The 59,758-nt window shown below is 36.8% G+C and overlaps 1 protein-coding gene and 1 non-coding gene across 2 annotated transcripts; both read left to right on the top strand.

The window, feature by feature from the left end:
* Positions 1 to 9,679: 9,679 nt before the first annotated feature.
* LOC115984049 (scopoletin 8-hydroxylase-like) lies at positions 9,680 to 12,530 on the top strand. Its single transcript, XM_031106928.1, has 3 exons — positions 9,680 to 10,260; positions 10,583 to 10,928; positions 12,025 to 12,530. The coding sequence occupies exons 1-3, from the start codon at positions 9,761 to 9,763 to the stop codon at positions 12,274 to 12,276; spliced, it is 1,098 nt and encodes a 365-aa protein (XP_030962788.1). The 5' UTR covers positions 9,680 to 9,760; the 3' UTR covers positions 12,277 to 12,530.
* A 28,533-nt stretch (positions 12,531 to 41,063) lies between these two features.
* On the top strand, positions 41,064 to 41,160 carry LOC115988257. The gene has a single exon (XR_004091427.1). It is a non-coding gene; the product is annotated as a small nucleolar RNA Z103 (small nucleolar RNA).
* Positions 41,161 to 59,758: the final 18,598 nt, after the last annotated feature.

Genomic DNA, 59,758 nt, shown 5'->3' with positions numbered 1-59,758 from the left:
GCCGTACCAGTTTAGCCACCGGTACGATATATTTCGGATACCGGTCAATACCGGTGTACCGTTTCGGGTTTACTGCTATTTTTTATATTTATAAATATATATATATATATATATATGTATGTATGTGTTTGTGTATATATATATTATAATAAATATAAAAGTTTACTATAAAACATTTCCTCAATTTAGAACTAGTTATTCATGGTTTTAGATTTTAGTATCAATTAAAAGGGAAAAAAAATAAAAAAATAAAATAGAAAGCTTAAAAGTTACCATTGCATACTAAGAAAACAAATAATACTAATAAGTTAATACAAATAAGTTACCATTTTGTCCTAACAAAAATTCAAAAATTACAAAACTTAAAAAAAAAAAAAAAAAAAACTTTTTTCTGTACCGGCCGGTACGCCCGGTACTGGCCGGTATTGCCCGAAATTGGCCGGTACGGCCGGTACGAGGCCGGTACGGCCGGTATTTTTTCCGGTACGGCCGGTACGGTACGGTATTGACATCCATGTCTCAAAGTCACAAGCAAGGCTACTATTTACGAAGAGGAGTTCGTGGTTTTGAAATTTGCATGTGGTTGTGTCAATAAGTTACTACTAGAGATAGCAATAGATTTAGGGTTAAATTTGATTGTAAAAATTTCAATTATCTTATAGTGGATTTACTTATCTTAAGGATAGATAGGTCAAATCCTCTCTAGGTTTTTACCTTGAAACAGTTCTTTTCATCGATTTTCCTGAGTCATCATATCGTGGTGTTATTTACTTTCCGCTACTTTGCATGATATGATTTATTTGTGTTTAACATAAATCTGAATAATTAATCTAAGTAATCACTTGATTAATATTTTAGCTTAAACAATCTAGTTTAAGGAGTCTAAACGAACAAACACTAACAATGTACTTATTATAGCCTTTGAGACCCTCCATCATTTACAAACCCAATATATTGTGAAATCTTGATATATGGCCATCAAACTCTATGAGTAAAGCTAATGATAGTATAAAATGGGTCTTCTTGAAAAGTGTGATGTTGAAACTGGGGTTCGCTAGAGAATGGGTGAACTTGATAATCAATTGCACTAACCTTAAGCTTAAGTTACCAAACCTAAATTACCCAACTTAAGTTATCAAGCCGACTTGAAGCGAACTAATTCGAAGTGCATCATTCCAAAGTAGACTAGAGCGAAGTAAATCATCTTGAAACAAGTCATACTAAATTGTAAGTCATCTTGAAGTAAAGCAAATTGCATAAAATATAAAGGATTCAAGCCTAATTGATAATTTTAACACTAAATTGATTCGAAGTAAATAATAAATCAGATCAAATTAATGTAAACTAACAAGTAAATCTTGTATCAAACCAAATAAATTAAATATGAACATGAGTACAAGGAAATAAAATTGCAAGCGTAAAATCTTCTAAAAGCCTAAGGACCATTTGATTTGCCTACAAAGTATTTGATCTCCTAAAAATCTAGTACAAATGATCTCAGAAGTGCTTTGGTTGTGCCTGGTGTCTTTTTCTTGTAGATTAAATCCTCAAATTATACTTTGAGAAATGATATGTTTCCAACATTTTTACAATAAATCCTAAGTGGCAGGTTATTACTGGTTATTATTGTTAGGGCAAAAAAGTAATTTTAGTGTTAGTTTCAAATTTGAACCAATAACAACTAACCACCTGTGATTTGTTGTAAAAATGTTGTAGACATAGCATCTCTCTTATACTTTAGGCTACGACGATTATGTTTATTTCTTGCACTACATGTCATTTCCTGATTGCGTCTCCACTCCCAAGTGTCTTGTCAATAACAAGAGTCGGTAACCTCTTATAACCGCTTCGATGAAACTGTCACCTTGCCACCCTTGATTGCTTTGAACGCGTTCTCATGTTTGACATCCTTAATTGCTCAAGAAAATTGGTTCTGATCTCATAACTTTTCTAGATTAATGTTACTTGTCACCTTCTTGCACTTTAATCTTTGATTTAATTGTTTCTAACTTAACAATTAAATTTAAATATGATTTTCACATGGCAGGTCCCTATCAATTAAATAATTATTTGGCCCAACAAACAGAAAGGCAGAAAGCAGACTTTTTGATGTGAGAAAGAATTTTGGATATAACAGAACAGAGAAATGTTTGCTTTAAATCAATTTCAGTTAACATATCATTGATAAGTGTAAATTATAGCACAAGTTGTTTCAAAGGGGCCGGTTATACAGGTTGAGCACTTGCATCACATATACAAATGTATGTCATTATTATAGATTTATCTAGACCACTTAAGAATTGGTATTCTGAGTTTGTCATATGATTCATGCCACATAAACTACCCACAGCATGCATAATGGAACTTCTTATAATGTTGTACTGCCTTTTTCATGCTACTCTTGAATCCTAATTATAAAATTAAGGGCATGTGTACTATAATGAAAAATAATTAAATAAAAAAAAAACTTAAAAAAAAAAAAAAAAGGCAAAAGTAAATCTCACGATTTTTATCTTACAATGATTCTTTCAGCAAATTAATCATGGACAAAAATTATTATCTTCAATATTTATTATTTTAATTGAAAATGTGACATGCATGCACTAAGCATACCCTTATTTTGGAACTTGATATTGTTGATGCCGAGTTTTGCGTTTTGCCTAGAACTCAACATTAGCAATGCATGTTAAGTTCTATGCAAAATTTTCAAAAGCATTTAAGTGGCTAAATATGCATGGAGAACTAATGTCGAGTTCCACTTGAAACTTAATATCAGTAATATCAAGTTTCAAAAACATGGCATTTTGCTAGAAACTTTGAAAAGATAGCTGTTTTGCTACATATTTTAAAAATAAAGAGTATTTAGTCAATTTCTCCCGGTTTTGGGTATATGTCAATTCAAAGATTTTAGTTTAGATTATTCCTTTCAATCCCATGAGCTTTTTTGTGCCACCTTGACTTATCTAAAAGTAAAAAAAAAAATTCTTATCTAATATGTATTACTTTAGAAAAGATTAAGAAAAAATAGCTCTTATACTTACATTATAAAATTATTGGGATTGTGAGTGAAAGAAACAAAATAGAGTAAAATAGAAGGCAAAAATAGAATTAACATAGTTGGACCATTAAGGCCTACATTTGCAACCAAAATCTCAATGATTATATTTTTATTAATAAAATTTGTGTTTTACATTTATAATAGGCTAAATTCTAAACTAAACCATAAACAAGCTAGGATCACAATACTTGAATTACAAGCTGATTAGGATTAGGAATATTTTACTTGCACTAAAATTAAAATTTCATTAAAAAAAAGGTTGATAAAATGAACCTGCACTAGATTTATGTAATAGTCTTCGAACTTTGATGCATTTAACGAGCTTTATTAACAATAAATAATAATAATAAAAACACTCGTCATTAACCCTTTATACAGCCAATGGACCAATGTTATAAAATTACATCATTTCTGGAGCTATTTTATTTTCCATTTTTTCTGCTCACATTGCATTAGTAATTTATTGTCATAGAGTAGCGGGGCCATGGCACCCTGACTTTTTCAGTAAAAAAGTATACATTTTATACATTTCCTTTCCTTCATAAATAAATAAATAAATAAATATATATATATATATATATATATATGGCTTCTATAAATGAGTGTTTTAGATCAATTGTTAATAAATTATTTTAAACAAATATTGGTACTATTTTCATAGAAAATATAAAAAGTCTTCAAAAAAATTAATTAATTTTTTCTTTTTCCATAAAATTTTTTTAAAATATATTTTAAACCAATATCTTTAGAACATTCGTTAACTTTTCCCTTTTATAAATAAGATTTATGCATTACAATGAATTCATTAGACAACATTTGTAGTAAGCTAAATTCTAAACGCAAAATAAACTAATAAGAGTCACAAAATATTGGGTCCATATTACCAATGTTTTGAATATCTTCCCCATTCTTGTTTTTCCATTTGAACCGAATATTTTGGTACATTCCAAATATATTTAAAAATAACATAAATTAACATATATATAATAAGTTAGAGTATAAATACAAAAATAGCAATGTTCTAAAATATTGGAACAGAATATATTGGTATTGGCCTATTTCAATTTACTGTTTCGAGATTATTTCAGGATTATCGTTGTTATATATCAACATATATAAATTATTAAGAGCATCCGTAGCAGCTGTGCCATATGTGCCAAATGCTAAATATTTAGCACATTTGGCACACCAAACACAAAAAATCCCATTTATCAGATGTTTCAAATCTTATATTTTTTTGCAACATGCTACAGTAGAGTCACAAATTTGCCACGGTACGGATGGGTGTGGCATATGGATTTATTTATTTTTATTCCTCTTTCTCTCTCATATCTCTTTCATCTTCTCCTTCAGCTATTCACCGCCTCATCTCCACTCTCCCATACTCTTTCTTCTTCCCTCTTCCCTTTTGCTCTATTCTCTTCCCATTCATGAATCATGAGCCACCACCAATTTCCTCTCTACCATCTCACAAATTCCATCATCACTAATCTATAAAATCTTCTTCACCGGTTTTTTTTTCCCCCTTTTGTTCGCTCTCTCCTCTCTGTTCTATCTCAGAGTCACCTATCGGCGTGGGTCTGGTTGTGGGATTGTGATTTCCGATTGTGATCGGCGTGGGTGTAGGTCTCTGGGTTGTAGGTTGGTGACTTTAGATTGCGATCGGCGTGGCTCTCTGGGTTGTGGGTTTGTGACTTCGGATTGTGATTGGCGTGGGTCTCTGGGTTGTGGGTTTGGGTTGTGGTGGGTTTGTGTGTGTGTGTGTTTTGCTTGGTGTTTTGCTCGCCAGCGTGATGGGTTTTCCTCTCTGTCTTTCTTATTTCTTCTCACCGATCTGGGTTTTATGATTGTCTTCTTTCTTCTTGCCGATCTGGGTTTTGTGATTGTGATGGGGGTTGTTTTGTGATTTGGAAGAGGAAGGAAGTGGCTGGGCCCTTTTTTTTTTTTTTTCTTGTGTGGTGGATTTTGGTTGCCACAATGGAGGTTGATGCTGGTAGTGCTGTGGCGGAGGTGGCTGTGACTGTTGCTGTTGGATTTTGTGGAGGTTGTTTTTATATTATTTTAAAGTATTGTATATATTATTTTAAATGAAGTGGTAAAAATATAGAACATCTGATAAATGAGATATTGTAAAATGATGTGATAAAATAATAAAGTAGGCTTTTGGTATGGCAAAATGACATAATTTTTGCAACAGTTGTTACGGATGCTCTAAGAATCTTAAATCATATTTAAATTAATATGTCAATCTCTAAGCCCAAACATAAATTTTATAATATTAAAAAATTAAAAATTAATTTTTAGATTATGACAAGGGTATGTGTATTTATAATTTTAAATAATGAAAAAAAGGGCATAAGCTGGGAAAAAAGAAAAAAGAAAAAAAGAAAATAATAATTTAATGGAATGAAGGAAGGCTTAGAAGTCAAAGATAAAGGTTGCGTTTCAGCATCCTTTTAATGCTAGTCACGTGAAGGAGGCTCACAAATTTTTAATATATATATATATATATATATATATATATATATATAAAGGGCAATAACACAAAACCAGGCAAGAGAGAGAGAGAGAGAGAGAGAGAGAGAGAGAGAGAGAGAGGGGTAAAGAAAAGACAAATGAGAAAGAATCAAATAAAAGACAAACAAGAGAGAGGAAGAAGAGTAAAAATTAACTAGTGGTACCATGGGCAGTAGAAAACAAAGTTTAAAAAGTCAATTAGTAGTGAAAAATTGAAAGGGTGTTTGGTTTGCTCCTAACCCAAAATTCAAAACGCATCACTCATATTCCAACTTCAACCGTTTTATGACTGGAACTAAATATTCTAACAATTTCGACCGGAATGGAATAAAATTCACAACTATGCATAGGATTAGGTAGATAAACCGTGATCAATAGTAATTTTATTTGTTTCCATGAAAAACTTTATGTGAAAGTAGTTTTTTGCATTTTCCAAAAAGTATTTAATAGAAAATTATCTCATTTTCCTATATTTGATAGCAACCTCAAAATGAGTTGAAAAGCTATCTTTTGATTTCCTTTGATTTCTCTTATTTAACTTCATATGAAATAAAGTTGTTCAAAAACTTTTAACTGAAAAAAACTTTATCTCATTTTAAGCTAAATAAGGGAAGTTAAGAGATAATTTTCCTTTGATCAATTTTTTCTAACACTACCAAACACAGGAACATATGAAAAATTATCTTCACATAAGATTTTTTATTAAAAAAATGGAAAGTTGTTTTTTAATTATGTTTTAAAATCTGTTTCAAGTCCAAGAACAAGACCAAGCTTCAATCGATTGACTCCTACTCAACTCTAGCTCAACTGATCGAGATCCACTAATTTGACCCATTGAGATGGGAACTTGACCCATTGAGATTTGTACAAAATCATTTTTCTTATATGTTTTTAGCCAGCCATCATAAACTAGGGTTTTGTGGTTTCCAAGCCAATGCATAAAAGCAACCTAGGGCGTGTCATTCAAAAAAATTTGAGAGTTGTGTATTGTACCCAAGCATAGGAGTTCTTTCAAGTTGTCTTGATACATCAACTAGAGTTCCAAGTTCAAGTTTATGAAGATCCAATGTTCAAGGCGAAGTTGTTGTAGTCTAGTTAACAAAAAATTACAAGAGTAAATTTTTAAGTGGCTACTTGAAGTCGTGACCGAAGTGCTCATGTGCAACGAAGATAACTAGTAGAAGAATTTGTGGATTCAAAGATGTGTGTGGTTATGTTCAGTAAGTACTATCGGAAGTAGCAAGTTAGAATAAGGTTAATTCTATTTGAAAAATTCAATTCTACTTAATGGATTCGTTTTTTACTCTAGGGCCTATAAGTTAATTAATTCGTCAGAGTAGTTTTTGGGATAGTTTTTCTATCAGTTTTTCTTGTATTACCAAATTGTAGTCTCTTGTTCTCTTTATCTATGTTTATCTATATGTAATATGGTGCATGATGATACCAATTAAGACTTGAGCATAATTGAATTAATTAATTAATTTGACTAAAAATTGGTAATTTGGTACAATCAAGACCCAAAAAAAAAAAAAAAAAAAAAAAAAAAAAAAAAAAAAAAAAAAAACCTTAAATTCCCTAACACAATATTTAGACTACAAGCAAGATTAAAATGATTTTACTTGCTCTCCAAATAAGATTAGATAAAATGAACGTGGACTATATCTATATAATAGACTTGAACTTAATACCTTTAAGGAGCTCTATTAATAACAAAAAGAAATCATTCAATATTATCCCTCTATATAGCCAATGGAACAATGTTCTAAAATTAAATCATTTCTGGAGCTTTTTTTTTTTTTTTTAATTGCACATTGCTTAAGTAATCCAATGTCATACAGTGGCAGGGAGCCATGGCCCCCCTGGCTTTTTTCTTGTCTCTCTTTTCTTTTTCTTTTTTCCTTTTAATATTCTCTATTTTACCATATATGACTCATTAACTTTAGGAGCATTTAAATTATATGTTCATAGAAAATATATAAGTAAATCTATTTTATCAATAATTTGTTGTGAAAATGTTATAAACTCCTTTAGAAAAACTTCTTTTTCTTTTTTGTACTTAAAGAGTTAGAGATATAAGAATTTTTGGATTTTTTTTTCTTTTATAGGAAAGATATATACTATGATTTTCATGGTTAAAAATTATGAGATATATTCTACTTTGTCTTCCATTAAAATAAAATCATTTAGCTTTATGTCATTATTATATTTCTCTTATATTACATTACATATATTAAGGCATTTAAGTTTCTCGACAAAATATATATATATATATATATATATATTAAGGCATTTAGAAGTGATATTTTTATTAATCTAGTTTAAATTCATTAATTTTTGTATAAATTTTATTTTTTCTAAAACTGTTGTTATACTCTATTGTGTAATCTTTAGTTTGGCGAAAGGTAAACCGGTGAAGACTTGCTGATTGAACAGATTGAAGATCAAGACATGGGAATGGGGCAGCCTATTTTTGATAACTACATTGAAGAACAGATTGGTGAGTAAGAACAAGAACTGAGTGATTGCATGTATAACATGTGTGATTGAACATGTGTATGATCAGTATATAGAAGAATGATTTTACTAATGTGTGCCCTTAATTTCCATTTTTAGAATAAAATTTCTCAAAAATTGAAAAAGTAATGATAGTTTTTTCAATTTCCGAGAAAATATTTTCAAAAATAGAAAGTTTAATGTGTGCTCTAAGGACACACGTTAATCGGACCCATAAAAGAAAGACCAGATGCTACTGTTGAGGAGGAAAATGACTTTTCATTAGCAACAAGGAAGGGCCTGGCAACATAAAAGATAGGCTCTTTCCTACTAAGCTTTAGCATTGAAGGAAGAATTTATGACTTGTTGACTGCGAAATGAAATTAATTATGAGAGTATGGACTGGGGAGATCTCAAGAGATTTTCAACAACCAATATTTGAAGAGTCAACAAAAGCTGTCTTGTTTCAATAAAGGAGACGTACGTAGTTGCTCATGCGTGTCATTTTGTAGATTCAAAAGATGAACTGCCTTTAATTTAAAAATCTGCCTTACCATTTTTCTTGTTTTTTTCCCATTATTTTCAAAGAAAGATGGCGGTCCAGATGGTAGCTCTATAAGGTAAAATTCCTCAAGAGTGAGTCTTGTAGATTTTTCTACCATAATTCTCAAAGAAAGACAGATTGCGGTCCCCTTGATTCTCCAAACAAAACAAAATGGCGGTGTGCCTGTCCACTTTAGGTTTAAACGGTATATATATATATCGATCAGATGATAGCTCTCTCTATAAAGTCATACTTTTTATACATATTTAATTTTTAAGGGACAAAAAGATTATTTAATAATATTGTTATTCCTTAATGGCAAATTCACTGGTCGATAACTCGATATCTTCTATTAACAATTAAAAAAAATAATGCTTTGGGAATAGAAAATAGCACAACTTTGTACCACAACTTCTCACGTGACGAGTTGTGGCACAAAGTTTTGCTAATTTATGTATCCCTAGTATTATTCTAAAAAAAAAAAAAATCACTAATTGAGATAATTTTGAATTCTATTCTAGAATAATCTATATGTATGTGTGAAGCTCTTTCATGGAAATGTAGCGAGTTGTGGTATAAAGTTGTGCTAATTTATGTGTCCTTAGCATTATTCTAAAAAAAGAAATCACTAATTGAGATAATTTTGAATTTTACTCTAGAATAATCTATGTATATGTGTGAAACTCTTTTATGGAAACTTGAACCTCAGTATTTACCTCTCACATCTCACAAATACTTATACCTATGAAGTAATTATCATGCCAAGAGTGCACAGTATTGATATTTGGATGGAATATGTTCCTCCATATATATTTAAAACAATTTAATTGTTTTAGTGTTGATTTACCAAATCCTTGATAAGAAGTTACTCTGAAGGTTTCCTCCAAAAAAAAAAAAAAAAAGTTTGCTTCTCCTTATTTTTCCAACTCAAGAGTCATGGACCTTGCCTCGTACTAGTCAAGTGGTAGTTTGCAATGGACAACTAATGTAAATTCGCATACGAAAATCTACGTAATCATCTAGCTAGTATATATATATATATTACCACCCATGGCATTGCACTTGAATTCATCACACACAAGTTCCTCCTCTTATAATATCCAGCACTCATAGACAAACCTTGAACCCTTAGATCCACACCTAAAAAAATGGCTCCAAGCTTCGACGACGGAAACTCACTATTTGACTTTGTTGTTCGAGATGGCAATGGTGTTAAAGGCTTAGTGGACTCAGGCATATCTAAGGTTCCTGACCAATACATCCAACCACAACAGGAGAGAATAGACAATCAAAATGGCATCTCACATAAACTTCCACCAATTGATTTATCAAAGCTTGATGGTCCTAACCATGACCAGGTGGTGGAAGAGATTGCTAGTGCTGCTGAGAAACTTGGGTTCTTCCAAGTTGTGAACCATGGCGTTCCTGTGGAATTGCTTGAGTCTCTTAAAGATGTGGCACACAAGTTCTTTGCCCAACCACCTGAGAAGAAAGCTGTTTACTGCCAAGGTGTGAGCCCCAGCCCATACGTGAAGTATGGAACAAGCTTTGTGCCAGAGAAAGAGAGAGCACTGGAGTGGAAAGACTATATTAACATGGTGTATACCAATGATGCTGATGCTCTTAATCATTGGCCAAACGAGTGCAAGTAAGATTTTCCATATTAACTCTTACCCTTATTAGTACTATGAATTTTGTACAGCCCCAAACCAAAAGTTTCCTTTTTTGATCTAATCAATTATACACATCTTATTGCAACTACTTTGATATTATTGCTATGATTTTTTTCCGTTGAAGTTGTTTAGAGTTTTTTATGATACTACTTTGATGTTATTGCTTTTATAGTTGAAGTTAAGACTTTTTTATGATATTCCTGAACGAAATACGAGACTGACACAAGTGCACTAGATACGAGATTGTCAATTTTATGTTACATATCATCTCTAAAGTTTTCTTACTTCCTCTTTTAGGGAAGTGGCACTTGAGTTCCTGAACACATCAATCAAGATGGTGAGAAAATTAGTGGAGATATTGATTGGGAAGCTTGAAGTGACAGTAGAAGATTCAAGAATTGATGCCTTAACTGGTTTAAAAATGGTTAACATGAACTTCTATCCAGCATGCCCCAACCCAGATCTTACAGTTGGTGTTGGAAGACACTCAGATATGGGCACACTTACTGTGTTACTACAAGATGGGATTGGTGGTTTATATGTGAAAGTTGAAGAAGACATAGATGCAGGAAAAAAGGGAGACTGGATAGAGATCCCACCTATCCCCGGTGCACTGGTCATCAACGTTGGAGATACGTTACAGGTTCATTTTCCAAAATTCGAACTTCTTACCAAAGTTGCGTTTGGATCAGAATGGCGTTTTACGTTTTGTTTCTCTTTCTTTCTTTTTTTTTTTTTTTTTTTTTTTTAATAACAGCCGTGTTTTTTGACTTTCTGTCCGTATACGGTACACATCAGTGTACTGTTAGCAACTTTTTCAACAATTTTTTAATAAAAATGAGTTTTATTATGTTATTTATATATTTAAAAATTATTCTACTTCCAGTTTTCAGTTATTAACTTTCATATATATCGAAACGGACGCAAGTCTCCATTTTTGTTATTCTAAAATAATTATTACCAGATAGACACATTTTCTTTAGCGCTGATTTGTTTAATGCAATTCGGTGCTAGTGGAGCACGTGACTCTAGGTTAGGTAAGTTGACATTATTTAATGTCTCCATTACAAAAATATCTTAAAAATTAGGAATTGTGTTACGAACCCAACAAATTGTTATAAGCTACTGGGTGTTTTATACGTCAAAATAAAATATTAAACTGTTAGGATTTACCACAATTAAAAATAAGTATGTTATAAAGAGAATAAGACTTAGGTACAGTACTTAGATCTTGTTCTTTAGATTCCTTTTTTAAGATTCTTTCATGTGAATTTTTTCTCATGGGAATGATGTAACAAAAATGCTTTTTATTGTTCCTATATTTTGGTTATATTTTCAATTTGGTCCTCAAGTTTCCATAACTTTCATTTTGGCCCTTATAATTTTAAACTTATTGTCATTTTGGTCCATGTCGTTGTCTTACTTAAAAAAAACACCTAATACGACAATCGTAACTATTGTCATCCATGTAAGCATTTTTTGTAAGTGAGATTACAGTAAAGACCAACATAATAGCAAGTTTAAAAATATAATGAACGAAATGAAAATTATATAAATCTGAGGATCAAATAAAAAATATGGCCAAAATTTAGGGACCAAAAATGTTTTTTTGCCACGATTTTTTATTATTTATATAATTTTTGTATCTTTAGAGTTTAGACTTACTGTTTCTTTAAATACTTTATTTTTAATGCTAAGCTAACTCCTAATTAACAATTTCTCTACATGTTCCTTGTTAGGTAGTAAGCAATGGACGGTATAAAAGTGCTGAACATAGAGTTCGTACCACAAGCACTCAATCAAGAGTTTCAATTCCAATATTTACCACCCCTAAACCGACTGAGAAGATAGGGCCTCTGCCTCAAGTTGTGGAAACAGATGGGGTGGCTCGCTATCGGGAGTTTGCGTTTCAGGAGTACATGAACAACTTTTTTGGGAATGCTCATGATGGAAAGAAGTCTCTTGATTTCGCTAAGCTTGATTCTGCTTGATTAATGCTTGATGCACAAACTCTCATTTACTTCCATGTTACTTCACTAATCCACATTGTGGTTCACATATACTCTTCTTCTTCTTCTTCTTTTTTTTCTTTTTTTTTAGTCCTTTGTTGCAATAAGTGGGAGGATGATTTAAATCTTGATTCTAGTTGTAAAAGAATCAAGTAATAACATTAAAAGTGTAAGGATCTTGGGGGTGGTTCACTACTCTTTTTATTATGTCATGCTCCAAAAAAAAAAAAAAAAAACTCCTTTCATGTAATAATGAAATAAGAATATATAGTGTGTCAAGTTGAAGTTAAAATAAGGATTTGGAGTGGTTCACTACTCTTTTTATTATGTCATGATCCCAAAAAAAAATCCTTTCATGTAATAATGAAGTAGGAATAGTGTGTCAAGTTGAAGTTAATATAATAGTCATCAAAGCGCTTGTGGTTTTGAACTTTGAGAAAGTTACATATATAAATGGGCTTAAGTTAGGCATAGTTGTTTAAAAGTAGCACACTACAATGATTACATTTCTCAATTAAACTCAAATACATATGGACATTAAATTTAATTGTCCTTAAAAACTATAACACTATTTGTGTTTCACACAACTGTGTTTAAATTTTATTGTAGAACATTTTTTATATACAAGATAAAAATTTTACTATGTAAGGCTCCCTCTTGGAAACTTGAACCTTGTCCCTTCTTCTCTTCCACCCCTCACCCTCCTCTCCCCCCCCCTTCCCCAAGAACTTTGTACTTATAAAGTAACCATCACACTAAAACTTAAGAGTGCGTGGTGGTAATATATACAACACTTAGGGTCCGTTTGGTTGGAGTGGTGGAAAAGTGGAAGGATAGAAAAGATTTTAATTTCCCTCATTTTTATTTGGTTGGGAGTGGAAAAGTAGAGGGATGGAAAAAATGAGTTTGTATAAATTTACCCATATACCCTTTTAAAAAATGATGCCCAACTAAAACAAAAACAAAACAAAAAAAAATGGCAAGCAACCAAAAAAATAAGCAATTACCCCAATTTATTAAAAAATAAAAATCATGTCCACGAAGAAAAAAAACAAAACAAAAGAGAGCACCCACAGCCCAGAAAATCAAAAGAAAAAAGAAGAAGAAGAAAAATAGAACAAAGCACCTACAGTCCAAAAACAAAAAAACAAAACAAAAAAAACAAAAAAACAAAAAAACAAACAAACAAAAAACAAAACAAAAGTGCAAAGTACTGGATGAAGCCCGTGTGCAAGTACACATGGGCATTTTCGTCATTTAATAATCAAATTTCTCCCACTAGTTTTCTCTTCATTTTGGAGAGAAAACTTTTTGATGAGTACAGGGAGAAAACACATAAACTTCACAATTATTTTTCCTTCTCCCTTTCCCAATCAAACACCCTCCAAAAAGTTTTTCCTCCTCATTTTTTCTCCTTTTTTATTTTTTATTTTTATTCTCCCTAAAATCCATTCTACTAATATGACATTAAGGAATTATACATAAGTTTTGCCCTAAATATATTTGAATGGTGAAGTTAAGACTTAAGATTGAGATTAACTCAGTGAACGCTGCGTTGAAAAAGCTCATCGGTCTAACTCCATTACCCTACTCGAGTCAACAACACGAGCATAGAATAGACCATAATAAATACCCTACTACAGTACAGTCAAGAATATGACATGAGCGTAGAACACACCATAATAATACCAACAAACACCACTCATCTATCATTCACCAAACTTTTGGAATATCTAATTTAGTATAGTAAGTATAGAAAAGTGAAAGTTGAAGGAATTTTAATCCTAGCTAAAATGTAAAAACAATAAAGATGAGGTTTACATTCTCAAAAAAGAAAAAGAAAAAAAAGATGAGGTTTAAAGTTTGTCATTCGGCACGATTAGTGTTTTGAAAATTCATCATTTTAGTCATATTTTCCATTAAAAATAAGTAGTCATACAATGTATGTGGGACATTAATGTCCATGACGTGTGATTAATTATCTTTTCCAAATTCAATGCAAAATATTTCATTTAGTTGTTAAAAATGACACTCCATATATATATATATATATATATATATATATATATATAGATGGGTTCAAGTTACACCTGGTGTAACTCTATAAGAGTTACACATTTTTTAAGCCATAGATTTCTAAAAGATCTAACGGTAAAAAAGAAAACATCATCATTATTTACATCATTAAATACTTACCTAATTAATAGTGTGGGGGCCGGTCGATTAATGGGCCCGTAGGGTTCGGAATTGATTCAGGGTTGCGGGGCTTGAGGCCCATCCAAGGACGCGTGCCCATCCGAAGACACCATACTCCTCGGCAGTATGCGTCCGAGGACGATCGCGTCCGAGGAAGGCTGGGACGTGGTCTTACTGCGATCCGATCCCGGAATTAGGTCACCATAAAGGATAAGAGTAACCGACTACGGATGAAAGAGATAAGGCCAACAAATATCAGTAACAACAGCTGCCTCCGCATTAATGACCTCCCAACCAACTCTCTGGCCGCATTAATGTGGAGGTGATACTTGAGCAGTAAGGAAGCAGCCTTACAGCTGCCCATAGGAAGTTCCCAGGGGAACGGGATGGGACAGAAAGGGATCCTCATAGTCCAACCTACACGTGTGCGGTAAGGATGGAACGCAAAGGGGAGTATATAAACTAAAAGAAGAACATGGAAGGAAGAGGAAACCAAAAAAAAAAAAGAAAGAAAAAGAACAAGAGACAGAAAGTAGAGAGAAGAAAAGGAGAAGAGAAAAAGGGATTTGTATTAGTCAATAGGGGGAAATATCCAGGGTATCAACTGAAAAACCTTGAACGTTCATGAAAGTGAGTCTTTTGAGGATAGATTACGGTTAGCCTAGTTCTTTACACCCACGCTCTAAAAATCATATTGTCTGGGCCCTTTACGTACGAACCCAATACTGTTTTGGTTCGGTACTAAATTGTGTCCTCACAATTGGCGCCGTCTGTGGGGAGAGCTTGTGTTAGCTTGTATAACCTCTAATACAACGTTTTCGATGGAAGGACTGGAACTGCCTCACCCCGCAGCAGGGCTGCATCAGGGTGATGTCAGCCCGCATCAAGCGGAGTCAAGGGGCTCTCAGCATGGTGGTCCTCGAAGAATTCCCGAACAGAGGGAAGTCCAGGAGGGGAGTATACATACTACTCATACCACGAGAACCCGTACACGCGGGAAGAGTCATGTTTCCCACGTGAAGTATGATGGGGATCTGCAACGTGAGATTGCGGACTTGAAGAGAGAGTTACGCCATGCACGACGGGAACGTTCACCACCTCGCTCCGAACCATCATCCGGGGAGTCGGATGGAACTAGTTACAGGCGGAGGTCGAGGACTCCACAAAGCGAAACTTTCTCCTACGAAGAGGAGCGTCGTCATAGGCGTAGGCGTAAAAGTCCCACTAGCAGGGGCTTGGGAAACGATGCGATGAACAAAGCATTGAGTCAAATTTCCAAATCACCATTTACAAGAAGCATAGATGATGCTACCCATCCTCGGCGGTTTAACCAACCTACGTTCTCTCTGTATGATGGCTACTCGGATCCGGTGGAACATGTAAGTTATTACAGCCAGAAGATGGCTATTCATTCCAGGGACGATGCTCTGATGTGCAAGATTTTTCCATCGAGTTTAGGTCCAACGGCGATGAGGTGGTTCAATGGCTTAAGGGCCAATTCTGTTGGATCCTTCAAAGCACTGACCCAGGCTTTTGGCGCTCGCTTTATTACATGCAGCCGAACTCCTTTACCTCTGGGCTCCTTGTTGACTTTGTCTATGCGAGAGGGTGAAACTCTCAAGAGCTACTCGGATAGGTACTGGGAAATGTTTAACGAGATAGGGGGGAAGAATGACGCTGTGGCTATAACCACTTTCAAAGCCGGTCTCCCAGCTGACTACGACTTGAGGAAATCTTTGACGGGCAAACCTGTCACCAGTGTGCGCCAGCTGATGGACAGAATAGAGAAGTACAAGAGGATAGAGGAGGATCAACATCAAGGGAAAGGAAAGGCCAAATTGATCCCTCAGGAGAGAAGGGATTTCAGGTCGGATCGTTATAATAATCGACCAAGGAGGGACTTCGCTGGGCAGTCAGCCTCAGCGGATGCCCAGGCCGTTAATGCAGTATTTCGGGAGCCTGTTCAGCAGGTCTTGGAGAAGATAAAGGATGAGCCATTCTTCAAATGGCCGAACAGGATAGCGGGAGAGCCTACAAAGCGCAACCCGAGTTTGTATTGCCATTACCATCAAGACCATGGTCACACGACAGACAACTGTAGGAATTTATGGGACCATTTGGAGCAGTTGGTCCGAGAAGGGAAATTAAAGCAACTCTTGCACCATTCCAGCGGAAGGGCAAGCCAGGCAGGTTCTAAGGTGCGGGGGGATGCTTCATCAAGGCTACCCCGGGGAATGATCAATGTCATCTTTGCGGCCCCGGGAAGGACTGGTTCTTGCCCTACAAGAGTGTCGTCGGTGTCCCGATTCCCTGCCAAGGATCGTTCTCAAGCATTGAAGAGGGCCAAGAGGCGTGTCCCTTTGATTTTGGGTTTTTCAGATGAAGATTTGGTTGGAACTATACAGCCCCATGAGGATGCCTTGGTGGTCACGCTGAGGATTAGTGGGTATGATGTCCGAAGAGTGATGGTTGATCAGGGGAGCGCAGCGGATGTGATGTATCCGGATTTGTACAAAGGGCTAGGTTTGAAACCGGGGGACTTGACAACCTATAATTCCCCTCTAGTCAGTTTTGAGGGAAAGTTGGTCGTTCCTATGGGGCTAATCAAGTTGCCCGTACAGTCAGGCACGGAGGTGGTGGAGGTGGATTTTATTGTCGTAGATGTTTATTCTCCATATACGGCTATCTTGGGCAGACCTTGGCTTCACACACTTAAAGCAGTTTCGTCCACCCTACATCAGAAGGTGAAGTACCCATCCGGAGACCAAGTACTGGAGATAGTAGGGAACCAAGCGGCTGCTCGGCAATGCCAAGTAGCGGCCATTTAGCATCGGCCAGAGGCAGAAACCTCGGCTACAGCCGATAATGAGTCATAGCAATTAAAGCCCCCAGCGTTAGGTTTAGACATACTAACCAATGGGGTGGAGTGTGAAGATCTGGAAAAGGTGATTGTCGCTGATGATCCAGAAAAATTCTTCCGGGTTGGGGCTAAGCTGCCTCTGCAAGAGAAAGCGAGTTTGCTGGAGTTCCTCCGAGCCAATGTGGACGTCTTTGCATGGGACCCGTATGAAGCCCCAAGAGTAGACCCAAGTTTCATTTGTCACCGGCTCAACGTGAATCCTGCCATTCCCCCTAGGAGACAAATCCCTCGGCGACCATCGAAAGAGCATGCCGAGGCAGACAGAAGTGAAGTCGCCAAGCTGAAACAGGTTGGAGCTATTAAAGAATTCTTTTATCCCCAATGGCTGGCCAATACAGTGGTAGTAAAGAAGAAAACAGGGAAATGGCGAGTGTGCGTTGATTTCACCAATCTTAATAAGGCCTGCCCTAAAGACCCATTTCCTATGCCCAAGATTGACCAATTGGTGGATGCAACCGTGGGCCACCCTAGGATGAGTTTCTTGGATACCTTCCAAGGATATCACCAAATACCGCTGGCTGTCGATGATCAGGAAAAAACCGCTTTCGTGACCCCGATTGGGAACTACCATTACAAGGTGATGCCTTTCGGCTTGAAAAATGCTGGATCTACCTACCAACGCATGATGACAAAAATGTTTGAGCCACAGCTGGGCAGAAGTATTGAAGTTTATATTGATGATATGGTCGTGAAAAGTAAAGTAGTAGCTGAACATGTGGGGGACCTTACTAACATCTTTGGGATATTGAGAGAGCACAAATTGCGCCTAAACGCTTCAAAGTGCTCCTTTGGTGTAGGCTCCGGGAAATTCTTGGGGTACATGGTGACCCATAGAGGAATTGAGGTGAATCCAGACCAGATTAGGGCTATTAACGATTTGCAGGTGCCCCGGAACCCAAAAGAGGTGCAGAAGTTGACTGGGATGACTGTTGCATTGAACCGGTTCATCTCCAGGTCAGCTGAGAGGTGTCGTCCTTTTTTCCGCCTGCTACATAAGTGGCAAGGATTCGAATGGACCAAAGAGTGCGCTGAGGCGTTCCAACAGTTGAAAGACTATTTATCCAAGCCACCGATCATGTCTAGCCCTGAGGTGGATGAGGTGTTGTATGCCTACTTGGCAGTAGCTCCTCACGCAGTCAGTTTCGTCTTGATTCGAGAAGACAACGGCGTTCAAAGGCCAGTTTATTATGTAAGTAAGTCCCTCCATGAAGCCGAGGTGAGATATCAATCATTGGAAAAGGCTATACTGGCGGTGGTTCATGCAACACGCAAACTTCCGCACTATTTTCAAGCTCACACTGTAGTTATTTTGACCCAATGGCCTCTTAAATCTATACTCAAAAGTGCCGACTACACCGGCAGAATTGCCAAGTGGGGGACGATTCTGGGTGCTTTCGATATCAAGTACCTGCCCCGCACCTCTGTAAAAGGTCAAGTTCTCGCCGATCTGGTAGCTGAATTCGCTGAGTGCCTGAGGAAATTAGTAGGAATCAAGATCACATGGATGGAAAATAGGTTGGAGTGATATCCACCCAAGGAGGGTCTGTGTGGAAAGTGTACGTGGATGGGGCCGCAAACCAGAGGGGGGCCGGATTGGGATTGGTTTTGATGTCCCCTGAAGAAGTCATCATAGAAAAATCGTTAAGGCTAGGGTTCGCGGCCACTAACAATGAATCAGAGTACGAAGCTTTGATAATGGGAATGAGTATGGTCCGTAAAATGGGTGGAAAGGCGGTGAAACTGTTCTCGGACTCAAGGCTGGTCGTCGGCCAGGTTACCGGAGAACTGGAGGCCAGAGACCCAAGGATGCAAGGATACCTGGACCGGGTCAGGAAAATGCGAACTGAGTTCGAATCTTTCGACGTATTACATATTCCACGAGGGGAGAATACCCACGCTGACTCCTTGGCGACCCTTGCCACCTCCTCAGTACGAAATTTCTCTCGGATAATTATCGTCGAAGACTTGTGTACCCCCACTTCACCAGCAAAGGAGGTTTGCCAAATTCGTCAAGTTAATTCGTCGCCAAATTGGATGGACCCTATGTTAAAATTTCTCGAAAGTGACACATTGCCCGAGGACAGGGTGGAAGCCGAGAAAGTACGAAGAAAAGCACCTCGGTACTGGTTGTCCGAGGATAAAAAGCTGTACAGACGGTCTTTCTCTGGACCATACTTGCTCTGTGTGCCTCCTGAAACAGCTGAATCAATCCTGGAAGAGTTGCATGAGGGCATTTGTGGGAGCCATACAGGAGGGAGGTCTCTATCATACCGAGCACTAACGCAGGGCTATTGGTGGCCGAATATGCATAGAGAAGCGCAGGAGTACGTTAAGAAATGCGACCAGTGTCAAAGATATGCTCCGAATATTCACCAACCAGGAGGAGTTCTTAACCCACTCTCAAGCCCTTGGCCTTTTGCGCAATGGGGGCTGGACATTGTCGGCCCTTTTCCTAAAACTATAGGAAACAAGAAGTACCTGCTGGTCGGCACAGACTACTTCACTAAATGGGTTGAAGCTGAGCCCTTAGCGAATATCAGGGATGTAGATGTGAAGAAGTTTGTCTGGAAAAACATTGTTACGCGATTTGGAATCCCACGAGCTCTTGTTTCGGACAACGGGCTCCAGTTCGATAGCAATGCTTTTAGGAAATATTGTTCAGAACTGGGAATAAGAAATAGATATTCCACTCCAGCTTATCCGCAAGGCAATGGGCAAGCTGAAGCTGTTAACAAAGTTATCGTTAATGGGCTTAAGAAGAGACTGGATGACGCGAAAGGGAAATGGGTGGAAGAACTGCCACATGTGCTTTGGACATATCGGACAACTCCCCGACGTTCGACAGGAGAAACTCCCTTTTCTATGACTTATGGGGCCGAGGCCATTATTCCCTTGGAAACTGGATTCCCAACGTTAAAGACCAGTGCATTCTCTTCAAGTGATAACGATGCGATGCTGGAAAAAATTTTAGACCTAATTGAAGAACGAAGGGAAAGCGCGATGGTTCGGCTGGCTTACTACCAACACAAACTCAAGCAAGGCTACGACAGCAATGTGAAGATGAGGCCGTTAACCATAAGAGATCTGATGCTGAGAAAAGTCCTGGGGGCCACTAAGAATCCAAATTGGGGAAAAATGGGACCCAATTGGGAGGGACCATATCGGATTACTTCTGTAGCAGGAATAGGGGCTTACTATCTAGAGGACCTAGATGAAAAATCTGTACTCCATCCCTGGAATGTAAATAATCTCAGAAGGTATTATTATTAGTAAGCAGTTTCAATTCAAATATTCTCTTTTAACTTATGTCAAATATGCATCCTGTAAATTTTGCATCCTGTCATATCATACTGAATTGTTAAACAGAAACTAGGTTATGCCAGGTCCTCGGATCGCAAACTTGGTGGAAATTAACATCCTTTCATATTGAATTGTTAAAAAGAAACTAGGTTATGCCAGGTCCTCGGATCGCAAACTTAGTGGAAATTAACATCCTATCATATTGAATTGTTAAACAGAAACTAGGTTATGCCAGGTCCTCGGATCGCAAACTTAGTGGAAATTAACATCCTATCATATTGAATTGTTAAACAGAAACTAGGTTATGCCAGGTCCTCGGATCACAAACTTAGTGGAAATTAACATCCTATCATATTGAATTGTTAAACAGAAACTAAGTTATGCCAGGTCCTCGGATCGCAAGCTTAGTGGAAATTAACATCCTATCATATTGAATTGTTAAACAGAAACTAAGTTATGTTAGGTCCTCGGATCGCAAGCTTAGTGGAAATTAACATCCTATCATATTGAATTGTTAAACAGAAACTAAGTTATGCTAGGTCCTCGGATCGCAAGCTTAGTGGAAATTAACATCCTATGATATTGAATTGTTAAACAGAAACTAAGTTATGCTAGGTCCTTGGATCGCAAAACTTAGTGGAAATTAACATCATATCATTCATGCTAAATTATTAAACAGAAACTAAGCTATGCCAGGTCCTCGGATCGCAAACTTAGTGGAAGTTAATATTTTATCGTTCATACTGTATTGTTAAACAGAAATTAAATTATGCCAGATCCTCGGACCGCAGCTCGTAGAAATTGATCTTCTAAGTCGTATATTGAAGTACTAAATGATGAATATAATTGTGATGAATTTTTTTTAAAATCATAAACTTGATGAAAATAATGCCCTACGGACACTCGTTATGGAGTCAGAAAGAGAAAGCTTCGAATGCAAGATTGATGTGCAATGAAAAAGGTGGTCAAAATGAGCCCATACAAAATTATAACGACAAAGAAAAAGATTGTGAAAGTAACTTGGATCTGTCAGAACGATAATAAAGTAAGCGGTAAAGCCCTCCATTAAGTGTCTATTCAAAATTACAAATATACTTCTCTATTTTCAATCATTAAACACCCCCGGTTGATAAAACCGTGGAGTCCAATTCTTGTTGAAAGCCTTGTGAGGCCGTCTCTGCCTTCGAAGCAGTATTGGATTTGTTTGGGGAAGCTCCTGGAGAGGAATTGCGAGGCAAAATCCCCTCATTAGGATTAATAGCTGGTGGAGAAGTGTCAGTCTGGTACGGCTGAGGAGCTAAGGAGCGTATCGCTTCGGGGTAATATATATTCTCTGGCTTACGTAGCTCAAACGAGGCTTCAACCCCAGCAGCGTTAAGAGCCTCGTTCCAAGTTCTCGTGCAGTAGATACGGCACACCTCCGGAACCTCAGCTCTTAAAGCTTTCTCCGTTTCAGCCACCCCAATTTCGTAGCCCCTCTGCTCGGCTTCATTCGTTGCCTGTTCGAACTTGCTTTTCGCCTGCTCGGCTTGTTCTCTGAGTCTTTCGGCTTGCTCCCTTAGCTTCTGAGTTTCTTCTAAATGCTTCTTAAGAACAAGAACTTGCTCCCGAGTCTTCTTCAGTTCGGCATTCGCCTCGCGAAGAAGCTTTGCTTGTTCTTCGGCTTGCTTCTAGTATCCTACTGATGTCAATTCGGCACTCTTGCGAGCTTCTTCTTCGACCTGTAGTTTCTTCCTTACGTCGACTAAATCCTGTTCAGATTTGGACAAAGTCTGTGCAGCCGTTACCCTTCTTTTCCTTTCGCCATCTAGCTGGTTGGAGCAAGCATTGAGCATCTCGTCTAGCTTGAAAGTATTTTGAATGATCTGTAAAAAATGGAGGGATGGGGCAGCTTCGTGGATTAATAAAAAGTGCGCATGAGTAGGTAAAAATTATAGAATGAGACAGGGTAAAAGACAGCTTCTCACCATGCCCAAGTATCGCTTGTTGTCAAGGATGATTTGATTCTTCCTCATATTCTTCATCTTAGCCATATCCTTTGGGAGTAATAAGGCTTCCTCTATGGCCGAGGCTACATGACACCCAATGCCGCCATTGTAGTCCCTTATAGAGGCATCGTCTCGCAGGGTCTCCCCACCGAGCATAGGAGCTGGCAGCCACGCTTGTGAATCAGGATGTGGGGAATCGGGTTTCTCATGGCCCCGCGTGGCGGGATGCCTAGTTTTCTGCTGCTTTGCAGCTCGTTGGACATCTTCCTCTCGAATGGGATGAGACTTGCTCGCATCTGCCACCTCCTTACCCTTCTGAGCCTTGTGTTTTTCCTGCTCGACAGCGCTGGGCAGCGCTGGTTGCTGAGATGATCGAGGGGGTTGGCGAGGAACGGGAGGGGGAGACCTGGCTGAGAGAGATGAAGCCGGGGATGGTACTGTCTTAGCAGGTACAGACTTTCCCGGTGGACCTTCCATCAGTTCCATCAAGCTTTTCTGAGGTTTCCTTTGTATCCCCATATCGTCAGGATTTTCCTCGGGGCTTATGGGTTGATCGAAAATCCCGAAATTGTCCGTGGATTCAGATACTGTTACGATGCTTTCCTTATCTTTTCCCCCTTTCCTTCTCCTATTGGTTCCCTTTTTCTTAAGGGAAAATGAGGGCGAAGAAGGTTCCGCCGAGAAGCTGGCCACAGAAAGAGGTTCTGTGAGAGGTGTGTGTTCGGGAGGTGGAATACCCTCTGGAACAATAAACCCTTCGTGGGCAACGCTGATACGATGAAGCCGAGGATCGCGTGCCCTAATCACGCACTTCGGCGCCTGAAAGCCAAAAGAAAGGGGGGTATAGCCAAGAATTAAATGTGCTGCCCGTAACTGGCCATCAGCCTCGTTCACGTATATTTCAGCTTTCAATAAGCTATCTAGGCTAGCCTTGTTGACTAGTCTGAGATTGGGTTTTGTGTAGCGTCTATCTGCAAAACCGTTGATTCTAAAGTTAAAATTGTGATATGCAAGAATAATAAAGGAAGGTAAAATGCGCTCATGAGCTAACGAGCATAGGTCTATAACTTTGCACCCACCTGGTGTTCCCTCTACTGTGGGGCAAGGTAGACCATCATGCCATTCTCCATAAAAAATAAGGAAATCTTCTTTTAGGTTCTTATTTGAAGTGGGGAGGCACTGAATTAGCCTCACTTCAGGATATCTCGATTTGAGATAATAGTCCTGATCAGCTAGGCGGTGGAGGCTGTACACCCAATTCACGTCGTGATGGGTTAGCTTTAAATCCATTCTCTGATTCAGAGCGTCTACACTTCCCAAAATCCTAAACATATTGGGAGCACATTGAGTAGGGGATAGCCTAAAAAAGTTGAGGTAACCCCTGGTGATACTACCCATGGGAATAGTCATCCCGCCCTCGATAAAGGCAATCATGGGGATAACTACTTCCCCGGTCTGCCTGGCATCAACCCACTCCCCTTGGGCTGCATACCTCAATCCCACCGTTGGAGGAATCTTGTACTTAGAACGGAAATTTCTAATACCCTCCTCGGATTCAACAAGACGTCGAAAGGGATTCTTTTGTTTCCCCATTTTTCTAAAAAACTTAGTAGAAAAGGATTTTTGGCTATAAACAAAAATGGTAGAAGCTTCAAGGAAACTTACAGGTTCAAGGGAAGGACCTCGGACAACGTACGACTATTTGTAATCGCCGGGAAAATAACGAAGCCTGAAAGAAGGCAGATTCGATGTATAAGCTCTGGAACCACGTAGTCATCAAAGGTAAGGTGTAGGTTTAGTTAGGGAACGCCTTTATAGTCATGTAAGGACTGTGAGCGGTAAAATTCCCGCTCACGAAATAAGAGGAATCCCTTGCCGTTCGATTTGGATCTCACCGTCGAACGTGGGAGACAAGGGAGTTGTCAGAATTAAATGCTGCCAAAATCAGGGTACTGAAGCGTCAGGGGCATGCCCCAAAACGCGCTCAGGCGCAGGCTTATGACGTCAAAATCCACCTTTTCTCCCGAGGAATCGAAAAGTAGGATTTTGAGGGGCTATTGTGGGGGCCGGTCGATTAATGGGCCCGTAGGGTTTGGAATTGATTCAGGGTTGTGGGGCCTGAGGCCCATCCAAGGACGTGTGCCCATCCGAAGACACCATACTCCTCGGCAGTATGCGTCCGAGGACGATCGCGTCCGAGGAAGGCTGGGACGTGGTCTTACTGCGATTCGATCCCGGAATTAGGTCACCATAAAGGATAAGAGTAACCGACTACGGATGAAAGAGATAAGGCCAACAAATATCAGTAACAACAGCTGCCTCCGCATTAATGACCTCCCAACTAACTCTCTGGTCGCATTAATGTGGAGGTGATACTTGAGCAGTAAGGAAGCAGCCTTACAGCTGCCCATAGGAAGTTCCCAGGGGAACAGGATGGGACAGAAAGGGATCCTCCGAGTCCAACCTACACGTGTGCGGTAAGGATGGAACGCAAAGGGGAGTATATAAACTAAAAGAAGAACATGGAAGGAGGAGGAGACCAAAAAAAAAAAAAAAAAAAAGAACAAGAGACGAAAAGTAGAGAGAAGAAAGGGAGAAGAGAAAAAGGGATTTGTATTAGTCAATAAGGGGAAATATCCAGGGTATCAACTGAAAAACCTTGAACGTTCATGAAAGTGAGTCTTTTGAGGATAGATTACGGTTAGCCTAGTTCTTTACACCCACGCTCTAAAAATCATATTGTCTGGGCCCTTTACGTACGAACCCAATACTGTTTTGGTTCGGTACTAAATTGTGTCCTTACAAATAGCATCTTCATTATCTCTCTCCTTATTAAATATTTCTGTGTCTCCTTTTTTTTCTCTCCACTTTCTATGCTTTGTCCTTTTTTTTCTCCCCTCAATAAAAACTCTATCGTTTTCCTCATCATTTTTAGGAAGATATTCACCTGGAGCTGCAAATCGTTCATTCTTTACTCTGTATGTATTGCTTTTATTTTTTATTTTTGGTTCATACAGAGTGCGGGTTCATTATTTCTTCTATCCATCTAAATTGAATTTTTTTATTATTTAAATTTGTTCTATGTGATTATGTCAAGTTCTCAACTTCTACCATTATTTTTTACTTTTACCATCACAAGTAATACAACGTTTTTGGTAATTGAGATTTAAAATTCAATCACCTATTGTAATGCTAAATGATCGAAGAGTGCAATAGTTGAGGAAATTTTTTGGATTGAAGAAGCAGAGATTATTAAACAGATCCCTTTGAGTTGGAGGAAGCCTAAGGATAAGCTTATCTCGGCACAAAAGATGGCCGTTACACAGTATGCACCATTGTTTTTTTTTTTTTTTTTTTTTGGGAGAAGAATGTGTTAAGAACTTAACTTTATAAGATAAATGTTGTGTCTACGTTGCAAATCAATTAGGTAAGCATTAGAAATTGGAGAGAGAAAAAGGAGACACATAGAAATATTTAATAAGGAGAGAGATAATAAGGATGTTATTAATTAGGTAAGTATTTAATGATGTAAAAATGATGATTTTTTTTTTTGACCGTTAGATCATTTTGGAAATCTAAGGTTTAAAAAAGGTGTAACTCTTGTGGAGTTACACTAGGTGTAACTTGAACCCATCTCATATATATATATATATATATATATATTTGACTTCAAATCAATGTTATTTTAGTGCAAGTGATCTCCCTGATTGTGATTTTAATTTACAATTTTGCTACAAACACAAAAAAATTCACAAACTTGTTAAAATAGCAGATTATGAGCAGTGAACAATCATAATTGTATGGATTCACCACTAGTACAATAGCACCGCTTTTATTTTCTACTAATCATGATTTGCTACTTCAACCAGTTGTAGAAAAAATTGTATCATTGAACCTATTCTTTATGTTAAAGACAATGATAGAGATTACACAAATTCACAATTTTATTTATATGAAATTCAGACCATATATTATAAAGTTATTGCCAATGACTTTAGGACAAATGGTATGTTCTAATGTATGTTCAACAAAGACGTCTAAGTTTTTTTTTTTTTTTTTTTTTTTTGAAACTACGTTTAAGTTCAAATCCTCCCTCTCCCATGCTAATGATATATTAAACAAAAATCTTATAAAATTATTACTATTAGGTTCTAAGACTTTAGAAACTAAATGTATTAGAACTTCATTTTGTATATGTTGGCAAATCATGATCAAAACATTTAGTCTAGATTTAGACTTACTTAAAGTTTGTTTTAATGTAAGTTTGGAATCGAGTAATTGTAGGAAATCACTGTTCAATTCTGCACGGCTCGATCGATTGAAGAATAGACTTGATCAATTGAGAATCGTAGATCAGAAATTTTCTGCAGTATTTTCAAACACAGCCCAAGACCATATGATGTGTAGGGTTAAGTGTTTCACTCCTATTATAAAAGGAAAAACTCTAACTACGTTTTAGAGGTCTTTGTTGAGTCTTTTGTAAGACCTGAGAGGTTTGTACCTTCAAACACACACATAGAGCTATCAAAATCAAGATTCACATCAAGAACTGATGGTTGTTTCAGTTGCTGCATAAAGAACATTTGAGGAGATCCAAAACCTTTGAGTGGAGTCTCAAAGTCACAAGTAGGAGAACTTGTGGTTGCTACAGATCTAAAAAAGAAGTAGTCCGTGGACTTAGAGCTTGCACGTGGTCGTGTCAATAAGTTCTCCTTTTGTAAACTTCAATTTTTTCTATAGTGGATTTGTTTTTATCTTGAGAATAGTTAGGTTAAATCCTCCTCAGGTTTTTTACTGGTTTGGTTTTCCCGGGTCATCAAATCTTTGTGTTCTTTACTTTCCGCATTATATCTGTTTTACTCATAATTGTTTAACCTAGACTTGAACAACAAATGTGGGGCCTGATAATTTGTGGCCCAAGCCCACTCCTCGTTTGGGCCCAAGGCCTAAGCCGAGGAGAAGTTGTCTCCGAGGACGCCTAATGAAAGCCCAAGAAGGGCACGAGGACATGGCCGAGGACGATCTTATGCTCAGCACCTCCCAAAACACCTGGAGAAAAGAGGCAAACTTGGTACAGGGGCAGGGAAAGGGAAAAAGCCGCCAACACAGTAATACAGAATTCTGCATCTGACAAACCCATACTCAAAACCATGCCCTTGTGCTTTTCCAGCAACCCCCAACCACTCTAGGTATGGGTTGACTGGACAGGCCTGCACCCCAAAAAGCAAAATTAACACGTGGACACAAAAAGGGGAATGGAACACTAGTATAAAAGGAGAAGAAAACAAAGCTAAAGGGGGGTTTTTTGGGGCCGACGAAGCTTAAGGCTTACAACCCTTGCTAATGGAGGGTTTAGCTAGTCAAGCCAAGCCTGTCCATACATAAATTCCCGTAGGAACTAATACTAAACTGTTCACCTGTGCCCAAGGTCATACCTTTCAGGCCCACTCTCTACAAATCATATTGTTGGGGCCTTTTACATGCGAGCCCAATGTCGTTCATGGGTGGTTAAAAATCGAGTCCTTACAATTGGCGCCGTCTGTGGGAAAGGGTTTGTGTCTTGGCATAGGCGATAGTTCGAGACAGTTCCCTTGTCATTTCTACCAGCCGGTTATGGTGTTCTAGCGTAAAGTTCCATTAGGGGCTATGATTCTTGACTAGGGGCTACGCTTTATAGCGTCAGCCGCGCAGATGGTTCTAGGGGCTCGGTCGAAGAGCTAATTCCCATAGAAGAAAAATTACAAGTTTTGGACAGAACCAAGGCCTTGTATGGTCCTCGGACTCAAGCCTCTGGGGAAACCAACTACTTAGAAGAAAAACTACAAGTTTTGGACAGAACCAAGGTCTTGTATGGTCCTCGGACTCAAGCCTCTGGGGAAACCAACTACTTAGACAAAAAACTACAAGTTTTGGACAGAACCAAGGCCTTGTATGGTCCTCAGACTCAAGCCTCTGGGGAAACCAACTACTTAGAAGAAAAACTACAAGTTTTGGACAGAACCAAGGTCTTGTATGGTCCTCGGACTCAATCCTCTGGGGAAACCAACTACTTAGACAAAAAACTACAAGTTTTGGACAAAACCAAGGCCTTGTATGGTCATCGGACTCAAGCCTCTGGGTAAACCAACTACTTAGAAAAAAAACTACAAGTTTTGGACAGAACCAAGGCCTTGTATGGTCCTCGGACTCAAGCCTCTGGGGAAACCAACTACTTAGACGAAAAACTACAAGTTTTGGACAGAACCAAGGCCTTGTATGGTCCTCGGACTCAAGCCTCTGGGGAAACCAACTACTTAGACGAAAAACTACAAGTTTTGGACAGAACCAAGGCCTTGTATGGTCCTCGGACTCAAGCCTTGGGGAAACTAACTATTAGACGAAAAACTACAAGTTTTGGACAGAACCAAGGCCTTGTATGGTCTCGGACTCAAGCCTCTGGGGAAACCAACTACTTAGACGAAAAACTACAAGTTTTGGACAAACCAAGGCCTTGTATGGTCCTCGAACTCAGCCTCTGGGGAAACCAACTACTTAGAAGAAAAACTACAAGTTTTGGACAAAACCAAGGCCTTGTATGGTCCTCGGACTCAAACCTCTGGGGAAACCAACTACTTAGGAAAAACTACAAGTTTTGGACAGAACCAAGGCCTTGTATGGTCCTCGGACTCAAGCCTCTGGGGAAAACTACTTAGAGAAAAACTACAAGTTTTGGACAGAACCAAGGCCTTGTATGGTCCTCGGACTCAAGCCTCTGGGGAAACCAACTACTTAGAAGAAAAACTACAAGTTTTGAACAGAACCAAGGCCTTGTATGGTCCTCGAACTCAAGCCTCTGGGGAAACCAACTGCTTAGACGAAAAACTACAAGTTTTGGACAGAACCAAGGCCTTGTATGGTCCTCGGACTCAAGCCTCTAGGGAAACCAACTACTTAGATGAAAAACTACAAGTTTTGGACAGAACCAAGGCCTTGTATGGTCCTCAGACTCAAGCCTCTGGGGAAACCAACTACTTAGAAGAAAAACTACAAGTTTTGGACAGAACCAAGGCCTTGTATGGTCCTCGGACTCAAGCGTCTGGGGAAACCAACTACTTAGACGAAAAACTACAAGTTTTGGACAGAATCTTATATGGTCCTCGGACTCAAGCCTCTGGGGAAACCAACTACTTAAGAGGAAAAGTGCAGGGTTTGGACACAGCCTGGACGTTATATGGCCCTAAGAGTCTACCCCAGATGAGAGTTACCCATTGATAGTTGGGTTAATTCCTAGACCGACTGAAATCCGCAGCCTACCCTCGGATCCTCGATACCAAGGGAATTTGTGCAACTGTTATAGGGTCAGGTGTTATCAAAACACAGCCAAAGCCCCTCGCTGCTCGGCAGCCCCCTCGGAGGGTATATTTAGTATTTATCGTTCTCAGACAGTTGCATTACGGGGCATTAAGCCGTTATCTCGGTTAGTTTCATGAGTTTAACTTGCTGGGAATTATCATTATTATACTTGATAATGCCGATAAATTCAGATTGGTAAGGTTCTGTTTCAAGGTTTCCTGCTCTAAGCATCACTAAAGGAAGATACATACATAGCGCACCCGTTCACAAAGTAATTGCTGCCGAAGGGAAAAGTATTTAGAAAGAAATAAATTCATCTTTTATTAAGACAAAGAAATAGTACAGCGTACAACGAAAAGCTGGAATAAGCTTCAACTAAAGCTAACTACATAAGCGAAAAGAAAAGATAAAAGGGAATGAAGAGAAAGCCGAAGAAGAAGTGCAGAGGAGAGGTAGGCTGCTGTTCCAAGATATTGTTTAAGGAAACCATTCCTCAACACTTTTACATGCCTATAACTCAGGCAGCCAAAGAGCCCAACTTGGGGCTAGCACCGTTGAAGAAAAGGTGTAGGGAACCTGACTCCAGGCTAGCACCGTTGAAGAAAAGGTGCAGGGAGCCGGAAGTTGAGGAGCCTCCGTATAATCGCGCTTGCGATAGAGCAGACGGCGCTGATGGCGGAAAACCTTACTTCTGACGCGTCAAGAATCTGACGCGACTAGTACCTGCTTCGGATTTTGGCTAAAAGAGGTAAAGATACCATCCCCACCTTACCAAGATGGAAGATCATCTTGAGTCTGTGTCTACCCTGTCCAGACCACCTCACCTTGAGTCTCGGAGGGACCCGGTGCCTCTGTGGTGGGTGTAGTTCCTTCACCCCTGCACGTGCCTTAGGCATATTGCACTAAGGGTGGGAAGCACTAGATATGGAGACTCTGATTATGGCTGAAGGATTACGGTTGTGAAGAAAACCGAAGGGTTTGTATGTAAGAGGAGTAACCTCCTATCCTACTTATTTAAAGGGAAAGGAGGAGATATTTAATTTACGTAGAGTTCCAAAGAACTCTACGGACAAGAAGGACTTGGCTCGGTCTCCAACACCATCTGCAACCATAAAATTAAAAGATCCTCGTGAAGGCGCGTCTCGAGCACTGTAGCATCAAAGAACGCCGCGTGACTAAAAGTTAAAGGGGTGCCTCTTATAACTCGGTGCATCTTCTATGCAAATGGAAAGGCACAGACATCGATGAAGTACAGAATCTGAGCGAGTCATGATGTGATCCCAACATAATCAAAACCCTCCTCCCCAACTAAAGTCGGGCAGCAGGATTTTGAGGGGCTATTGTGGGGCCTAATAATTTGTAGCCCAAGCCCACTCCTCGTTTGGGCCCAAGGCCTAAGCCGAGGAAAAGCTATCTCCGAGGACACCTAATGAAAGCCCAAAAAGGGTACGAGGACATGGCCGAGGACGATCTTATGCTCAGCACCTCCCAAAAAACCTGGAGAAAAGAGGCAAACTCGGTACAGGGGCAGGGCAAGGGAAAAAGCCTCCAACACAGTAATACAGAATTCTGCATCTGACAAGCCCATACTCAAAACCATGCCCTTATGCTTTTCCAGCAACCCCCAACCACTCTAGGTATGGGTTGACTGGACAGGCCTGCACCCCAAAAAGCAAAATTAACACATGGACACAAAAAGGGGAATGGAACAGTAGTATAAAAGGAGAAGAAAACAAAGCTAAAGGGGGGTTTTTTGGGGCCGACGAAGCTTAAGGCTTACAACCCTTGCTAATGGAGGGTTTAGCTAGTCAAGCCAAGCCCGTCCATACATAAATTCCCGTAGGAACTACGACTAAACCGTTCACCTGTGCCCAAGGTCATACATTTCAGGCCCACTCTCTACAAATCATATTGTTGGGGCCTTTTACATGCGAGCCCAACGTCGTTCATGGGTCGTTAAAAATCGAGTCCTTACAACAAACTTGTTAATCAACTTGGCTTAATATTAGGTTAAACATATTGTGTTAAGGGGTCTAAAAACCTAACAAATTTAATTGTCCTTGAAATGTATAATATTATCTGCGTTTTATTGGTCAATATAACTATGTTTAAATTTAATTGTAGAACTTTTTTTTTTTTAATACTAGATAAACATTCTACTTTAGCCTAATTTAAGTGTATATGTACATGAAACTCTTTCCTAAAGACTTAAACTTTGTCCCTTCCTCCCTCTCCACAAAAACTTTATACTTATGGAGTGATCATTACGCTAAGACTCAAGTACATGGTAGTACTGTATACAAAACTTAAGGAACTGTACATAAGTTTTTCCGTAAATATATTTGAATTGTGAAGTTAAGACTTAAGATTGAGATTAACTCAGGCTGCGATGAAAAAAAAAAAAAAAAAGGAATTGAATCATTAATCTCATCGGTCTACCCCATTACCCTACTCGAGTCAACAACACGAGCGTAGAACAGACCATAATAAATACCGATACCCTGCTACAGTCAAAATATGAAAGTTTGTCATTTGGCATGATTAGTATTTTGAAAATTCATCATTTTAGTCATAATTTTCCATTAAAAAAAAGTAGTCATGATTTTGAACAATGTGGGACAATATAGTCCATGAAATGTGATTAATTTTCTTTTCCAAATTCAATGCAAAAGACGTCATTCAGTTGTTAAAGATGATACTCCATATATATATTTGACTTCAAATCATTGTTATCTTAGTGCAAGTGATCTCCCTGATTGTGATTTTAAATTACAATTTTGTTACAAAAACAAAAATGTTTACAAACTTGTTAAAATGGCAGGTTATGAGTAGTGAACAATTATAATCATATGGATTTACCACTAGCCCAATAGCACCACTTTATTTTCTATTACTCATGATCTGCTATTTGAACAAGTTGTAGTAAAATTTGTATCATTGAACCTATTCTTTATGTTAAAGACAATGATAGAGATTAAGCAAATCCACAATTTTATTTATATGAAATCCAGACCATATATTGTAAAGTTATTGCCAATGACTTTAGGTGATCTAAATGGCATGATCTAATGTGTGTTCAACAAAAAGGTCTAAGTTCAAATCCTCTCTCTCCCACGCTAATGATATATCAAACAAAGATTTTATCAAATTTTTGTATTTTACTAAATAAATTTTTTTAAGTAATGTCTCTTTACATTTCCAAACTTAATATTTCACATATACCCTCGTTCGATACAAAGTAAAGTCATTCTATATATCGGTTCTTGAAGTTTGTCCAATGAGTGCAATTAGCCCCTCAAATTTTAAGTGACTTTTGTTGGTCTTTCAAGTTTTGAAAAATGAGCTTCATTAGTCCTTCCATCAATTATAGTTAGTATTAATACCTATGTACTAATGACATGTATCTCCTTAAGTGATGTAGCATTTTTTATATTAAAAACTTACAAATTGAATTGACACGTTATAAACTTGTTATCCCACACCTAACCCACTTCTTAATGGGTAACACAAAGTCAAATATAAAATCCCCAATCTAAAACACATAAGGAGAGAGAGAGAGAGAGAGAGAGGAATATGTCAAATGTCATCCTAATTAGATTTCACATGCTCTAATTTTATGTTAAGGCTAGGGTCTCCAATTTAAACCATTTATTTTTCTCATTTTTGGGCAACATTTTTAAAACTATTTATAGTGTAATGTCCATCACGCTCTATAAAATGGTATCAAAACAATATCTTACCGTTCCTCAACAAAAAAGTAAAAAAATAAAATCTTACTCGTAGGTGGGACCAGGGCACACATGTACGGGAACGAGAGGAATATGTTTAGATTAGGCCAAAATGGCCCATTAGCATTAATTTTTGAAATATTTAGCAACAGAGCACTGTTTCGGAAATAATTAGGGAAGTACCACTTTTTCCGAAAACGCCGCTATAGGGCCTGAAAACGTCACTATAGGGCTTAAAAAACGCCACTATAGGGCCCCTTGAACCTGTTATGGGGACTTATAAAAAAATTTTGCAGGAAAACGCCGCTATAGGGCCCAAAAACATCACTATAGGGCTTAAAAACGCCACTATAGGGCCCCTTGAACCTGTTATGGGACTTATAAAAAAAATTTGCAGGAAAACGCCGCTATAGGGCCCAAAAACGTCACAATAGGGCTTAAAAACGCCACTATAGGGCCCCTTGAACCTGTTATGGGACTTATAAAAAAAATTTGCAGGAAAACGCCGCTATAGGGCCCAAAAACGTCACTATAGGGCTTAAAAACGCCACTATAGGGCCCTTTGAACCTGTTATGGGACTTATAAAAAAAATTTGCAGGAAAACGCCGCTATAGGGCCCGAAAAAGTGGTATTTCCCTAATTATTTCCGAAACAGTGCTCTGTTGCTAAATATTTCAAAAATTAATGCTAATGGGCCATTTTGGCCTTTAGATTATAAATTCTGAGCATCCCTTCCCTATATGGGCTAGCCTTGTTGGGCTTTAAGAGTCCATTTTAAATTACTTCAACCCATTTATAACTACTCTCAATCCATTCAAAAATAATCATAATTTCTTACCGAAACTGATTATTAATTCAATTATAAACTTCAATAAAAATAAAAATACAAATAAAAATTACAAAAAAATGGTTGTTCCTATTCAAAAAATTTTCAAAACTTATTTGAAAAAAATGGAAACACTAAACAGATTCGTTGCATCAAATTATGTTAAGAAAAAAAAATAAGTACTAGATTGCACTACTGTGTGTTTCTGCTTTTCATTAATTTTATAAATTTACTTATTTAAAACAGAAAAAGGAAAACAACAACTAATAATAGACTACAACCCTTCAACTATTAAAACCTCTAAGATAAGTCTTGTATCAGAGAGAGAACTTTGGTACTGAGAGGAGAAATTCAATGAGGAGATTAGAGAAACCTTGCCTCACTAGGCACTACCTTCAACAATCCAACACCTTTCACATGAAATTAACGACAAAACATAACCAGCTGGATAGTTGTAATCTGAAATTGTAAGAGTGTAAGGCAGCACTTTCAGCAAGAAAATTTTGAAAAATAATTTAAAAAGAAAAGAAGAATAAATGAACTATATATATCTTGGCCTTAAATATATAAGGCAGTAACAAATTTCTGGCACTTGAAAGCAACTTCACATCTTATTCAACATTTGTGAGATGATCATAGTATCATACATTATAAATGGAGAAACCTTTTTAACCACCATCATATAATATTTTCAAAAACTTATCTATCTTTCTACATCAAATGTGAATGTTCAAATAGTGTGTAAAACACCTATGAACGTTTAGACCCCCAAATTACAAATTACCAATTCAAGCTTATTATCAAACAATGTATGTGCGGAATATGAAAATAAGCTAAAATAGAATTGATAAAGCAATCTAAACCAAATAAAATCACAACCACAGCAGAAATTAAATGGCAATGATTAAGGTAAGAGAGATGAAAACACAAAGACAACACAGCGATGTGTTATCGAAGAGGAAATCGAAGTTCTCAGCGTAAAACCTCTCCACCGCCCTCCAAGCGGTCAATAATCCACTAGAGAATAAAGTTTGGATAAATGAATAGCAGAAGACCCTCCAAGCCTAATCTACCCAGTGCACCTAAGCCATCCAAGCTTCTTGCTCCAACAAGGTTACGCCGAACCTTGTCTTCTCTAGCTTACTGGATCCCGCAATAGCCCATTGCATCAACCAAAATGAATTGGTCCCTACTGAACTACTTTCCAAGCACGAAAATACTTTCTTACTGATATGAGTATGGTGAGAGAAGGATTTGGCTAATGTACCTCTCAAGGATGTATCAATGGAGAGGGTGAGAGTAAAGGAATTTGGAGAATCAAAAGATGAAGATTATGGATGAGTCAATCTTGTTTTTCTCTAGGGTTTTTCTCTCAAAATTCTCTCTGGAAGCTATCTACAATATGTGGGTATAAAGGGTATTTATACTGGAGTGAGAAAGGAATGCGAAGAGTCAGTTTTTCCATAACAGAGTAGACTGGTGACTTGGCCTCGCGACTTGACTAAGTCGCGAGTCCAAGCCGCGAGCTAACTGAATGGCTAGTCTGGACTTTTTGTCCTATAGTGCTACAGCTGGCATGACGGTTCAGCTTCTCTGCATGCTTTACTCGTGTGCATCTTCTGGCGGCTTGCAAGCCGCGAGCCACCCACGAGATCCAGCCGCGAGTCCCTGCTTCACTGCACAGTCTTGAGCATTTCTTCACACTCTCTCACACACTACCCTTACATGATTCCCACCTAAACACAGGGTTACTAATTGCTAAATTAAAACAAATTTGGCACGGAATAAAGCCAATAAGATAGTTGATTAAATTCAACCTTACACATACATTAGGCACAAAATCGGGTACCACAACATGATTGCAACATATATTATCATCTGTTTTAGCAATAGATTTAGCAATCAAATACTTGGCATGCATTTTCAGAGATTCATTTTCACATTTTAGCTCATCAACAAGTTCGTTAGATAAAACAAGTTTAGCATCCAAGTCCACATTCAAACACTTAAGCTCCTTCAGCTTTTCAAGAGAATTTTCAGTAAGTTTCTTATATTTCTTAACCAATTTGTCGGATTCATTGAGTTTAGCAATCAAATCATCATTTTCACAAAATAACTTAAATTCTTTTGAAACTTCTTAGCATTTTTCTTGAAGAGTTTGTCATTTGGAATATCAACAACACCAAATGATTCAAGTAACATGTCATCACAATCATGAGAACAAACACTCATAGAAGCAATTTCACAAACACATGGCATGCTACAATCATCAACATCCAAAACATGCATAGAAGCATACAAAGCACCATCCATGGCAAATAAACACAAGGGGTCAAGGATCACACTTAGATATTTAAATCACAACAAGTGTACCCGCTCTGATACCAATTGAATGTTCAAATAGTGTGTAAAATACCTATGAACGTTTAGACCCCCAAATTACAAATTACCAATTCAAGCTTATTATCAAACAATGTATGTGTGAAATATGAAAATAAGCTAAAACAGAATTGATAAAGCAATCTAAACCAAATAAAATCACAACCATAGCCGAAATTAAATGACAAAGATTAAGGGAAGAGAGATGAAAATACAAAGACAACACAGCGATGTGTTATCGAAGAGGAAACCGAAGTCTTCGGTGTAAAACCTCTCCGCCGCCCTCCAAGCGGTCAATAATCCACTAAAAAATAAAGTTGGGATACATGAACAGCAGAAGACCCTCCAAGCCTAATCTACCCAGTGCACCTAAGCCTTCCAAACTTCTTGCTCCAACAGGGTTACGCCGAACCTTATCACCGAATCCCGCAATAGCTCATTGCATCAACCAAAATGGATTGGTCCCTTCTGAACTGCTTCCCAAGCACCAAAATACTTTCTCACAGATATGGATATGGTGAGATAAGGATTTGGCTAATGTACCTCTCAAGGATGTATCAATGGAGAGGATGAGAGTAGAAAAATTTGGAGAATCAAAGGATGAAGGTTATGGATGAGTCAATCTTGTTTTTTTCTAGGGTTTCTCTCTCAAAATTGTCTCTAGAAGCTATCTACAATACGTGGGTATAAGGGGTATTTATACAAGTGTGTGTTTGGAATGTGAAAAGTCAGTTTTTCCCAAACAAAGTGGTCTGGGGACTTGACCTCGTGACTTGACTAAGTCGCGAGCTAACTGCCTAGCTAGACTAGAAGTTTTGTCCTGTAGTGCTCCAGCTGACGTGACTCTTCAGCTCCTCTGCATGCTTCACACATGTGTCTCCTTTAGCGACTTGCCAACCGCAAGCTAGTCGCAAGGCCCTGCTTGTGTGTGCACACTTGAGCTTTTCTTCACACTCTCTCACACACTACCCTTACATGATTCCCACCTAAATACAAGGTTTCTAAATGTTGAATTACAAGCAAATTGGCATGGAATAAAGCCAACAAAATGGTTGATTAAATTCAACCTTACAAAATGCTTACTATTTCAGGTAATGAGAGCACCAAGTCCAGTTGGATAGTCAAATGGCTTTACAAAAGCAATATGGAGACAAAGAAATAAATACCCAAAGGTAGTTGTTTCTCACAGATGAAGTTTCAACACACACATTCCACTTATGGGAGAAAATGACAAAAAATTCGCAAGATACTTGGATAAATCCTACGGTTGTAATGTTCCACATCCTTTTGCCATATCAATTAGGGACGGAATCAAGATTCGAACCTGGGGGGGGGGGGGGCAAAGCTTAAAATAAAATAAAAAAATTATGAAAATAAAAACTAACATCTATTTCATATTCAATAAAATACTGCATACAAAATAAGTATTTCTTAAACATTTCATATTATAAAAACATCAAGTCATCAACAAAGTATGACATACAAAATAAGTGTTTCTTAAACAATATTAATGTTAAATTGTTTATCATGTGTTAGATTCACCAATTAAAAAAAATGGACTTCTCAAAAAAAAAAAAAATCTAAAAGAATGGAATAAAATTACACAGCCACGCCCACAATATGACACCAATGTTTCTACTCTCTAAAATGTTTGCTAAAGCCATGATTTAAATAGTTATTTAATGTTTTCTAATTATTGACTATTGACCACACAAAGACTTAAATCACAACCACACAAAGAATTAAATTAAATCACAAGAGACAAACACAAGTTCATATATATAATATATTGGCCACACGGCCCACAACACAAAGTAACAAAGAGTCAAAGACAAAGTTTAATGACCCAGTACCAAAGACTTTACTCTCAAGCTCAAACACAGTACTCACATAAAGTAATAAAGTTATGCCTTTATTACTAGCCAGCTCAGACAAAGTTTTGTAGTACTTATAAGCTCAAACAAATGTTTGCCTTTATAGATAAAGTAACAAAAGTATAAAACCAAAACAAAAAAAAAGTCACAAACAATCAAACGCAACCCAAACTGTGGTCACAACTCACACCAGTCCCTAAAAAACGCAGAGGGCAGAGACAAAGCAATCGAGCAGAGAGAAAAAAAAAACACAAATATGAACTTGAGAAAGGAGAGAAATTTTTCAGATTCACCATACCTTAGTCGATTCAACTCGTGTATGAGTGTGAACACCAGTAGATGTAGATCGAGGATCTGAGGAATAGTAGCAATAGCTAGCCAGCAACTATAAATCGAATTTGATATGAGGAACAACACAACAGCAACAGCAGATGGTAGTGATGGAGGCGTTGAGGTTTTTCTTTTCCTCTTTTTTTTTTTTTTTTTTTTGAGAATTGGAGGCGTTGAGGTTGAGTGGAGGAAGAATGAGGTAGAAATTTGGGACTTGTAATTTAGGTTTTCTGGAATTTAATGTTTTGTGCGTGATTTTTGTTTAGTCCATATTTATTTTTTTATTTTGTAGTTGGGGCATGAATTTTATTTTTTATTTTTTTTGTAGGTCAATATCTAAATATTTTAGAGGAGGAGAGCCAAAAATATATATATTTAAGGGCAAATCTTAATTTTTTGTATACTAGTTTTTATATGTATTACTTTTTGGGGGAGGGGGGGGGGGGGGGAGGCTTTTAGGGCCGAAATTTAAATTTTTAGCTTATATGTATATATATTTTTTTTGGGGGGGCGGGGGGGGGGATGGTTCCCCCTCTACCCTATTGTAGGTCCGTCCCTGATATCAACCAATACTTCTTCTTTTTTTTAGAGTTTCAACCTATAGCGTCCGCTTTAGATGATTGTGCCATTTATCATCAAACCAAGACAACAATCGATTTTTGGTGTAAGCGGAGATTGAACTCCAGGTCTCTTATTCATGAACCATCAGAACCTTTGAAGATCAAACATTATCTAGTAGTGAGTGGGATGCAATATTCCAATCTGTTGTCTCCATGTTAGGCTCCAAGTCAAGATATGTCCTTGGTCAAGGATACATGGCAAAGCTTCCAACTTCTACAAAACGTGTACGCAATGAGCTATGAAGAGTCAATTAGATGCAAAATGCACTGAAAGGGTAGCTAAACATGCAGAAATGAAAGCAAAATTTGAAGCAGAACGCGCTGAGAGGGTAGTTGAATGTACAGAAATGGAAGTACAATTTGAAAGACTCCGACAGACTATGTGCAACGAATTTATGGTAATACTAGTTAACCAATGAGCATCTCCAGCAGATTAGGCAAATTTTTGTACTGTTTGGAGAATGAACAGTGACTTTTACTTTTTAGCTACCCACTTTTTCAAATACACTTTCCAACAGATTCTTTATCTCATTCTCTGTCTCATTTAAATATTATTTCTTCATTCATTATTTTTTTTTTAACAACTAAACATCTTCCAACATTTTTTTATTCAATACCTTATTATTGTAATAGAAAAAAATATTTGAAGAATGAACAGTAGCCCATCAGACTTGATGAGCTACTGTTCATGAGCAAAAAAAAATTCAGGATATAGAGAGTCCATTGGAGAATGAACAGTAGCCTATTTTGTGGGTTTATCTCTAAAGTAGAGAGCATTTTGTGTTTAGCTCTCCTGTTGGAGATGCTCTTAGGTACACCTATCTTATATATATTTTTTGTGGGTCGTTTTGTTGGTGGTGGGTTGTGGAAGTGGGTCATTTTGTTGATGGTGGCTATTGACAATTCATACTTATGGTTATGTAGTTTCACGCAGTTTCTTTTGATTGAGTTAAAAATCCTGTTTTGGTGAATTGATTGTCTGACTGTTTGGAAACTTATTTATGTGCAAACATGTGGGATCAATCTGTTCAGGTTGGAAGGACTAAATTGTTTTACTTGTTCAAGTAAAAATGATATCATCTTGGTGAATTGATTGATATATATCTTATTACTGATTGGTTAAAAATGGTGATATAAATTCAAAACATCTTGGAAGGACTGAATTGTAGAGATTCTAATTGTTTTACTTGTTCAGGTTTTGTGAATTGTTTTGTAATAATCTACATGTTATTGTGTGAATATCTATTTAGAATCTAAATATGAGATATAGTAGAGATGGAGGCGATGATTATTTCCCCAAATGATCGAAGTTGAATAAACTAAGCAAATTTTTGCTTCTCTTTTGAGAAACCAAGCCAATGTTCTGATCCATCTCAATTTTATAATTCTGTTGTAAAAAATACGATTTCTACAACTATTCTTTTTTTCTTTTTTTGTGTTTTCTTTTTATCTAAGTATTTTACTATTGCTCTTTAGTTGAATAGAATCTTGTGGGAAGTGAAATTTTAATTTTAAACATTAGTAATAATATATATCATCATTTTTAACCACTTTGAATTTATCTTCATCTCCATCAGTTGACTTATAAACTTGAAGAGTAGCAGCAGTAGGCTTAAGAACATCTAACAGTTATGCAATATACATGCATTTTGAAAGTTGTGTGTGTGTACACACATTATAATTAGATTTGATGATTGATTATGAATGATCTTATAAATTATGGGAGTAACAGAGAATATGACTTCAGATAGAATAGAATAGAGGAAAAGAATACATGTGGTTGACCTTAATTAATCTGTTGAGGATCCATAATTGACCCCAAAAATTTGGGATTTAAGGCTTCTTCTTCTTGTTGTTGTTGCATATGATCAATCTTGTGGTTTACATTTGTCTCATTATTGGTATCTTTAGGTATTTTCTGGAGCTCATGTCATGGTTTTAAATGGAATTTTTGTGATAAATTTTATGCTTAGGAATTACCAGTAATAGAGTGTTATAAATCTAGTAGTGGTGTTCCTTTTCTTATGTTATTTATTTGTTTGTTTAGACCCCTTAAACAAATTAGTTTAACCTAATGAATTAGTCAAGTATTTACTTAGATTAATTATGAGATTTAGCTTAAACACATGCAAACATATTACTTGGTGCAGAAAAATAAAGAATTCAATAATATGATGACCTAGGAAAACTAATGAAACCAACCGTTTCAAGGTAAAATCCTGCAGAGGATTTAACCTAGCTATCCTTAAGGCAAACAAATCCACTATGATAGAATGGAAGATTACAATAGATTTAAACCTTAAATCTAAAACGACCTCAAGTAGAACTTACTAACACGACCACATGCAACTCTGACTCCACCTCTTCTATCTTGGATTTGCTAAACACAAACTCTCCATTTTTTACTTTGAGATCTCACTCAAAGGTTTAGATCATCAACAGTTTTTAATCTTGTAGCAACAATTTTAAATCTACTGATTCTAATGGTATGAGAATGATTTCTGGTAGTGACTTTGAAAGGAGAAGACACGGCACCTTTTAGATCTCACAAGAGCACTTCCAAAGTCATTACAAAACGTGCCTTAGGTTTCCTTTATATACTAGGAGAATAGATCTAAAACCTTAGTCACTCAATGGGCTTAACAAGTTGATGGGCTTTAATTAAATTCTGCAGAACCCGTCTTTTGATCGGTCGAACCTAGCATGTTTTGAATTCTTGAACCTGCAGCTTCCTCTTTTTTTGTATTTTGACTTGTAGCCCCTTGAGCATTGTCTAATCAAACCTATAGACTTAGGAATTTACATCTAGATAAGTTTGTGATCACGGTTTGCTAACTGTTTTAAACTTTTAGAACCTAACAATCTCCTCCTTTGGCAATTCATGACAAAACTTACATACAACATGAAATGCTCAAATACAAGGATAAGCCAATTAAAATAAAATGCCCAAATACATCACAAATCCTAATCTAATACTTCTAACCCAAAAGTTGCAAGAAGAGGCAAAAGGTTTTGATCAGAATGTACCTGTCTTTCCTGAAACACTCAAAAGAGTACATCATCGCATGTGTAGAAATAAAGACAAATTAACAATATGACTCATCAAATTAAAGCAAACTAAATCTCCCACTAAGTTGGATACAAAAAAAAAAAAAAATCATCTCCCTCTAAATAAAAACAGTTAAAAACGTTTTTCCAAATTTCATCTATTCCTCCCCCTTTTTGTCATGTATTGACAAAGAGAACTCAACCAAAGAGTAGATAGTAAACATACTTAACAGAGGGCAAGAGAAAATAGAGAACCAAGGAACCAAAAAAAAATAATCAGCTCTATAGAAAATAGAGGCAACTCCCCCAATGAAGAGCAACAACTCCCCCTATAAACAACATAGGTTTTAAAAATAGCTTTCTCCCCATATAAAAATAGGAAAAACAAAACAAGTTTTTGACAAAAAAGATTTTGAGGAAAATTTAGGAGGTGGGGAAAAATAAAGACACATAAGTTGAGAATTAACATGAATACTAAATGCTTGAAAATGGGTTAAAACACAAGAGCTATTTAGACCCTCAAATTAAAAATTACGGCTCGATAGATTTTACTTTAACTTATACTAAGTGCGGAATAGAGTAAATGCAAGCGGATAAACAAATAAACTACTCTAAGCCATATTCAATATAACACAACAGTAATATGAAAGCTAAAAGAGTAGGGAAGAAGAATGCAAACACAAGATAACACGTCGATGTGTTATCGAAGAGGAAACCGAAATACTCGGCGTAAAACCTCTTCGCTGCCCTCCAAGCGGTAATCGATCCACTAGACAATTAGTTGGGATACATGGGTTAGCAAGAGACCCTCCAAGCCTAATCTACCCGATGAACCTAAGCCTTCCAAGCTCCTAATTCAACAAGGCTTCTCGGAACCGTGTCTTGTCTAGCTCTCCGAATCCCGCAATATGCCCGATTGCATTAGCCAAAACCTAGCTTCTTCCAATGCTTCCCAATAGCACCAAAACCTCACTGAACACTCTAAAAGGGTGTGGTAAGTGTTTATGAAGAGGTAGGAGTTGAGGAAAATTCACAAGCAATTGTGTAGAGATATGTGGGTATAACAATCTCTAACTCTTAAGGTTTGTGGTTAGGGTTTTCTCTCAGAAGCACTCCTCAATATCTGTGGGTATAAATAGTGTAGGTATAGAAAGTGTGTATTAGAAATGACAGTCTGGCAAAACAGAATGATTCGCGGGTGTCTCGCGAGAAGGCCTTACCCGCGAGATACTCATGAAAACTAGTTGTTTCCATTCTATCCTGACTCTTCGCATTTCAGTCATGTATAGGGCATATGCATCACTTCGCGGGATGCTTACTCGCGAACTACTCGCGAAAACCCTTCAGTCTTCAATGCCTTGAGTCTTCACACACTCTTTCTCTCTCTCACACACAACCCTTACAAATAAATCCCACATGAAATACAGGGTACAAAATATTGAACAAAATTATAATCAAATTTGGCACAGAATAAAAGCCAACAAAACACGTAGTTGTAAATTACAACTTTACAATCTCCCCCTTTGGCTATTCTGTGACAAAACCCCTAAAACAGGCTCTAGACTTAAACATGAGTTTGGGAACAGTGGCAAAACTCACTCACACCTAATCTAGAAGCTGTGAAGCACTTGCACCTATATACCTGTAAACCTGAAACACTCGCACACAAACAGAACTTTCATTAAGCTTATGACAAGTTGAATACATGGTACGTACATGAGCAAGTAAAGTGCGATTAAGTTTGTAAACACTATATAACATGTAAGCATATCTTGATCAAACAAGGTCAGTCATTAAAGAATGACTACAACGAACATTTAACTAGTAAATGCTCATCCGGACATGCAATGCAATAAAGACCAATCACAATAATCAATTGCATGTCTAACACACAACCAATGCAAAATACACAAAGTATTTGCATCTAGGATACAAAATCCTACTAGGGTACAGGTGTGAGGTACTTAAGACATATTAGCAATATCTTAAAAGTACAAAAAAAAATGCTACAAAGCATTAAGATAAAAACAAGTACTGAATATTAAACTGAAATTAAAAACAGAGTACTAAAGCTTTAAAGAAAAGCAATAAAAACAACTATCCAAGAGTTAGAAACACTAAAATAGTTTAAACCAAACAAAAATAATGCTAAACCGCCTGAATGAACCAATGTATCTAAGGTCTAAGCTATGCTCCCCCACAACTATGCAAGCTCCCCCTCAAAATTTTCTCCCCCTTTTTGACCGAAATGGCCAAAGAGGCTAAAACTGGTCGGACTCTGAATCTGATCCCTGCTCCATGGACAAATCATTGATCTGTGAAGATAATGCAGTGAACTGACCCTGGATGTATGCAAACTGGTCCACGATGTGCTGCACATGGGAGTCTAGCATAGCAAACAACTACTCTACTCTGGCAATGAGGCGATCAAGTCTGTTGGGTCCTCGTACTGGTGCTGAAGATGATGGCTGAGCTAAACTCCCTGGAGCGATGAATTGCTCAATCTCCTCCTCTGTATCTCCTCCCTCCTCTTCAACACAATCTCGTGGTATTGAAGACACACCTGTTTTGGAGCCTTTGATGTAAGATGTGCTCCGAGTCACTGTGTGTGCACCAATAGGATAGTCTCTTTGTACCACAGTGAGACCACTTGGAAGTTTGAGCCTTGTCTTTGCAATAAGGCCCATAATAAGAAAGGGGAATGGCATGACTGTTCTGGAGTTCTGTTTCTCAATGCTCTTTGTCAAAAGGTGGAAGATGTGTCCACAAATATCAATCTCCTTGTGAGTAAAGAGATCATACAAGAAGATTGTCCTTGGAGTGGACAACGTCATCAGGTTGGTGACTGCATAAAATTATGGATCATCACATAAGCTAAAGTCCTCATCTTCGAACTGGACGGAATTTGAGTTCATGGAAGACTTCTTAAGTGTACCACCAAGAATTGTCACCATCTCCTCAATGGATTCCAAGCGATCATCATATTGAACTGTGATTGGCTATGAGGGAGGACGAACTTCCAAAAACTCTTGAATGCTTTCCCTTGTAATCACAAACTCTTTGTGTCTCACCTAGCAATTGATGTGGTCTCCATCTACACTAGCATTTGAGAAAAACTCTTTTATGATCTCCGAGTACACAACTCCAGTCGAATACAGCAACTTCGTCCACGTCCTTTCCTTGAACAGTTCAGGTATGCAAGTGTCCTCAAGGGTATCCAATTTCACGACCCTTTCCATGATAATCATGGCTCTTTTGTAGCAGTCATTGTAAGCCAAATCTACCTCAACAGACTTGAAATTGTCAAAATTCGTGCGAGCACACTTGGAGGATTTCTTGGTTGCTAAATGTTTGGTTAAAGACATCTGCACATGTACACAAAGAACAGAAAAGGAAAACATGTACAAAAACACAAAAAACAGAACACAAACATGATTAGTTTCATGTTAGTCCAAAACAAAAGTATAAAAACTTAAAACAGAACATAACAAAGTTAAAACAACATGCTATAAGTGCTAAACCCTGTAAACATGAGCAAACTGCAAGAAAAATAGCAACTGTGCATGTGTGTGCATGTGCTATGCATGTGTGTGCAGGAGGTGATGCATAGTGTGTGCTTAATGAGTGCCTAGTGTGTGCCTAGGTGGTGCATGGCATGGCATTGAGTCACAAAATGGGCAAAGTGTGTAAAACACACATTTATTGACCAAAACATGTTAAACATGTTCAATCAAGAGAAACTCAAGCAATGAAACTCATTTGAGTCCAATACAATACAAAATGCCACTTGAGCATTTTGTCAAACACAAAGCATGCAACACTACAAAACACCAATGGACAATGCATAAACACATGTAAAACTGCCTTAATACATGGTTAAAATGTCACAAAGGGCCAACACAGATACACACAAACCAAATGGTATACAACTCAATCAAAATTTTGAAAGAATTTTGCTGAAAATCAAGAATCCCAACCCTTTTTTGAAAAATCCCCAATTTTAAAACCTAAGATAATTTCTGCAAAATCTAAGACATAAATGAAAATGATGTTTAAGAAAACATACCTTGAAGTGATTTTGCAGAGATTTGTGCTTGAAAAATGATGGGGTTTAAGTAAAAAATTGTTTTGGGTTGAGAGGGGTTCGAGAGAGGCAAGGCGAGGGAAATAGAAAGTGTTTGAAAAACTGTCACATCTGCCTTATAAAACTAAAAACACGCGTTTTTTGTGGGTTAGGCAGTCGCGAAATTAGTCGTGAAAAACACCACTGAAGCACAAAAGCTTTCACGAGAAGCTTTTAGTTGCGAAACAGTCGCGAGATAGTCACGATAGCCTCTGTATGAAACTTGTGATTTTCTAGTTTTTACCTAAAAATCATTTCGCGAGAAGATTTTAGTCATGAAATAGTCGTGAGGTAGTCGTGATACTCTCTGTATGAAAATGAAATTTTTAGAATTCCCTTAAACACTTTTCGCAGGAAGCTCTAAGTCGCGAGCTTCTCTTGAAACTGCCTCTGAACCAGTTTTTGAAGAAAAATATAAAAAAGCATTTTAAACAAAAACTTCAAAACACAAAAGTATAAAATCAATTTCAAAAACATATAAAATACTCAAAAATATTTTTGGGTTTGATCAGCAAGTAATTGAGTATACACATCACATTTGAACATGTACAATCACACAAATGAGATAAGCATTATTTGAACAAAGTCTTGTGTGTTGTGGGTGAGTATCAAATGTAGAATAGTTCTTAGACCAGAGTGAAGTTTCAATGATCAATTTAATCAAGTCATACACAACTGGTACTAAATCAAGTGGTCTATCTCAATTATATGAATGAACATATATGACCTCTCACAAGAAAATGATTACAAATCTTAGAAGCTTTACATTTGGTTTCTTCACAAATCATAACATTTTATCTTTTTGAACAACACATCTCATTTTTAAGATCGGTGCTTGAAATTTTTGATATTTCAACATTGAGAGTTAGCTTTTGGCTTTTTGAGCACCATACATTTCAATTTTAAAATGTCGCTTTCCATTTTTCCTAGTCAAATACTAGTATGTGCGACGACTTTTGCAGCTCAGAATCTTTTTTTCATTTTGAGATTTACATTTGGTGAGCTCTATTGCAAAAAAAAAAAAAAAAAATGTGGGAAGATATATAGGCACAAGTCTATGCAAGTATCAAGACCATCAAGGCCGTTGACCAATCATTCATGACAAGCTTGAAGATCTATTTCAACAATCACACATAGTTTTCAAGATTTCTCTTACACAGAAAAATGTGCATACATAACAAGCTAAGCTCGTAAATGCACTACGCCATTAGTACGAAAGTACTAGGCCAAACTTACATGTGATATACACAACACAAGCGATCAAACTTTTTGGAGATTTTTCAATTTTTATGAGTTTTTGAATTTTTGAACACACTCAAAAACAGAACAAGTAAAGTAAGATCAACAAATCAACAAGTACAAAACAAAACATGTAAAAGAAACATGCTATAAACCGAAAGCAATGACACAAATTGAATTATGCATGTCATGATGCATGAACCTGTGACCCTAAACATTGGAAGTATTAATGCATGGACATAGGAAGTGATCATGCACAAGTATCCTTCTGCACCCACACTTTACTAGTGTTTTGGATGAGAGCCTTAGATGGTGGGGTACGACCAACATAACTTTCAAACATCAGAGTGAAGCTGGCATGGCATAGTGATATGTTTTTCAACATCTCCATGACGTCTCCAATGAGACATCCCTTACTATCTCCCTTAGCTTTTGCTCCCTTTGGTCTTTTCTTTGAACGTTCTTGACCATGCATATAATCAACCTTCTTAAGTGCATGCAGCTTGAAACAATTAGGCCTGGTATGCCTTTAAGCGCCACAATAATGACATAGATGCTTTACTTAAGGCCCCCTTTGATTTCTGGGTAATGACTTCCCTTTTTCTGTTGGCTTTGCACCAATGGTTCTCTTTACTACAACAGGGGTCTCAATCTCAGGCTTCACTTCTTTAAGTTTTTCAATATTCTTGGCTGAAACGAACTTCACTTCCTTCTTGGGTTCGCTGCTCGAACTTCCTTCTTCGGTATAGCCCAAATCGATCTTATCATGTGAAGATTTTTGAGAGGACAACACATTGTCAAGTTTCTTGGTGGAGATGCGCTTGACCTTGGCATTAGCTTGGATAATTTCAAGTTCAAGAAACTTGATCTTAGAGTAAGCTTTAACCAACTCTCCCTTGAGTCTTTCCACTTCACACTTTGCTTCCTTGTGTTGCACAAGTATACACCTATGCTCTTCTTCAACCTTTTTCATCTTTTTCACAGCAAGATTCGCAACTTTGGCATATTTTCCACAATCTTCCAGCAGAGAATCATATGCTTCTTGTAGGTTGATTTCCCCTTCATTTTGGCACACGTCTTCATCTTCTGATTCTTCAATTTCCTCATCCTCGGAAAGATCACCAAGTTCATCAACCAAATTGCTCAAATCATTCTTAGAATAAACGGAGGCATTTGTCATGAATGCTCTGTAGTTTCCTTCACTGTCACATTCTCCTTTCGTGTCTGAATTTGAGCTGTCAGAATCACTAAGGGTAGTGGCAAACACTTTGCCCTTCCCTCTCAAATAGTTGGGACACTCCTTCTTGAGATGTCCATGGCCATTGCATTCGTAACACACAATTCCTTGAAGGGATTGAAACTCCTTCCCATCTTTCTTCTTAAACTCCTTCCTATCACCCTTGGAGGATGAAAACTTTCCTTTACTGAATGGCTTCCCACTGTTTTTCATCTTCAGAAATTTTCGAAAGTTATTTGCAAGGAATGCTACCTCCTTCTCCACATCCTCTTCTTCGGAGGAGTCATCCATTCTCTCGGTGATGGTTTTGAGAGTAAGAGATTTGCTTGACTTATAAGAAGGCAATCTTAGCTCATATGTTTGGAGAAATCCAATGAGCTCTTGGATTTTGATCTCATCCAAATCTTTAATTTCCTCTATAGCTGTGACTTTTGCTCGGAAGCTCTCCGGTAAGGACCTCAAAATCTTTCTCACCACCTTAGCATCCTCAATCTTCTCTCCGAGATTGAGCTTAGCAATTACGATTTCATTGAGCTTCCCGTAGAATGAATCGAAAGACTCATCGTCACCCATCTTGAGCTCTTTAAATCTGGTGGTAAGCATCTAAAGCTTTGTGTCCTTAACTTTCTTGGTACCCTCATAGGTAGTCTCAAGAATCGTCCAAGCTTCCTTGGCAATCCCCACATGCGATATCCTGTGAAACTCGTCACTAAACACACCACAGAATATAGTGTTAATAGCCTTACTATTTGCATTTGCCAATGCAAGAGCTACCTTGTCCTATTCGGACTTGGCTGTCGTGGGTTTAACATACTTATTCTCAACGGAGTCCCATACTAACTCATCTATAGCACACAAGAAAGCCCTCATACGGACCTTCCAAAAGGCATAATTGCTCCCATCAAAGAATGGTGGGGCATTGAATGATTGTGACCAATCCATCATAAAAGGGTCAAGGATCATACTCAGGTAATAAAACCAAAGTGAGTATACCTACTCTGATACCAATTGAATGCATGAAAATGTGTTAAAACACAAGAGTTATTTAGACCCCCAAATTAAAAATTACGGCTTGATAGATTTTACTCTAACTTATACTAAGTGTGGAATAGAGTAAATACAAGTGGATAAACAAACAAACTACTCAAAACCATATTCAATATAACACAACAGTAATATGAAAGTTAAAAGAGTAGGGAAGAAGAATGCAAACACAAGATAACACGCTGATGTGTTATCGAAGAAGAAACCGAAGTACTCGATGTAAAACCTCTCCGCCGCCCTCCAAGCGGTAATCGATCCACTAGACAATCAATTGGGATACATGGGTTAGCAAGAGACTCTCCAAGCCTAATCGACCCGATGCACCTAAGCCCTCCAAGCTCCTACTCCAACAAGGCTTCTCGGAACCGTGTCTTGTCTAGCTCTTCGAATCTCGCAATATGCCCAATTGCATCAGCCAAAGCCTGGCTTCTTCTAATACTTCCCAGCAACACCAAAACCTCACTGAAGACTCTAAAAGGGTGTGGTAAGTGTTTAGGCTATCAACCTCTCAATGGTATGGAAATGGAGAGGTAGGAGTTGAGAAAAATCCACAAGCAATTGTGTAGAGATATGTAGGTATAACAATCTCTAACTCTCAAGGTTTATAGCTAGGGTTTTCTCTTAGAAGCACTCCTTAATATTTGTGGGTAATATGGGTATAAATAGTATAGGTACAGAAAGTGTGTATCAGAAATGACAGTCTGGCAAAACAGAATGTTTCGCAGGTGTCTCACAGGAAGGCCTTACCCACGAGATACTTGCGAATACCAGCTGTCTCCATCCTGTCCTGACTCTTTACATTCCAGTCATGTGCAGAGCACATGCATCACTTCGCGGGATGCTTACTCGCGAGTTACCCGCGAAAACACTTCAGTCTTCAATGCCTTGAATCTTCATACACTCTCTCTCTCTCACACACACAACCCTTACAAATAAATCCCACATGAAATACAGGGTACAAAAAATTGAATAGAATTACAATCAAATTTGGCACGGAATAAAAGCCAACAAAACACGTAGTTGTAAATTACAACTTTACAAATACAAATATTCTCTCTTTTAATATATGCAAACTTGGCACTATGTGACCCATAAACAAATGCATGCAAACATTCCAGGCACAACCAGTTAAGTCTATACAATATAGATCTCAGTGATATAAGAATTCAGCATGCAATGTTGTAGACACCTCATTTTGTACCTGGTTAATAAACTTTAGTCCCCAGTCCCAATGATAAGCTTGACATGTCTACAAAAGGTAATTGAAGCTATTTTGATAATTTGGAAGTAATCACAACTCAAAAGTACTCAAATCATTTTGAAAACGATGATGAAAAATGACTTATACTTAATTTTTTTGACCGTAACTTTTGATCCACAAAGATTTTTTTAGTGAGATTTATTTCATTGGAAATCAGACATCTGAACTTCAATTTGGACATAAATATTGCCTAATTTGAACTAAAATTGAGTGAATTATGACCATTTGAAGTCGGGCTATCAGAGTTGTCAAAATTAGGGTTTCTAGGGATGCATACGTACGCCTAAAGCATGCATGCGTATGCATGCACAAACCTGCGTACGTATGGCCTATTCCAGAACCTCAGAACTTTAGTTTTTAGGGCCCAAAGCCCCCTCTTTAATGGGGCCCGACACCTAGACCCTTTAGAACATCCAAAACCCTCTAAATAAGCCTAAAACCCTTGTTTAAATATATATAAATACAACCTTATGCCTCCAAACTCAAACCCTAGTAGGAGAGAGTTTATTTTTCACCTAAAATCTTCCAAAACTCTTTTCTAACTTTGAACTTTCTCCAAACACATCATTAAGCACATTTTTTTTCTTTTCAAAACCTTTCTCTCTATCAATCATTAGGGTAGAAATCATTTTCTAATCTCTTTGAAAACCTTTTTGAAACAATCTTTTCAAGAATATCTTTTTATTTTTGAGTTATGATTATTAATGGACTATTGATATATTTGATTCCTTTGATTATTACTTGATCTTGTTGTGTAGGCACTAAGGGGCCAGTTAAAATATCAATCAAGTTGTGTTTCATAAGTAAGGTGAATCTTCCTTCATGGCTTTTCCTTGATTTGGATTATTTTTGTTGGAAAAACACATGGAAAATACAGTTTTGTATCTCATACAAAACATACGCAGCAGAAAATTAACGAATCTACTTCATTTGTAATTGAAAACATGTATTATGTAAATTTCAAAAGATAAGAACAAGAAAGCGTACCTTGGTGTGGTGAAATTCAAAACCAAAAATTAGAAGTACTTGGGAACACTTTTAATCTTCACTCCGATTCCACTTATGCCCAATAAGTGTGGTCTCTTAATCAGTTTATATGTATGTGTTCAAGGGAGAATAAGAGAGTGGTTTACACTCACATACACACCATTTCATTCTTTTACAAAATTCTGTATATTTCTCTCCTTATATATAATTGATTATCTAATTAGGCTAGCCTTTTAGGCCATTCCAATTGGATTTTAGTATATGGCTTGGAGTGGGACCAAAAATGACAAATAAGACACTAGCTCCAATGGGTTTTGGGTCTTTCTATCAACTCTTAACAAGCCCAAAATTACTATTAATTATATTTAATACCACAATATAAATATAATTGCACCCTAGGCCTTATTAATAAATTATATCGCAAGATTTTTTATACATTCAACCCCTTCATTAAAATATTCATAGTAATACAAAGTCATAAATGATAACTGTCACTTTAAAGATTACTACATCTTAATCTTTGAGTACTCGGTTTAATCCTTTAAGTTATTCATCATATATTTATGAAATCCAATTTCATAAATATATACTTTAGTAACTACTTACTAAAGTGGTTAGGCCTAACACTCTGAATAATCAAACTCATTAAACTTATCACAAGGGAATATTTTATATCTCTGTTAAGAGATTATGAATTCCATCTTGAGAATATATGTTCCTTCAACACTAAATGTGGCTGCCCAACATACTGAGGTTTTGATCATGACTTTAGATCTTACTCCTAATATATCAAAACAACCTACACTTCATGAGCAGGTTCATTATTCTCTCAGGATTAAGAGTTGATGTAAATAGAAGTTATGAGATTTATTATTCATTTGACAGTTGTTAGTAGAATAATAAATCTCACAGCGGTCCAGTTCAATATGTCTTAACACTTAAAACATATCAACATATTAACTAGAAGTCTCCACTTCCATGATCAAGACAAATTATCTTAATTGATATGCTATAGTCTTCGCAAATGAAATGCCCAATTTCATCACCTACTATGAATTAAAATTTTGAGTTTACAAAGAACTTGTGATTTATATCTTCTGTGACTAAATCACATACTATGCATCTCATGGACTATATGATAATGTCTAAATATTCATGTCACCATTATTTTAGATAATAATAAAATAACTTTATTAATCACAACATAATGTCATACATAGCATCATACAATATGATTTAAAGGGCACATATCCTAACAGTTTTTGTGTTCTTATTGTTCTTAATTTTATTTATGTGTTATATATTCTTAGAAATATCATTTGATTTGTTTGGGTTCGATTTGTTGTGTCTCATCATGTTTTGATTAATGAGTTGAATGATTGGATATATTAATGAACATGTTTTGATGTGTTAAATATTGCTCTTATTTGTTGTTAAATCCAATGCATTGATGAATCACATGAACATGCATATGAACTTAATTATGCATTGATGCATAGGTGCTGAGGTGTTATGGTGCAACAAGGTAAGTCAAGGTAAGTCAAGCATATGAATATGAACATGCATCTTTGAATATGATAATTGGTGTCCTTGATTGATGAATACCATGAGACTAGGTTTGATTGATCTAATATACTTGATGATTAATGCCTTGTTGATGTTTTTGCCTTGTGATATACTTGTTGCCTTTTGATATATATGTGTCAGATAAATGGCAGTGTTTTATGCTACGAATGAGTGTGAGACATATGCCATGTTTGAATGTTAGATACATATTGGTGTGTGTGAGTTTAGAATAACATATTAGAGGGCCCCTTGATGGGATTAGGATTTGGAACATAATGAGTGGAGGCTGACTTTCGGGTCGGTGGGGTTGGGTGCCTATCACCTTCCTATCTCCTTACCTAAACTCCAAACATATGCTCTAGTAAAGATCAATCTTTCCACAAGGGCGCTAAATTTATGGTTCCTAGACCTAATCTAGGTAGCAACTCTATTTTTCTTCGCCATGGTCCACTCGACCGAGGCGTACTCCCTGTTGCGGCCACAAATCTGTTTTAGAGAAAATATTAGCACATGTATTATCCACCATATCTCTTAAAAAAAAAAATTCCCAATTTTCAGCAGTTCACACGTCAAAAAAAAATAGCATATATTAAAATGTACAGAGGGGTCAAAAATTAATCAATCAATTTTTAAATAAAGTTAAGTACCCAATTTAGCAAAGTCTATGCGTATTGTGTGTGAAACCAAACTATGAGAGATATGATTGCAAAAATGCAAGATAGATAAATAAAACAATGCAATGCATGTGAATCCAAACACAAATGATGCATGAAAAAACGGATTGGTCATGAATCTAAAAACTGAAAATTTTCCAGTTTCGATCAGTCAAAAGGAATTGAGTATCAATCAAAGAAATTTTCTGGAAATTTTTCATCGGTCAATCATCAATCAAGCATTGATCATAAGAGGCAGTGAGTTTTGAACACAAAAATTCATAGTTTCGATCAGTCAAGAGAGATTTTCGATAGGTCGAATAATGTAAATTTTAAAACTTTAAAAATCTAGAAAATTTATGCAAAAAAACAACTTGAAAAAAAGTTTTTAAGACTCAATGTATATGAATATGATCCAGAAAAGTTAAAAAACATGATGCCTCTTAGATGCAAATATCAAAACCAATCAAGAAGTTAAAATCAAGGATTTTAAACTTCTAATCACATTTTTTTTCAATTCTCAACCAAAACAAAAAAAAAAATTGCATTTGCACGTCAGATCATATGCAATTAATGATGACCAGATTAGTCAACACACAATCAATACGTAATGAGTTTAGTATAGATTTGTGTGTAGTGTGTGGTACTAGCAAATATACAGATTACAGAATAGGTGATATGTAGATAGTAATCAAACAAATTTTCTACATCATCAATCACATTGGTTTGAAAGTGACATCATATAACTCTCACATCTCCTAGAAAATACGCTATCTCCTAGAAAATACGCTTGCAATCATATAACTCTCACATCTCCTAGAAAATACACTTGCAATCATGTAAAAGAATTTTGTTTCTTTTGCTTTTGAGCACAATCAATGATATCATGCATGGGCATATAAGAGATAAAAAAGAAAATACCCTTGTTACAATTTTTTTTTTATTCTTTTGAGTATAACACCTCATTTAATCTTGTTATGCAAGTGTTACACCTTACCGAACACGGGTTTTATAAATTACACACAGGTATTCAAGATTGGCGAGTAACAGTGGTGAGATAGTTATTTATGCCTTTCTCCTAGAATTTTCTAATCCTTACGATCATAATCAAGATCATTTGTTTAAAGACTATAAACAACTCACACAATTAAGCACTACATAGTACAAACTAACAAAGTGCAAAAAATAGCTCATCAAAGCTAAACAAGGTACACAGTCATGAAATGTAAATTTCATTGGCCAACCTTAATTACACACTTCGTGGTGTACAATACCAAAAAAAATCTTTTTGGATTTTCAAAATTTTTACGACCAAAAAAAAAAGCACACATTATGATAAATGAATAAAATGCAACAACAATGCATAACTATGCTCAACTAAGCTACAAAGGATACACAAACAAGAAATGTCAATTTCTTAATTAACTCATGAGTACATGTACAAACTAGTACATATACAAAATCAGAAATAGCTTATGCACTCAGTTATGCAACATATGTTTTCTATGTTTCTTTACAATATCAAGCATGTTCTAAATCAAGAGAAATATATCATAATTCAGGTAATCCTCAAGAAAAAATAAAACTAGACACAAAATAAAATATTTTTGTCTTTTTGAAAATTTTCAATGTTTTTGGTTTTTTTTTTTTTTTTTTGAATAAACAAAACAACCTAAGAAAAAAAAAACAACCAAAAACTGAAAGAAAAAATGTCGACAAATAATTGAAAGAATTAAATCAAGGATAGGTAAACAACACTCAGCTTAGCGAATCTTTTCTCACCCATATAGCATGAGTCTTTGGTTTTGTAAGTGAAAAATCATGAGAAGCAAAGTGTATTTGAGGGTTTCCAAAATTCTTCTGAAAAAGACTAAAATCCTTCAATTTCTTTTCACAAGCCAACAAACTTAAATTTCAATTTATGATAGTTAGGAAGAATGTGACCACGGACACCACAAAAGTGACAAACATGAACAAATTTAGGAACATCAGTTTTCCTAGAGGGATTTCTAGTCACAGGCTTTAATTCTTTCCTCAACAAAGAACAATTCAGTTGAATATGACCAACAACACCAACAGTAATAGGTAGGCACAAAAACAAATTTCTTTTGCTCTCTAACAGGAGGTTTAGACATAGGATTAAAAACTTCAACGTCTACATCAGAATTTTAACCTTTGTCTAACCTAGCAAAATAAGCATTTTCTTTATAATTCCTCTTGAAAGGAGGAATATAAACTTTGTCAGCTTTAGGCTTAATGAGAACAAAAACATATCTGTCATCAACAACAGGCTTGGTATTAGACAAATTTTCAGGTTTAGCTTCAGACTTAGATAACTTTTGTTCCAAACTTTTCATCTTGAAAGGAAATTTGATTTCTCAAAAATTCATTCCTTTTATTAGATTCATCCAATCTCACAATCAATCTGCTTTTTCAAGATTACCCAATTTTAACTCTTTCTTGAATTTCTTAGCAATTTTCATAGATTTAATTGATTCCTTACGAAGAGTTTCACAAGCATCAATAAAATCAACAGAAACATTAGTGTCCTTTTTATTCAAATTATCATGGCCAAAAGCAATAAGACACTTAAAATTATCCATGACAGCAAGGATCAAGGATCTCACTCAGGACGTTAATCCAATCAGAGTAAACTTGCTCTGATACCACTTGTTTGTTCGTTTAGACCCCTTAAACAGATTATTTTAACCTAATGAATTAGCCAAGTATTTACTTAGGTTAATTATGAGATATAGGTTAAACACATGCAAACATATTACTTGGTGCAGAAAAATAAAAAATAAAGTAATATGATAACCTAGAAAAATCAATGAAACCAACTGTTTCAAGGTAAAAACCTAGGGAGGATTTAACCTAACTATCCTCAAGGTAAACAAATCCACTATGATAGAATGGAAGATTAAAATAGATTTGAACCCTAAATCTAAAGCTACCTCAAGTAGAACTTACTAACACAACCATATGCAACTCTGACTCCACGGACTCTTCTATCTTGGATTTGTTGAACACAAACTCCCCGTTTTTGACTTTGAGATCTGACTCAAACGTTTAGATCATCAGTAGTTGTTGATCTTGTAGCAGTAACTTTAGATCTATCGGTTCTAATAGTATGAGAATGATTTCTGGTAGTAACTTTGAAAAGAGAAGGCACAGCACCTTTTAGATCTCACAAGAACACCTCCAAAGTCTTCACAAAATGTGTCTTTGGGTTTCCTTTATATATTAGGAGAATAAATCTGAAACTCTAATCACTTAATGGGCTTAATAGGCTGATGGGCTTTAATTAAATTCTGCAGAACCCATCTTTTGATTGATTGAACTTCTTCTCTCGATCGGTCAAACCTAGCATGTTTCAAATTCTTGAACCTACAACTTCCTTTTTTTATTCTTTTTGTATTCTAACTTGCAGCACCTTGATATTAAAATCCTCCAACAATCCCCCACTCATTTTTAATATTAGATATTTTTAGTTAAAGATAGATTACCAAGCAAAGATGAGTCACTATGCATTATAAAGTTGTGCTCTGCATTGAACCTTCACTTAGTAAAACAATGATCTCAACTCCAGAGTCGTTATGGTCTCCGACTTGAACTATGACTGCTTTGGGAAAATTAAGTGTCACTGCATACACATAACAATCGAGGTGTTGACATAAGCTTTTATAGCTAGCACTTTACGACCGTGTGCTGACCCCAATTTCATGAGTATATTTGAGATTAAGTCAAATCTCATAAGGAGTGGCCCTACCCCCATACTCACATAGGTGAAATTTTATCAAGGGTGATCCTTTATTTCCGACACTCCACTCATACGAGCTACAAATTTCATTAAGAGTTTTTTACTCAACATCTCCAGATTACAGGATAAATGCACTTACATCATAGGGATGAACAATTAAAAATTTATTTACAAAATAAATAAATAGTGCATTTCTTACGACCATCATATGATTCGTTTTTCCCATTGAACCCAATTCTCAAGATCTCTAGTCCTTAGGTTGGGTATCCTCATACATGGCTTATAAATCTATGGACTTTAGTCCTATCCCCCTTGACTTATAAATCTATGGACTTTAGTCCTATCCCCCTTGATATATTCAAGACTCTATCTTTTGCCAAGGCCTTAGTAAATGGATTTGCAAGATTATCATTAAATTTAACATAATCCACAGTTATGATGCCACTACTCAAATAAGATCACATGGTATTGTGCTTTCTTCATATAAATCTAGATTTACCGTTGTAATGACGGTTTTTAATTCTAGCAATTGTGACAGTGCTATCACAATGAATTAATATAGGTGGAATTGGCTTTTCCCAATGTGGAATTTCATATTATAAATTTGTAAGCAAATTTTCCTCTTCACTAGCTGAAGCTAATGCTATTAATTCAGTTTTCATTGTTGAATTAGCAATTATTGTTTGCTTTTTAGATTTCCTACAAATAGCTCCACTACCTAAGATAAAAATATAACCAGTGATAAAGAGAGAATCATCTGACAAAGTATTTGACATCACTAAATGCTTTAATTACAGTAGGGTACTTTTTATAAAATAAGTCATAACTTTTGGTGTCAATTAAATATCTCATGACTCGCTCAATAGCTAGTCAATGATCTCTATTAGGCTTGCTAGTAAATCTACTAAGCACTCCTATTGCATATGCAATGTCAGGTTTAGTACAATCAGTAGTGTAACACAAACTGCCAATGATGCTAGCATAATCCTTTTGATTAAAAATCTCATCATCATTATTCACAGGAAATAAATGAACAATAGAATCAAAAGGAG

The sequence above is a fragment of the Quercus lobata genome, chromosome 4 (genome assembly GCF_001633185.2).
Source record: "Quercus lobata isolate SW786 chromosome 4, ValleyOak3.0 Primary Assembly, whole genome shotgun sequence".
NCBI lineage: Eukaryota > Viridiplantae > Streptophyta > Magnoliopsida > Fagales > Fagaceae > Quercus > Quercus lobata.
The sequence above is the reverse complement of the archived record's forward strand: the minus strand, read 5'-3'. Positions and strand labels throughout refer to the sequence as shown.

Bases quoted from the DNA above. Each gene is read 5' to 3' on its own strand.
- LOC115984049 (XM_031106928.1), top strand. From the start codon at position 9,761: ATGGCTCCAAGCTTCGACGACGGAAACTCACTATTTGACTTTGTTGTT. The intron at 10,261-10,582 runs GTAAGATTTTCC...TTCCTCTTTTAG, and splicing joins CATTGGCCAAACGAGTGCAA to GGAAGTGGCACTTGAGTTCC. The intron at 10,929-12,024 runs GTTCATTTTCCA...GTTCCTTGTTAG, and splicing joins ACGTTGGAGATACGTTACAG to GTAGTAAGCAATGGACGGTA.